The sequence below is a fragment of the Schistocerca nitens genome, chromosome 3, assembly GCF_023898315.1.
Source record: "Schistocerca nitens isolate TAMUIC-IGC-003100 chromosome 3, iqSchNite1.1, whole genome shotgun sequence".
NCBI lineage: Eukaryota > Metazoa > Arthropoda > Insecta > Orthoptera > Acrididae > Schistocerca > Schistocerca nitens.
Genome location: NC_064616.1, coordinates 239,932,194 through 240,004,282, shown reverse-complemented (window position 1 = coordinate 240,004,282; position 72,089 = coordinate 239,932,194). Strand labels below are relative to the sequence as shown.

The window sequence follows — 72,089 nt, the reverse complement described above, 5'->3', positions numbered from 1 at the left end:
TTTTGATGAATTATATTTTTGTTGTGAAAGCGACGTCATTGCCACCTAGCGAGCAGCTGCCAAAATTCGAGAAAGACACAGTTCCTTAAGAGAGGGCATTACGTAACACAATTAGCGTATGATGTGGTTGTCTAGCGCTAGTTCAGCCTTGCGCATCGAGCGAGTTTGTGTTTGTGTGTCGCATTGTTCTTGCTTAACGCAGGTTATTGCTGGTGTGCTCTCTGGCGACAGACTTCTACGCCCTTGCATAGATCAGTCTGCCGAATCTCACAAAAATATTCTTTGTCGGTGTACCGTTGGTTTCAGTTTTGACAAGAATGCTCGTCCTGTTCATCCAGGCTGTATAAAATTCACGATTAGTTGGTCGATATGATTCGCGTTACACCTGATCAGGTAGATACTGCTGATATCAATTCTGATCTATATGTATTTTTTGGGAAGTGTCAAGGTATTTCGCATGTGGACCTGCTTCTCTCTCGAGTTGGTTCTCAAGTAATGTTTACACATCGTAATGGTTCCATTAGTCCAGTCGTTCTTGCAAATCCATCGATCGAGTATATTCCAGTTAGAGGTCACGCTCTTCCACCCGAAGTGGACGACTTATTTCTTACGCCTGCGTTGCTTCTTTTTGGAGGCGTTCAACGTATCCGGCTGGAACATTGGTCAGTACAGCGTCGTTTGCAATTTTTGTAATATTTTTGGCTTTACAGCCATCATATTCGGCTACAAGAAGGCCATCTTATGAAGTTGAGAAGGCAGCTGTGGCAAGATGACGTAATTTGGTGTGAGCTACCGATGACAGACGGTTTGTTCCATCGTGATTGTCCGCGATTGGCTGTTGCATTCGAAAGTTGCGCGCCAAAATGATAACCTTCTGTTATTAATATTAGAAAAACTAGACAGTGTATTTACTTGCATTTCATGTAAAAGCATCTCTCAATAGTAGGATATCCTTCAGTTACTTGAAAAGTGTTAATTACCAACAGAATAGTAAACAATTGATAAACGAAAAGGCAGACGAAGCACTTCGGAGACTTTCGGATCGCGCCTAACTTGGTTGGGTTGTTTTTGGAGGAGACCAGACAGCGAGGTCATCGGTCTCATCGGTTAGTGAAGGAAGTCGGCTGTGCCCTTTGAAAGGAAACATCCCTGCATTTGCCTGGAGCGATTTCGCAAATACGCAGTTTGTTGTTTTGTTTCTATTAAAGTGTTAAGATTGGAGATTATTTGTGATTCATACAATGGAATATAGTTTTGTAGCTTCGCGTATTCTGCTAATAAAAAATGAGTGGCATCCAGTATAAAGAAGCTAACTGAAATTTTATTATCTACCCAATATCAGTTCCTCGCTAAGACCTCAAGTGTTCTGCCATCTTAGTACAATTGAGATCAATGGCGCGTCATCTGTGGTAACACAGGGAGAGGTACGAAAGAGAGAAATTTTCGAGAAATGTGTTTATCATTCACACGAATATGTCACCCTCTCTCTCCCTCTCTTTTTCAACACGCCGTATGTTACAGTGGTATCCGAACCGCAGAAAAATGTGTTCAACCGATTCATGTTACATACGTAGGGCGAGAAGGAACCTCCTTCCTTTGTAAAGAGACAACCATCGTATATCCAACTGCCCGCGTCGTGTTACGGTTTTAATGTCGTCCTGTGGAAAACATCTTCCGTTGACATTAGCTCAGTCAGTGTCTCCGCAGTCTGCTGTCAATAATTCTCCACCTTTAGATGACGCTGTGGAGACATTACACCCCACTCAGAGCGACTGTCCGCCGTCACCGGTACGTTCAGATGCGGCCCCTGCTGCCGTTAAGGCGACGACACCGGAAGCAAAATTTAAAATCCAGCTGACTTAGGATGGTGAAGATCTTGATGTCATCCTCCCCAATCTTGCCTCTCCGAGAAGGTGATGGTGGAAGGTGTTTCTTCCCGTGGTGATGCTTGAATACTGACGTTAACTGCGGTTCTTGTTCGGCAGAGATGATGTGGCTGGTTCTCCAGATTTTGAAATGAATTTCACATCTGCGTCCTCTCCTCCATCCGTAAAAACATCTGTTCCTGTGAGATCCGGTCATTTAACGGAGACATCGTTTGCTGTTTTGATCTTACAGTGTTCTAATGCAATACTATCCTTTTCTCGTTCTGATACGGTGCAGCAACAGGTTACTTCGGATTCTCTTCCGGTTAGCTAGATGATGCAATGCCTGTCTCTCCATTATCTGATGATGATGATGATCGCTCCCGTTTCTTTCTCGCATTCCGTTGAGTGGAATAGGGATAGCTCCCCAATTCCCCCCCCCCCTCTCCTCCACCCCCGCAGACCTCAATGAGCCCTCTACCCTTCCGCGTCAAGAAGTTATTTAGTCAAGGAGTGGTGTAAAACTACGACTTCAACCTGCAAAATCTTACGCTAGGAGCCCTCACGCAAACTGCCTAAAATGAAATAGATTTGGAACCTGGAGCACAGAATATTTAAAGTGTTAGAATTACAGATGTAATTCTAAAGGAATTACATTAACATACAAGACGAGAAAACAATAATTTGGACGGTACGAAACGGCTGCTGCTAGTGTAGTTGCTCTTCCAAACAGCATCTCATACAAGCAATCCAGTCGCCTCTTTACCTGCTATTACTCGTACTTGAGGTACTTGGGCCATGCGCGGCTTTGTTTAAAAAGGATAGCTCGATTTAGTCATAGGGGTGAGCTGCAGACGTCTGTTTTCATACCACACAGCTAATTCGCTGCAAACAATAACCTGTAGCTGTGATCCTACAGTCAAGTAGTCTTGGCATTGGGCGAGAAATGCGAGTTAATAAAATACATAGAAATATAAACTAAAAGTTAAATGAACTGTTTAATAACAACGGTTCTACTCCATCCTCTGTAGCTGATGTAGGCGACAGAGGATCATGATGAATAATGTTTATTCAAGAAAGATCATCTCAAATAAACGGGAAATGGTTCTATGATATTCAATTAAAATGCAGGCAGAAAACACCCATATCAAATTCAGTGAATTTACGTTTACAAATTAACGCACAAAAGATGACGAATAGTGTCCATCGTTATTGCTGTATTTTCTGAAATCGACATCTTGTAACATAATGTTCTGATGTGATGTGGTGTGGTGTGAAACGACGCTACGGTGATGTGAATAGGCTTGAAGAAGCGCCTGTAAGCCCCTAACCAGACGTCTGGAGGGTGGATCCTCTATCTCCTCCACGTTATGGAAGCCAAACGATTTAACGGCACACAACCCGTCATGCAGATACAAAAGCAGAAGCCCCAGAGCTGGAGCAGTGATAAAATCCAGAAAGAACGTTCGAGAGGCAGCGTCCTCAAATCCCATTCTATTTGGTTTGGTTTCAAATTTCCTCGGTAAACCTAAATTCTGAACAAACATAAATTCTCTACAGAGCCGGTATTGTTCCTCAATATATGTAAGAATAATTAAGTGATGTTCCCAGCTGATAATGACCACAGTTTCCTCTGGTATTACAAGTAAATTTGTAAAATGGTGTGTACCTGCGAAGTGTGTGTGTGACAGAGAGAGACAGGGTGGGAGGGAGGGAGGGAGGGGAGAGAGAGAGAGAGACTAAACTTTAAATCATATGTAAATCCCGAAGAAACCGTAAAAAAAGGACAAAACATGTTAGCCGTTGCATCTTCGTACCTGACCAGCTTTCTTCAGTATGATCTTTGGTATACTTATGCATAATGTACATGGAATACAAACCCCTAGACATCTAAATATTGCCTTCAGCTTGGTGCAGTACGACTTTTATGTAATATATCTTCTTCATTCTTTATTATTTTTTAAAAATAAGTTATAGTCCAAACACCAAGAGCTGCTAACGAATAATTACTTATATTTACCGGATTCAATTTTCAGATTACCTTCCGGTATTATAAAGCTATTTACAACAATGTACATGGATACATTATTACTGCTGGAGTTAAATAAAATAAAAGCGACTCTGCAACACCTTGCACACTGGTACCTTCCGTCAATAGTAACAAACATTATACAGTCGGCAAATAAATGTACTAACACAGTTAAGCACATTTTGTATGTTGATGTTACTATGCTACACATTTCCTGTAGAGGCACACTATAGTACACTGAGAGATTGCAGGGTAGTCTCACTTCTGATTCGGTGTCATGCCACCTAATGTTCTTAGGGAAGATGATCTTTATTACAATCTGACTACATACATCATGATGAAATGGTGGGCAGTAGTTAAACCTCTTGCTTGTGTGCTCTGGTGAAGGAATAGCAGTAAGCTTCACCTGCTTTTAAAGGAATAGGGTGCCAATTTAAACAACTGCAGTAAAAGCGTATAGCGAATACGGGCCGAGGGGAGCGCGTTTTTTTCTGCGGAACCTGGGCGGAAACATTTCCGACTGCCCAGTTCCGCGGTCTCATTGTGCAGACACGTTTGGATGGCGCTGGTCGGTCGGCAGCCGCGTCCAGGTATGCTGACTAGCGCCAAGGAGACGCCGCTGCAATGGCCAAAGCATTGAAGACCGGCAATAAAGCAGAGGATGGGCCCTTGTTAGGCAGGAAGTCGATGAGACGACTGTGAGCAATCTGCGAATTTCCGTGGGACAGATCACTCCCGCCCAGACGTCCAGACTCTGTTATAAAAACATATTTGTGAAAACACCAGGCTTTTAGCGAGTTTATGGCTGTTATTTGGAAACTTCGAAATGGACACAACTGGGGAGATAACAGTCATTTAATGGAGGGCTGTGGTTCCATCCTGGTCATGTTGTTAGCCAAATACACGGCGTAAACGCTTGAGAATGAGGCTGCAAAGCTGAATCTGTTTTTTCTTTTCTCCCAATTAACTTTAAAGTCTCTGATTGATCGAATCAGTGTATGCAGAGCAAGGAGCAGTCTCCATCTTCGAATACGGTGCTCCAGCTCGTGATTGGCTTGTGCTAAAGTGGGAGTAGTCTAAGATGTAAATGTGCTTTGCTACCGAGCTGGTGTGGAAAGCAGAGAGAAGGAGAAGAAATTACTCTTGTACTGGCACTTCGTTAGTAATGAACTGCAGGTCTGTACCTAAACGGTGAGACTTGTGTCCTTTGTTAGTGTGCCGCTTAGAGCCTGTACCAGTCACCTTCTGAACCATCAGAGGTACAGCTTCCAGCATCACGCACACAACGAGTGATGCGTGGGTGTACTTATTTGCCTTGAGTCGGCCGTCTAAAAATTTGACATATTTCGTCACGCATAGTCGTGGGACAGAGTCAAATTGGTTTGGCAGACCAGCAAACGGGTCCACCTGCACATTGGAATCCACCGGGGTTTCAGAGGCTCATAGGGAATTACATGCATTCCGAATTATCTGAACATGAGACCGCATACTTGCATTTTTGGAGGCACGCCGTTAATAAGAGATTGCTGCCATCGATGACTTCAGTCGCCAAATGCATCGTGGTGTGCCGTCTGACCAGAAGAGGAGTAAAGTATTCGCTGCTACGGCGTAGGCCTCCAATATATCGTTCTCAGCACCCTGTTCTTTCGAACCATATTTTTATTTTTTTGTAATAGTAGAGTATAGATGCTTGACTGTGGGGTAGTTTTGTGCCATATCCTGGATTCACGTGTACGAAGTCAGATAGAGCGATTATTGTTCTGGTTAGTGTCGTGTGTCGATGGCCAGCTGATAATTTTGTCCACCATAGAGCCCATATTAGTGTAAGCGATTGCCAAATGAAAAATGTTTGTGTGACGTTTCTTTAGTCTTTTTATGTCTTGTGATATTCAGAATGAAGAAATCTATTGTGGTTTATATCACAACTTCTCCCTGTTTTCTGATTAACATTACCTTTGCCATTTTTATTTAAGTCCCGATTATAACAGAAAGTAGCAAGGTTGCAACTTGGAGGGCCATTAATTGTGTTAGTACAAGGGCGTGCTGGAAAGAAGGGCCACCGAATTTTAATGGAAATGTTTTTAAATAAAACTAACGTTTTTAACATTCTACATATTTATTCTTTATGTCTACAGTTTTCTGCAGGTAGAGGGCTCGGAATTGTGTGTGGCATGTAACATGGCGGTGTGTAACGTAACTATTGAGGTTCCTGCTGTAATCTAATTTCGAACTCAAAGAGTTCGTCCACACATGGAGCACCCTCTGCGTCAACATAAAAATGTCAGTCCACAAACGAGCCTTGCGATATCTGCAACAATCCGATGCCTTGGGCTCATTGTCATCGATCATCCTCCACACAGTCCAGACTTGGCCCATCCGATTTTCATCTGATTAAAAAACTTGCCTTCGAGGACGTCATTTTGATAGCGCCGAAGCGCTGCAGGCAGAGCTGAGGTCATGGCCCGGCAACAAAGTCAAACATTCTATAGTGACAGTATCTACAAACTGGTCTCTCATTGGGGAAATGTGTTCGTTGTATGGGTGATTATGCTGAGAAATAAACACAGAGACATGTGGAATAAAGATGTAGGATGTTAATAAAGTTTGTTTTGTTTAAAAAGCCTTAACAGTTTTCATGGAGGCATTACTATTCTGCCCGCTTTTTATAGATGCATTTACAACTGAAACTAAAACAGTTACGTTATTGGTTTCAGTATATAATAATTACCTTCCTGCACAGATGGGAAACAGGAAAAGTTTGTAGACTTATTTCTGTAATGTAGGTTTATAAATCACATAGGATAAAATAATCTTCACTAGATTATATTCGTATTCTCAGTTAGTCAAACGAATTATATCACATGCCTAATAGATGGGACACAAGAAACTATAAGAAACTATATACATTCTTCAAGTAGATATAAACCTGACCCGGTATTCACACTTAAACAGGTCACGAGGTTACAGGTCTTGTATCCAGCCCTCGCGCGACGAAATCAGACGTACTAGCACACATGAAATTACATGGGCTGTTAAGCCCCTGCCCCAGATGCCATTCAGAACCGCGTCTTCCAGAAATTCACGAGCAAAGCGATAGAAAACCTAACACAAATTATGAAAGAAAATGACTAGTATTGGTACAGGATAGGCTACCCTTCGCCAGTTACCGTGCGGTGGCTTGCGGAGTATCTGTGTGGATGTGGATGTCGAATACTATCGTAAGAGTACCAGCCTGAAGGGGATCTCGCGCCGGCCACCCTGTGGGTGGTTTTTAAGCCGGTTTCACATCTGTCCCAGTGAATGCGGGCTGGTTTACCTTATTCCATCTCAGTTACACTATGTCGGCGATTGCTGCGCAAACACTGTCTCCACGTACACGTACACCTTAATTACTCTACTGGGCAAATATTTGGGATTACACTCGTCTGGTATTAGACGTTCCCGTGGGGGGGGGAGGTGGCACAAGGGGGGGGGGCACAGGGTGCCGAACTGCGCAATAACCCTGGGTTCAGTATGGCGTGGCGGCGGCGGTGGGGTGGGTGGACTGCTGTGGCCTGTTGTGGGGTTGTGAACCACTGAGGGCTACTGTGGGACGAAGCCCCTCCGTTGTTTCTAGGTCTCTCGTTCAATACACACACACACTCACCATCCAAAGACACCAAGAACACTTCCTCGCGTCGTGGAAGCCACCCAAAGTCCTGATTTTCTGGGAGACAGAGAACGACCACTCCAACCCACAAAATTACCGACTCAACAGCTTTCTGAGCTCCCTGAGAGAGACTGTCGAGAAGGGAGTCCTAAAACGACTCACTAGGCACTGCATAAGCAACAACACTCTGAGACCGGAGCAATTCGGCTTCAGGAATTACCACTCCAGAGCAGAACAACGCCTTCGCGTCGTTGAACACCTAACAGACCGCTACAGTACCAACAAAACAACAGGGGCTGTGTTCATAGACAACGAAAAGGCTTTCCGTCGTCTATGGCACGACGCAACCCCCCGGAGCTGCGATATTTCCGAACCGGGGCAGAAACTTGTTAGGGTGCCCTCCATCCAACTCCCACCACCTCCTGATAATCCCATTCGAGCGTTTCAGATAGGACGCCAAAAATTGAAAATAATCGATTTTTCGAAAATATTTTAATTTTCTAGCGCAAGTCTTTCTGGAGGGTTTGATATATAAAACATATACGTTCAAGAAAAGCAATACGTTATTTGGTCTTAAGTGTGCCAAACTGCAACGCCATGCCTCTTCACACAGCATTATGCTATCGCACGTCACTGTATATCGCTCTGCGGAATTCAAACGTGTATATTTTGTAATGGAAGGCATCAAACCTACATTCAGGACAGTGGAAATTAAAATGTCCTGTGGTGCCTCTCCTATTTCCAGTCGACTGGTTTCACATCCTACCCCCTTATAAAATCTCACAATTAAATGATGTTGGTATTATTTGTGACCGGGAGAATAAGAACTCTTCCGAAAATTTGCACTCTTTATTAACTATTAACTAATAACTTTCTCTTTTCTGTGACATAAAACTAAATATAGAACACATAAAACCAGCGAAGACAAGAGACTAGCAAGACAGTACACATTTCTTCAATCCTTAGGTACCAGCATTTTTCTCTCTAACCTTGCGACAGCTTTACACGGCGTGTTTTCCTTTCTGCTAAAGAATCTAGTACCTCATCAAAGTGTCAAACGTTTTGCTACATGAAAAATCGAATTGTTATTGTCTAATACTGAAAAAACTGTTACCACAAATACTACCCAAGATTAGTGTGGTTTCTCGACATGATCACGTCTATTTTGTCACTATCTGCTAGAATAAGCGAGACTTCTGACACAAATCGTCATTTTTATGTACCTCATTTACATAAACAACACGACAGAATATAATTCACGAAGTACCCATCTCAAATGCCTATTAGAATTATTACAAGCAAAAAGTTTTATGTTAAGAAATAGTTTCACATTTCATTCAGATGCTTCGGTTTCTGAAGCATGAGATCTAAAAGTAGTAGTAGTAGTACGAAATTTCTATAGAATTTTGAAATCATCATATTCTTCCATATAATTTGTGTGATGTCTCCGTTTCTTCTCCTTCCTCATTCTAACAACCAATCTTGTCGTCACTAATTCACTGTCAAAATTAATTCTCCGGTTAACTTCACTAACCCTGCCAGACTCACCGGTTTAGTTATCCCGTATTTATTCTCAAGTTAGGCATTATGGCGTGTTCCTTACAACGCGTTTTCTGCGCTATTCCGAGAAAAGAACTTAGGCGGCTGCGAACTGAGGACTGTACAACTGGCCCTTAGCAGAGCAGCGATCTGACCAAATGTTTTGTGTCAAAATTTCATTTCCTTGGATACACCCAGAAGCTAATATGTAATCTTTCTTCCTTGTTATTCCTGTTAGTCGTTTATTTCTACTCTGATAGTCTGAATCTATGAATTTCGCCAGTAATTATATCATTCGCACAACCAATCAACTACATAAACAAACAGCGATTGGTATTCACCCTTTCAGGTTGGTTCGGCTCAGCTCATATAGCCTCGTCCCCTTTTGTCTGCGGAAATGTTTTTCTTAATTTTTTTATTTCTTGATGCAATGGAGATTCCCCCGAAAGAGGCATCTCGTATACTATGCATGCATTCAAAATTCAGCTTATTATTCGTTCAGAAATCAATTGAGAATGTGTTAAAGAGTGTTCAAGAACCAACAGGGATGCGTTTCAAAATCACATGTATAATCGATAGACCAACGTGAGCTGAATGCTAGGCTCTATCTGAAACAAGATTTTTTTCTTCAAGAATATGAATTTTTCGCGTCCTGAAATTGCCGTCCGGGCAGATACCTCGGTTTGTCCCCCAGTCCCCAGATCCGGGCCTGGCAGAACGACCTCATTCGCAGGCCCACAAGAAACAACCTCTAGGTGTCTGTAGAAGGAAAACTGATTTGATACCCACAGAAAATATATGAAACGCAGATACACTTCAACAACGAATAAAGACACGAAAGTATAACTGAGAAGCATCTACAAACCTTGGAGTGAAACCAAAGAAATTACCAGTTAGCTTAGCGAATGAAACAATGTTCGTTAAGATGCGGCTACCAACGAGATGCAATGAAAATAACTGGCTCCTTCGTTTCACTCATCCCTAACTGCTTTCGTTCCATTCTTTACCAACTAAAAGCCAGTTATCTGTGAATTCAGAATTACGTACTCTAAAAGACACACATTTACGATTTGAAACAACAGAAACAGTAGACTCACAAATGTACACTATGTGCTGAAAAGTATACGGACACCCCCGAAAACATGCGTTTTTCATATTACATGCATTGTGCTGCCACCTACTGCCAGGTACTCCAGAATTCAGAATTACGTACTCTAAAAGACACACATTTACGATTTGAAACAACAGAAACAGTAGACTCACAAATGTACACTATGTGCTGAAAAGTATACGGACACCCCCAAGAACATGCGTTTTTCATATTACATGCATTGTGCTGCCACCTACTGCCAGGTACTCCATATCACCATATCAGCGACCTCAGTAGTCATTAGACATCGCGAGAGAGCAGAATGGTGCGCTTCGCGGAACTCACGGACTTCGAAGAATGTCAGGTGATTGAGTATTACTTATGTCATACGTCTGTAAGCGAGATTTTCACACTCCTAAACATCCCTAGGTCCACTGTTTCCAATGCGATCGTGAAGTGGAAGCGTGATGGACAAGTACAGCACAAAAGCGTACAGGCAGACATCGTCTGTTGACTGAAAGAGAACGCCGACAATTGAAGAGGGTCGTGATGTGTAACAGACAGACATCTATCCAGACCATCACACAGGAATTCGAAACTGCATCAGGATGCACTGCAGTTACTATGACAGTTAGGCGGGAGGTGAGAAAACTTTGATTTCATGGGCGAGCGGCTGCTCATAAGCCACACATCACGCCAGTAAATGTCAAACGACGCCTCGCTTGGTGTAAGGAGCGTAAATGTTGAACGACTGAACAGTGGATAAACGTTGTGTGCCCGGTGAACGTCATCTGTCAGCGTGTGTAGTGCCAATAGTAAAATTCTAAGCCGGCGATGTTATGGTGTGGTTGTGTTTTTCATGTAGGGGGCTTGCACCCCTTGTTGTTTTGCGTGGCACTATGACACCACAGGCCAACATTGATGTTTTAAGCACCTTCTTGCTTCCCATTGTTGAAGAGCAATTCGTAGATGGCGACTGCATCTTTCAACAGGATCGATCACCTGTTCATAATGCACGACCTGTGGCGGAGTGGTTACAAGACAGTAACATCTCTGTAATGGACAGGCCTGTACAGAGTCCTGACCTAAGTCCTGGGATGTTTGGGAACGCCGATTTCGTGCCAGGCCACACCGACCGACATCGATACCTTTCCTCAGTGTAGCACTCCGTGAAGAATGGGCTGCCATTTCCCAAGAAACCTTCCAGCACCTGATTGAACGTATGCCTGCGAGAGTGGAAGCTTTCATCAGGGCTAAGGTTGGGCCAACACCATATTGAATTCCAACATTACCGATGGAGCGCGCCACGAACTTGTAATTCATTTTCAGCCATGTGTCTCGATACTTCTGATCACATAGTGTAGCAGCAGCACTCTGACTATTTCTTCAAAATCATCTGGCAAGGTTCTTAAACAGTGGAATTGAATTCAATAATTTCTCATGCGTGAGTCTTGCAAAAACTTTTCTTCACAAATGATGGCACTAAGCACTATGGGGCTTAACATCTGAGGTCATCAGTTCCCCTAAACTTAGAACTACTTAAACCTAACTAACCTAAGGGCATCACACACATCCGTACCCGAGGCAGGATTCGAACCTGCGACCGTAGCGGTCGCGTGGTTCCAGACTGAAGCGCCTAGAACCGCTCGGCCACAGCAGCCGGCTTTCTTCACATATTCCTGTGTCTTGCGAGATTTATTCTTCTGTGCAGTAGTTTGATTGTGAGTTTTCTATGTAACTGATTTCATGTGTTCAATCTTCGCCACGTTTCTTCACTTCGCTAACCCCGGTATTCGTGTCTGATGAACATGACTGTGTCCATAAGCTGGAGGAAAGAGATAGGGATTACTTCCCTGTCATTAAATCAGACTACCAGTGTGTGAAAACAGAGGGACAAAACGTCGAATTTGTGTGTCTATATTTCCATATTAGGATTTCGTAACTCACTTGGTAATAAGGTAACACTTACAGGATCACTACGTGTTTATTTGTCCGTCTATCCGTCTGACTGTTTAAAACTCTTTTTCTCGGGCTCAGAAACACGTAGATTTATCAGGCTGAGATTTATGTCGTATACTAAGGTCTATAGTGCCTTGGCATTGTAATAAATGTGATTTTCAAAGGCAGTGAAGTCAAAAGATACGGCCATTTATGTCACATAAATTGATACTTGCACCATCACTCATCACAACCTATAGAGTACTTCTCGTTGCCCTAGAATCATGAAATCTGGTAAGAAGCAAGGTATCGCGGCGCAAGTAAAGGAAAAAAATTGTAAATTGAAAGTCTGTAATTATATCACACGAAAAAATAGTTTTTTGTCATTTGTTTTTCGACTGCCTGGTTGTCCTTCTATTAAGATCCCTTTTTCTCAGGAGTGGGTACACGTATATCTTGCCTGTATCGATATCGACAAAAGCCAAAAATTGTCGAGATTCTCGATGGTGGATGAACTATCTATATACAAAATGAAGTTGGTACGGAGCCCTCCGTGCATGAGTCCTCTCTTAACTAACCCGGATTTTAATTAAATAATTACAATAACCCAGTAACACAACGTTCGTGAGATAATCTGAATCAGATGAGTATACACAGAATATTAGAGGATTTTATAGCTGTTCACTTTAGTAACTGGCAAATTATTGGTCTTTGTAAGTGAATATTTGACGTACACTATGCGATTTGATGCATCTAGCCAGCCCCAAAAACATGCGGTTTTCGTATTAGGTGCATTGTACTGCCACATACTGCCAGGCACTCCACATCAGCGACCTCAGTAGTCATTAGATATCGTGAGAGAGAAGAATGGGGGCCCTCCGCGGAACTAACGATCTTCGAACGTGGTCAGGTAATTGGATGTCACTTGTGTCATACGTCTGTGCGCCAGACTTCGTCACTGCTAAACATCCCAAGGTCCACTGTTTTCGATGTGATAGTGAAGTCGAAACGTGAAGTGACACGTACAGCGGAAAAGCGTATAGGCCGACTTCATCTGTTTGACAAAGACCGCCAACAGTTGAAGAGGGTCGTAATGTGTAATAGACAGACATCTATCCAGACGACCACACAGGAATTCCAGACTCTACCAGGATCCACTACAAGTGCAATGAAAGTTAGGCGAAAAGTGAGAAAACTTCGATTTCGTGGCCTAGCGGCTGCTCTTATGCCACAAATCACGCCGGTAAATGCCAAACGACGCCTCGCTTGGTGTAAGGACGAACATTGGACGATTGAACGTCATCTACCAACGTGTGTAGTGCCAACAATAAAATTATGAGGCGGTGGTGTTATGGTGTGGTCGAATTTACATGGAGGGTACTTGCACCCCTTGTTGTTTTGCACTATCACAGCACAACTCTACATAGATGTTTTAAGCACCTTCTTGCTTCCCGCTGTTGAAGAGCAATTCGGGGATTGCGATTGCATCTTTCAACACGATCGAGCACCTGTTCATAATGTACGGCCTGTGGTGGAGTGGTTCCACGACAGTAACATACCTGTGATGGACTGGCCTGCACAGAGTCCTGACCTGAATCCTATAGAACACATTTGGGATGTTTTGAAACTCCGAATTCGTGCCAGCCCTCACCGACCGACGTCGATAGTTCTCCTCAGTGCAGTTAAGAATGAGCTGCCATTCCCCAGGAAACCTTCCAGCACCTAATTGGACGAATGCCTGCGAGAGTGGAAGCTGTCATTAAGGCTAAGGTTGGGCCAGCACCATATTGAATGCCAGCATTACCGATGGAGGGAGCCACGAACTTGTCATTCTCAGCCAGGGGTTCGGATACTTTTGATCACATAGTGTATCATGAAACTACAGAAATTTCGGATAGAAGAGAACAGCGTCTCCGCGAGTGAGAAAACAAGAACAGCGGGAAACTTAGAACGTCGTTTGGCGCAACATCACTTTTTCATTAAAAATTGGTGCATAATGTGTACTCAGGAATCATTCTGCGAAACGTTCACTTTGCTGGCCCGTGGACTGGATTATGTTTGCTTTGAATAATTATTCATGTACCATGGAACATGGAGCGATCTGAACGTATACGCCGTTTCATTCTATAAAAAAAATGTTTCTTATTCTCATTCTAGGCATAACGAGGGAATCGGACTGTGCTGCCTCAATTTTAAAATATTGTCAGCCAACTGACTGCAAAATGCGTGGTAGATAATTCCACTTATATCGTGAGAAACTCGACTAACGTTTGAATTACATAGTGTCGCAGCTACAAGTTCTCAAGGTTAAACCCTGGCTGGAAATTTAATGGCTGTATCGATATTTCTATACGAAATCAGATGTATAGCCGGATATAAAATAAGCATTAAGTGAAATATCCGTAACTCTTAGGCCAAATAATTTATTTTCTAGTAAATACTGTGTCTTAATTGATTAATACTGTAAATAATTAAGAGTAAAGATCGATCAATATATTTGGATTAACGAAGTGTCTTGTCTCTTTTAAAATGCACCAAGAATCAGTCAGGTGAAACACCAACTATACCCAGGTGTGGCAGAATGCATAGAATTAATAATGCTAGTATAACACCGTCTCCTTTGACGAAAGCTCAAATGTTTAGACAACACGTACCCAAATGGTGGATAAACGATTTTAGTTACATGACGAAAAATAAAAGCTTGTAGTCTATTGTAACTCAGTAGATCCCTCAAATGTTCAAATGTATGTGAAATCGTATGGGAATTAACTGCTAGGGTCATCAGACCCTAAGCTTACACACTACGTAACTTAAATAATCCTAAGGACAAACACACACACCCATGCCCGAGGGAGGACTCGAACCTCCACCGGGACCAGCCGCACAGTCCATGACTGCCTCGCGTTAGACCGATTAGCTTCCTCGCCTTCAACCTTTAGAGCTGTTGTTGAGATCAACTACATAACAACATTAGAGTGTTTACATCAAGTATTGCTCTTGGTAGCAAATGTAGTGATTCAGAAGGTCCTATGTGGATGAAGTAAGAGTCTCGCAGTGAACATGAAAAGAGTGACACAATAATACCTCTATTTGGCATTGATTTATGCCTCATAATGGATACAGACCAAAATACAGTACAAAATTAATTAGAACGAAACTAACCTCCTCCAGAACAGGCCATGAAGGCCAAACGGTACCGACCGGCAGCCGTGTCATCCTCAACCACAAGCATCACTGGATGAGGATATGGAAGGGCATGTGGTGAGCACACCGTTCTTCCGACCGTATGTCAGTTTCTAGGACCGGAGCTATTCAGCTTGCTCACAAGGGTTGAGTGCACCCCGCTTGCCAACAGCGCTCGGCAGACCGTATGGTCACCCATCCAAGTGGTAACTGGTCGTAGGTTGTGTTCCAAAAGTGAACAGCATAGAGACAGAAGTGCAGACACTTTCTGCAAGACCTGACCATCATTTTGCAGGACAATGCTCAAGCATGTACAATCCAATCTGTTACTGATTTGCTTGACTGATGGGGGTGCTAAGTGCTATACCACCTACTGCACTCGCCTGACCTAAGCCCTAATGATTTCAACACAGTTTCTAAACTGAAGGAAACACTTCCCTGCATTCGCTTCAAACCTACTAAATTCGGCGGGCAATAGACCGCGCCGCTCGAACTGTCAACAAAACTGGCACCGTTAAGAGTATCCTACGTTTTCCACATCGCTGATAACAGGTTGTACACAATGCTGGTGACTACTCTGAAGGTTAGTAAAACTTGGAAACACGTATCTATTTTTTACGAGCTACAAATAAATAGTTGCCACTATTAAAGTTCCAACCCTCGTACCTACGGGAAGAGGTGGAAGGACAGTGAATCTACCACTAGATGCTAAATGGTTGGACATCAACGACTATTCGCGGAACGTGGGGTACGGAGGATTGTCTGCTCTGTAAAGTAGGATAGACGGTAATCTGATCTGTGGCATCTCCGCCGAAAGAGCACAATGCTGGTGCACACATAAGTGCTTCGGAGCACACCGTTCATCGTACATTGTTGAACATGGAGTTCCGCAGCAGATTACCTCTATGTGTTCACATATTGACCCAACGACTTCAGCCGGCCGGTGTGGCCGAGCAGTTCTAGGCGCTTCAGTCTGGAACCGCGTGACCGCTACGATCGCAGGTTCGAATCCTGCCTCGGGCATGGATGTGTGTGACGTCCTTAGGTTACTTAGGTTTAAGTAGAACTCTGATGTGAAGTCCCATAGCGCTCAGAGCCATTTTGAGCCCAACGACTTCGGCAATTACGAATGCAGTTGGCTCGGGACCATCAGAACTCGATTATCGATCGACAGCGACGTGTCGACTCTTCAGGTGAATCACGTTTTTGCTACACTATGTCGATGGTCTTGTCCACATCGAGGTCAACGATGACTCGAAACGTGCGGCGCGCCAAGGGTGCGGGCTGGTGGGACCAGTATTATGCCATGGGAGACATTCTCCTGTGCTTGCTACCTATGGTAGTAATCGATGACACGCTGACAGCTGCGAACCTCCTGCATCCCGTCATGCTTGATGTCTTCCCCGACGGTGACGTCATCTTTCAGCAATACAATTGTCAGTCTCTCGGAGCCAGAACTATGCCACTGTGCTTTGAGGACCATTATAGTGAGCTCACGTTCATGTCTTGGTGAACAAATTCACCCGATGTAAATCCAGTAGAACCCGTGTGGGTCGCTATTAGGCACCATCACCGTGTGCACAAATCAGCGGCTCGTATTTCCCCTAATTACATAACCTGTGCGTAGACATCTAATGCCATATATCTCCACAGACCTACCTACAAACCGTAGGATCCCTGATACGCAGAACCAACGATGTATTTAGTTCTAAAGACGGACGAACAAGCTGTTAAACAGGTGGCTATAATGTCTAGGCTCATCACTGCACATAGCCCGAAAAGGAAAATATTTTAGTACACGATTTCTCGAACATGTCGATACTCCTCATTTAAAAAGTCCGAACAAACCGACTTTTGCCTTCCACGTTGCTGTAGACGGACATCAACTGACAGAAATCCTGCGCCTGGTCATCAAAGGCAAGAGAATGAATCTGCTTCGATGACAGAAATTTGTTCCCACAAGTGCAGATCTCAAATGGCATACTAATGGCTCAAACTCAGAAACCCATAAACATAGTGGTAAAATATGTTCATAAATGACTCGTAAAATCTACTCATCAAATACAGTCCTCGCAAAAACACATAATAAAAATGCCATAATTTTCTGTTCTTCTTCCTAAAGTTGTTGTAGCTGTTGTCGTCATGAGTCCGAAGACTGCTCTGATGCTGCTCTCCACACTACGCTATACAAGCGTCTTCATCTCCGAATAGCTAATAGAACCTACACAAAGTTCCCTTCGTCACAGTTCTACTCAGTACCACCTCATTGGTTACATGATTAACACGTCTTGTATTCTTAATTCTGAAGTTTTCAAATGGTTCAAATGGCTTTGAGCATTATGGGACTTAAATTCTGAGGTTATCAGTCCCCTAGAACTTAGAACTACCTAAACCTAACTAACCTAAGGACATCAAACACAACCATGCCCGAGGCAGGATTCGAACCTGCGACCGTAACGGTCGCGCGGTTCCAGACTACAGCGCCTAGAAACCGCTCGGCCACCCCGGCCAGCCTCTGAAGTTTTTTCCAATATGTCAGTCCAATAATTGCACTCAGATTGTATGATATTATTTGTTGTGTGTAAAATTTCCGTATCACTTTCTAAACGTTCAGTCAAATTTATATGTCATTCTGTTAATGACAGGCATTCTATGCTAAACTACGGAGTGTTCAAATGGTCTCTCCGCAGTGCCGTATGATTGTTAGCCGCGCGTGCCGTATGCCGCAGTGAATATATCGAAATGAAACTCAGTGAAATACAAGTTATTAATTTATTGAATATTCATTTTTACTTACAAATTTTCGCATTAAATGTTGAAAGTGCCCCCACTGCTGTTGTTTACCCAATCCAGTTTGTTTAATCATGTTTCCAAACTCAAGCTGTAACATTTCTTATGTAGCAGAAGCAGTGAAAGTGGATATTGCAGTTTTCAATTCATCGATGGATTTTTGACGGTGTTTATAGACAGTTGCTTTCGCTGCACCCCAGAAGAAAAAGTCAGGTGGTGTTAGGTCAGGCGATCGTGGAGGCCAAAGTCCCTGTAAAATTGTACAGTCACCAAAAACATCAGCAAGCAGTGACATTGACATGTCATTTTGTATGGTAAAAGTTCTAATTTTTTGCTTACAGCTGTGTCGGCCGTTCCGGCACTAACATCGATTTCCTGGGCTAGTTTTCTTACTGACTTGTTGGGACTCATGGACATTTTATCGGAAATACCGAGTAGTTTATCCTCAGACAAAACGCTAGGACGACCACTTCTCGGTGCATTTGTCACTGAACCCGTACAAAGAAATTAGTTAATCAAATCTCACACAGTATCACGCTGTGGGAAAACTGAATTAAATGTTTGACGAACTGAAACTGTGTATTTACCGCCAGCTTTGAACACTTGTTCCACTAAAAACACACGTTCATCAGTGGTTAGCATTTTAACAGTGACAAAGAGAAACAAACAAACAAAGGAACTAAACTTAAAAGTTCACGCCAACACATAATGACACACACCAACGATACTACTGACACTGGCTAAGATAAACGAAACAGTGGAATGTTGAGAGAGTCCACTTGAAGGGAAGTAACCCAAGCTGGGGAATATTCATAGGGCACGCGCTGCTAACAATCATACCTCACTGCGGAGAGACTTTTTGAACACCCCGTAGTTAGATAACAATCCGTGTAAAATGCTGGTGTAGTCATTGTACATCATTAATGTGAAAAATTAAAAACTAACTGTAAATAGCGTAGCACTGCTCAATAAAGTATATAAATTATGTTTTAAGCAAGTAATATGACACAATGTCGTTTTTTAGTCATTTAGAGGCATGTATGAAGGTTTAAGGTCGGCAGTATTAATTCGATACGCACAAGTGACTTTAGAAATACTTCCAGAAAGTATAAGAAAGTTGTAACTTGATGTTAGGTGTAATTTCCAATATAATCAAATACATAAGTCGCCCACATGGGGAATACTGCACACCATCCGTAAATCTAAAAGTGTGTGCTATACAAGGAAATACGGAAATGACTCCTACTTAACGAATAAAATTAAGGCCATCAAATTATTAATTAAGCACAATTATCCAGCTAAATACTTAGGAATTACAGGTACAAACAAATGAAATTTCAACATATCCATTACGCCAACAGTTGATAGGGAAAAGCATGAAATGCGTCTTAGTTGAATCAACTGAATATGAAAAGTGTCTGGTTGCTGAATTCCTAGAAGTAACACAGTTTGGATTGCTGAAAGAGTGACCTACTTTTCTTAAAAAGAGTCTACTCCCTTAATGAAATAGCAGACTCATCACATGAGTGCAGTTTTTACAATTAACCTGATTTTTATTGAGATTTTATAGTTTCTCTCTTGGAGAATGGGTGATCCTCCGAGACAACTATCAGAACTGTTATATGTAAAGTGTCAGTTGTGTGCAGTGGTTCAAGAAAGGCCGTCATCTTAGTTCTGGAGGTTACTGGTGTAAAGAATGGGCCGCCGCATAAGGCGATCAGCCTTTCCTGGCCACAATGCGACCGCTACAGAAACTGAAACAAATATTGTTCGTAGAGTGACAGTTGAGAAGCGTGCCACTCACGAAAGCCTTCTTCCACACACCTTGACCAGGAAATTTATTGCTGTCGTGGCGACATTTGGCTCTTGTTCAGAAAGAAAGCGTTTGAAACCGTTTTCCGACCTTTTTGATTTATATTTTCTCCCACTGTCTCTAGAGTAGATTCCATCATACGTTTTACAGCGCCAGGATCGATTCCTTTCCCAACGCTTGGTGAGCTGAGCTACATCTTGAAGCATGGGAGCTTTATTGTAAAGAAATTCGATTCACATCTCTACCCTCCTCGGTACTTTGACTTTTCTGTGGTTAACATGAAACCTTATTTCGATGCGACTAATTGCAATTACTTTCCACATATTTCTCCAGTTCAGCACATACACTGAAGCGCGAAAGAAACTGGTATAGACATGCGTATTCAAATACAGACATTTGTAAACTGGCAGAATACGGCGCTGCGGTCAGCAACGCCTTGCATAAGACAAAAAGTGTCTGGCGCAGTTGTTAGATCGTTTACTGCTGGTACAATGGCAGGTTATCAAGATTTAAATGAGTTTGAACGTGGTGTTGTAGTTGGCGCACGAGCGATGGGACACAGCATCTCAGAGGTAGCGATGAAGTGGGGATTTTCGCGTACGAACACTTCTCGAGTGTACCGTGAATATCAGGAATCCGGTAAAACATCAAATCTCCGACATCGCGGCAGGAAAGAGATCTTGTAAGAACGGGACCAACGACGACTGAAGAGAATCGTTGGTGACAGAAGGGCAACCCTTCCGAAAATTGCTGCAGATTTCAACGATCGGCCATCAATAAGTGTCAGCGTACGAACTATTGAAAGACATACATCGATATGGGCTGTCGGAGCCGAAGGTCGTCCTCTCGTGTACCCTTGATGACCGCACGGCACAAAGTTTTACGCCTCGCCTGGGCCGGTCAACACCGACATTGGGCTGTTGATGACTGGAAACATATTGCCTGGTCGGATGAGTCTCGTTTCAAACTGTATCGAGCGTATGGACGTGTACATGTATGAATACAACCTCATGAATTCATGGACCCCGCATGTCAGCAGGGGACTTTTCAAGCTGGTGGAGGCTCTGTAATGGAGTGATATGGGACCCCTGATACATACGTCTCTGACAGGTGACACGTACGTAAGCATCCTGTCTGATCACCTGCATCCACTCAAGTCCATTGTGCGTTCCCATTGACTTGGGCAATTCCAGCAGGACAATTCGATACCCCACACGCCCAGAATTGCTACAGAGTGGCTCCAGGAACACTCGCCTGAGTTTAAATACTTCCGCTGGCCACCAAACTCTCCAGACATGAACATTATTGAGATCTCCACCTCCTTACACTCGTACAGATTTATGAACAGCCCTGCAGGATTCATGGTGTCAGTTCCCTCCATCACTACTTCGGACATTAGTCGAGGCCATGCCACGTCGTTTTGCGGCAGTTCTGAGTGCCCGCGGGGGACCGTGCAGGATATTAGGCAGTTGTATCAGTTTCTTTGGCTCTTGAGTGTATAATAGCCCTAATAACCCCGCTGACAACGAGACGCTAATAACTAGCATTTCCTCCTCTCTGAAACCACGGCACCTGTTACTGTGTAGTCTGCAAGAAATGCATTATAGCGCAGATGAGACCTTGTACAGAGCAAGATGATAGAGCTTTTAAGTTTAATATGAAAAGTGAAGGATCTGCTATAGCACTGCAAAAGTAAGAGTAACTGAAATGCAAGTGATCTGGCAGAATGTTGACGAAACGCTTCGTGGTAACAGATTTTAGAAAAAGTGACTGAGGTGGTAAGAATTATTCCATAAATTAGAACATATTTGCCGAGCCAAGCAATAGGTGTGCCAATCAGAAGTCACAGTATACGTCGGATGCTGCTCGTTTATCAACGCAAGGATAACCGCCTATCGAGCATGTATCTGCAAGGTTCATTTCACTCTCGAATTTTGCTTCCTCATCTGAAACGCAACAGGATTTATATCTGGTGCCTGATCAGACACTGATACTAAGAAACTTAAGATGAGCAGATTGCTAGGTTTCACCTGTTGATTTAGCGGACCAACAGTGGAAGAATGGGGTACCTGAGTGTTCGACAAACCAGAAGCATATGCGTGGAGCTCTGCTAACACGACAGTTTTAATCTCGGAACATGGAATTGTCCGCAAAGTATTCATCACAAAGTTGTAGAGCAAAAGGAAACACTTTATCTTCGAGAATGTTGAAATAAACGTCTTGTATCAGTGGGCCCAAATTACGGTACGAGAAGTATGCCAAAACATCATAGAACCATTCCGTTCGCTGAACTGTACCATCAATGTACTGGGAGCTTAACGTCCCATTAGGCCGTCGGTGTAAGTGATGTCTTGCATCACTTGAAAGCAGGCAACATCGCCACTTGCTGGACAACGGTACTCGCCTCCAGTCGTCTACTGCCCTGTTTCTATGTTGATTGGTGCTTTGGAGACGTGGTGCTTTATATGGCTCTGTGAGCAATGACCTTATACGAGGTACCCGCCTCCTGTTATCCATTACATGTGGTTCCCTTTGGCTGCGACAGGTACATCGGTCCTTGCGGACCCGTTGGTCTATCTCTGTTGACATACCAGCAAACCAGGTAACTTCTATCGCGGTGTGGCCATGAACACGTTCTATTACGATAGCTCCGTTCTTTGATTGTGTGACGTCTCCACGTCGACCATCCTATTACATTGATTCCAATACAACTGACTGGCACATTCACACCACATCATTGCCATGACTAACATCACCGGTACAGGGCCACATGACTGCCTGGTACTAGTTCTAAACGACTTACAGCTTTCCAATGCCACGGTGTGCTCCTTTGAGGGCTGAGTAATAATTTGCCCATTGAGCTTAAATTTAAATACTTTTTGATTTGTACAGTTCTATTTTAGGACTTTTCCAACAGTCTCATTATGAACTATTAAATCCAGTGGTTTTTCCAGTGATTGGTGTTGATCGTCTTTGTTTTCCTCGCAAATTGTATCACATCCAAGATTTTGGAAATATTGTCCTACATGTAGCAACTTTTGCGTTTAAAAGACTGACACCCACAATAAACAAACACGTAGATTCAGTGATTCAAAGTCAAGTTGTTAACTCTGTTATGCTAAGCAATATCGTCCACCCCCCTAGCGTAAAGTTGGAAGAAATGGCTAGTAAATAAATGATTCTGTATTTATCTGACGCTAACGTATTTAACGAAAACTTTTTAAGAGATTCTGGTCTTACAAATTATCTTGTCTGAATAACGGAAAAGCAAATATAGCAAATCAGCAACTATTAGAACGAATCCGGCAAGTCAAGCAAAAGCACCTGTGTTGAATGCAGTTTCCTTAACACTGCGTCGCACATGAATTAATGCAGAAGGCCCTGTTCTGCTAAAAAATTCAAAATATATTCGTACAAACGATTACTTTGTAGCTACTTCGTTTGACATTATTAATACTACTGTTACCATAGTTATCACTGTTTTCTGCCTTAGCAGTGAGAAAGAAGAAAAAGAAAATTCGGGTTTGACGATGTATGGATGATGACGCAATTACGGCCGGAAAGAAGCTCTGATTGGTCAGTCATACGGGAGGAAATCGATCATGGCCTTTCTACACAAATCATTAACGAATCTGCCTTAATCTGTTTAGGTAAAACCTAAATCTAGATAGCCGGAGCGAGATCAAAACCCTTGTCTTCCCGAATGTGTGTCCAGTGACTTAACCACTGCCATAGGTCTCTCGGACTAGCGCACAGAACTTATTTCCTTGCTGTTACGGGAATTGTAGGTGTGGTTAAAATTGGGAAAAGACCGCCCTTAAGAAAATGCACTTGATTGGGTCCTTACAGCAGAATGTTGATCCATCATGTGCAATTATGGAATTGCACGCGAATACAAATTTTTCTTACCCTGTACACTATCTAATGAAAAGTACCCGGACATTAATATAGGGCGTGTCTACCCTTCGACTTAATGACGGCTTTAACTCTGTTGTGGACACTTTCAGCGAGGAGACAGAATGTGACAATGGTTTTTTGCAATATGTCATTCTATTAACTGCATGCAAAGTATGTGATATTACTTGTTGTGTGTACAATTCCAATGTTACTTTCGAAACATTCAATCTAATTTATTTGTCATTTTGTTAATGATAGTAATTCTCTACTACACTAGTTAGGTAACCGTTAGTGTCAAATGCTAGTGTAGTCATTGTACATAATTCATGTGAAAAAATTAGAAACTAAGTGTAAATAACACAGCACTGCTCCATTCAGTATATACAGGGTGTTACAAAAAGGTACGGACAAACTTTCAGGAAACATTCCTCACACACAAAGAAAGAAAATATGTTATGTGGACATGTGTCTGGAAACGCTTACTTTCCATGTTAGAGCTCATTTTATTACTTCTCTTCAAATCATATTAATCATGGAATGGAAACACACAGCAACAGAACGTACCAGCGTGACTTCAAACACTTTGTTACAGGAAATGTTCAAAATGTCCTCCGTTAGCGAGGATACATGCATCCACCTTCCGTCGCATGGAATCCCTGACGCGCTGATGCAGCCCTGGAGAATGGCGTATTGTATCACAGCCGTGCACAATACGAGCACGAAGAGTCTCTACATTTGGTATCGGGGTTGCGTAGACAAGAGCTTTCAAATGTCCCCATAAATGAAAGTCAAGAGGGTTGTGGTCAGGAGAGCGTGGAGGCCATGGAATTGGTCCGCCTCTACCAATCCATCGGTCACCGAATCTGTTGAGAAGCGTACGAACACTTGGACTCAAATGTGCAGGAGCTCCATCGTGCATGAACCACATGTTGTGTCGTACTTGTAAAGGCACGTGTTCTAGCAGCACAGGTAGAGTATCCCGTATGAAATCATGATAACGTGCTCCATTGATCCTAAGTGGAAGAACATGGGGCCCAATCAAGACGTCACCAACAATGCCTCCCCAAACGTTCACAGAAAATCTGTGTTGATGACGTGATTGCACAACTGCGTGCGGATTATCGTCAGCCCACACATGTTGATTGTGAATATTTACAATTTGATCACGTAGGAATGAAGCCTCATCCGTAAAGAGAACATTTGTACTGAAATGAGGATTGACACATTGTTGGATGAACCATTCGCAGAAGTGTACCCGTGGAGGCCATTCAGCTGCTGGTAGTGCCTGCACACGCTGTACATGGTACGGAAACAACTGGTTCTTCCGTAGCACTCTCCATACAGTGACGTGGTCAACGTTACCTTGTACAGCAGTAACTTCTCTGACGCTGACATTAGGGTTATCGTCAACTGCACGTACAATTGCCTTGTCCATTGCAGGTGTCCTCGTCGTTCTAGGTCTTCCCCAGTCGCGAGTCATAGGCTTGAATGTTCCGTGCTCCCTGAGACGCCGATCAGTTGCTTCGAACGTCTTCCTGTCGGGACACCTTCGTTCTGGAAATCTGTCTCGATGCAAACGTACCGCGCCACGGCTATTGCCCCGTGCTAATCCATACATCAAATGGGCATCTGCCAACTCCGCATTTGTAAACATTGCACTGACTGCAAAACCACGTTCGTGATGAACACTAACCTGTTGATGCTACGTACTTATGTACTTGATGCCAGTACTGTAGAGCAATGAGTCGCATGTCAACACAAGCACCGAAGTCAACATTACCTTCCTTCAATTGGGCCAACTGGCGGTGAATCGAGGAAGTACAGTACATACTAACGAAACTAAAATGAACTCTAACATGGAAATTAAGCGTTTCCGGACACATGTCCACATAACATCTTTTCTTTATTTGTGTGTGAGGAATGTTTCCTGAAAGTTTGGCCTTACCTTTTTGTAACACCCTGTATATTAAACAATAAAATGACACAACAGCGTTTTTTAGTCATTCAGAGGCATGTATGAAGCTTTAAGGTCGGCAGTATTAAGTCGATAAGCACACCTGACTTCCAAAGTAATTCCGGAATGTATACGAGAGTTGTAACTTGAGTTGAGGTGTAATTTCCAATATAGACAAACTCATAAGTCGCCCACATGGTGAACGTTGCACACCATCAGTGACTCTAAAATTTGCATACAAATTGGAAAAAATGACTCCTTATTACAGAAAAAGTTAAGTGCACTAATTAATTAAGCGTAATTATTTAACTAAATACCTAAGAATTACAGTTACGAACATTTTAAACTGCAAAATATGTATTACCCAGAACTAGATAGCGAAAAACCTGAGAGGTGTCAAATGAATACAAAAATAATTTCTGGTTGCTGACTGTCTTCAAGTAACGCAGTTTGACTTACTGTAAGAATGGTCTTTTTTTAAACATTTTACTGGCTTAAGGAACTGCAGACTCATCATATGAGTGCATTATGCTCAGAACTGAATTTTAACGGGATTTTACAGTTTATCTGTTGGAGAATCCGTGCTCCTCCCAAACAACTACCAGAACTGTCATGTGTAAAGTGTCAGCTGCGTGCCAGTGGCACAAAAAGATACATCGCCCTCGTTCCGTACACCACAGGTGTACAAAATGTGCTTCTGCATCAGGTGATCAGCCTTTACTATCCACACTACTACCGCGACATACACAGAGCGACAGCTGAGAAGCGTGTCACAGGCAAAAGCTTTCTAAGCTTTGTGCTAAGCGATTTTAGTAAAAAATGAATGAAGTTTTAGAAACTATTTTGTAAGTTTATAAAGTATGTGCCGTGCCAGGTGGCAGGAGTGTGAGTCAGAAATCGCTCTTGTGGGGACACTGGGCTCTTGTTCTGAAAGAAAGTGTTTGAGGCGTTTTCCGGACATTATGATTTGCATTTTCCCTCAAGCATTTAGGGCAAATTCCATCACACGTCTCCAGAGTCAGGATCGATGCCGTTCCGAACGCTTAGTGGACTAAGCTACGTTTTTTTGTGCGCTGACTTGTATGTATGTATTTGTGTGTGTGTGTGGACGAGACGTGAAACTCCAACTACTTCCAAGCGTTACAGAACGAGGTGGCTCGCTGATTAAAACACTGGACCCTAATTGTGGAGAAATTGCAGTCACTTCCCTCCCCTTCTCGACGCATTAATTTTCTGTGGTTAACATAAAACTTTACTTTTGTGGGATTGAATGCAATTACTTCCCACATACTTCTCAAACTGAGTACATGAAATGGCCGTAAGGACCTTGTTTGCTTTCGAAGAGACACTGATCACCAGTACTCCTTCCTTTGACCAGTCGTCCTCTCTGAATCTTCAGAATGTGTTACTAACTAGTCCACAAAATGTAATTTATAGCGCACATTCGCCCTGTCATGGAGCAAGATTATAAAGCATCTAAGTTTCACATAGGAGGTGAGGAAAGATTCTACTATACGGTTAGAACATATGTAACTGTAAAGCACCTGACGATAGCAGCACGCTGCTGAAACATGTTGTGCTAAGAGATTTTAGTAAAAAATGAGTGAAGTTTTAGAAACTATTTTGTAAGTTTATAAAGTATGTGCCGTGCCAGGTGGCAGGAGTGCGAGTCAGAAATCGCGATACACATTGCATGCCGCGCGGACGATCAATACTAAGGCAGCTGAGGCTGCGCCTGCGCGTCTTTCGTCTTTCACTTCCTCTTCTGATACGCCACACGATTCATCTCTAGTGCCCGTTCAGAGACTGAAACGAAGAAGGTAAATACATTGACGTTGAGGCCAAGGAAGGTAGCAACACACCGGACAAATGTCACCGCGATAGCCATCACGCTAATACGAGGAGCGTTCAACAAGTCATTCAAGGATTTTTTTTTCTCATCCAGTTTAGGTTGAAAGAATGCGAAATTTTGTGTGGGACATCGAGTAATATTCTCGCTTCAGCCCTTATAGTTTCACAAAGTTCCGATACATGGCGGCGCTATACGTAGCATTCTAAACGTTGCCTGTAACGGAGGTGCGTTCCAAGCAGAGAGATGCCGTTGAGTTTCTTTTGGGGGAAAACCAATGCATCGCAGATATTCGTGGGCACTTGCAGAATGTCAGAGCTCGCAATGAACAAAAGCACGGTGAGTCGTTGAGTGAGGCGTCTGTCATGACTGCAAACCTTCCTCACCCACCCTAGAGCCCGGATCTCGCAGCCTCGGACTTCCATCTGTCTGCCCCAATGAAGGATGTACTCTGCGGAAAGCAATACGTGGATGATGGGGAGTTTATTGATTCAGAAAGACGTATGTGTCGGGGGAGACAATATCTAGTTAAAATACATAATACGTTATAAGGTTCGTAGTCATATACTGTAACGAAATTAGAATCTTAACTAATCTTAAAGTTAAGGAACAAGTTTTTACTTTTATTTTTAGCTGTTTATTTATTTATTGCAAACTAGACCTCCCGCTGGTTACTTTGTCCATTTCTCACTGCTTATGTGGTTAAGGAAGTTCTAATACAAATACATTGTGTAATTTTTCCCCATATCACTAATTACCTTTTTATTAGTTACCCAGCCAGCCGGTGTGGCCGTGCGGTTAAAGGCGCTTCAGTCTGGAACCGCGTGACCGCTGCGGTCGCAGGTTCGAATCCTGACTCGGGCATGGATGTGTGTGATGTCCTTAGGTTAGTTAGGCTTAATTAGTTCTAAGTTCTAGGCGACTGATGACCTCAGAAGTTAAGTCGCATAGTGCTCAGAGCCATTTGAACCATTTGAACCATTAGTTACCCTGATTGCTTTCAAAAATTACATCTCTCATTGAAAAACTACACCTCACACCGATCAGACTGACCCGTTTTTCCATTTCCTTCTGAGAGGATATTGAGACTAGACTCTATTGCCAGTGGCTGATTAGGGGAAAAGGACAGACACACAATTAAGGTACCTAAAATTTATTTTTAATGACTATAAAAATTTTTATTGTTCCTTCGGAATTCAACAACGCTTGCTGAATTTTCCATATTCCTTTTACCATATTACATTAACAATACATCTTGCTACCAGAAATTCGCCAGAATTAAATTTTAAAACTCAAGGAACTGGGCCTTCGGCTGCGAAAGTCCATATCGACCATGTTTCGCTGAATGGTTTGCACACTGATAATTGTTGGTGACCCATCATTGAAGTCTGCAACAATTTGCCAAAGGGTAGCGCTTCTGTCACGTTGAACGATTCTCTTTAGTCGTCGATGGTTCCATTCCTGCAGGATCTTTCTCCGGCTGCAGCGATGTCGGAGATTCGGTGTTTTAGAGGATTCCTGATATTCACGGTACACTCTGTAATATTTCTGGCTATTCCCAGGGCAGTGGAGATGTAAGAAGCATAGAGATGACGCAATGTGGGATGAGGTACCGGTGACAGATATCAGATTCGGTACAATTCCCGTGAGAAATACTGCCTGCATGATGCTGCTGCTCTGTGATTGGCTGCTGTGTTCGGCGGCAGGGCGCCAGAACGTTAAACTTTAGTTGCTATTATTAATGAAACCTGTCATCCAAATTACTTTATTTAAAAAAAAAAAAGATGTCTCAGCAGCCAGCTGTCAATCAGTCATTTCAAAATTATTAAAATCAAAGTATTACTAAAGCAAAAGACTGACGATATTACTGCCGATGACCTTTGGTGGCGTTCGGGTCACGCGTTACTGGATTGGCGGGCGAAGTGTCTCGGGCAGTCCGGATCTCCAGTTCTGACCGTTCCAGTAGACAGACATGTTGTCTGTTATAGCAGTATTTGTTTCATGCAATTTTGTTTACTACAGTTCCGACCGTCGCTAGGTACAGACATGTTGTCTGTAATAGTAGTATTTGATTTGTTGTTGTTGTGGTCTTCAGTCCTGAGACTGGTTTGATGCAGCTCTCCATGCTACTCTATCCTGTGCAAGCTTCTTCATCTCCCAGTACCTACTGCAACCTACATCCTTCTGAATCTGCTTAGTGTATTGATCTCTTGGTCTCCCTCTACGATTTTTACCCTCCACGCTGCCCTCCAATGCTAAACTTGTGATCCCTTGATGCCTCAAAACATGTCCTACCAACCGATCCCTTTTTCTAGTCAAGTTGTGCCACAAACTTCTCATCTCCCCAATCCTATTCAATACCTCATCATTAGTTACGTGATCTACCCACCTTATCTTCAGCATTCTTCTGTAGCACCACATTTCGAAAGCTTCTATTCTCTTCTTGTCCAAACTGGTTATCGTCCATGTTTCACTTCCATACATGGCTACACTCCATACAAATACTTTCAGAAATGACTTCCTGATTCTTAAATCTATACTCGATGTTAACAAATTTCTCTTCTTCAGAAACGATTTCCTTGCCATTGCCAGTCTACATTTTATATCCTCTCTACTTCGACCATCATCAGTTATTTTACTCCCTAAATAGCAAAACTCCTTTACTACTTTAAGTGTCTCATTTCCTAATCTAATCCCCTCAGCATCACCCGACTTAATTAGACTACATTCCATTATCCTCGCTTTGATTTTGTTGATGTTCATCTTATATCCTCCTTTCAAGACACTGTCCATTCCGTTCAACTGCTCTTCCAAGTCCTTTGCTGTCTCTGACAGAATTACAATGTCATCGGCGAACCTCAAAGTTTTTACTTCTTCTCCATGAATTTTAATACCTACTCCGAATTTTTCTTTTGTTTCCTTTACTGCTTGCTCAATATACAGATTGAATAACATCGGGGAGAGGCTACAACCCTGTCTCACTCCCTTCCGAACCGCTGCTTCCCTTTCATGCCCCTCGACCCTTATGACTGCCATCTGGTTTCTGTACAAATTGTAAATAGCCTTTCGCTCCCTGTATTTTATCGCTGCCACCTTCAGAATTTGAAAGAGAGTATTCCAGTTAACGTTGTCAAAAGCTTTCTCTAAGTCTACAAATGTTAGAAACGTAGGTTTGCCTTTTCTTAATCTTTCTTCTAAGATAAGTCGTAAGGTTAGTATTGCCTCACGTGTTCCAACATTTCTACGGAATCCAAACTGATCTTCCCCGAGGTCCGCTTCTACCAGTTTTTCCATTCGTCTGTAAAGAATTCGCGTTAGTATTTTGCAGCTGTGACTTATTAAACTGATAGTTCGGTAATTTTCACATCTGTCAACACCTGCTTTCTTTGGGATTGGAATTATTATATTCTTCTTGAAGTCTGTGGGTATTTCGCCTGTCTCATACATCTTGCTCACCAGATGGTAGAGTTTTGTCATGACTGGCTCTCCCAAGGCCATCAGTAGTTCTAATGGAATGTTGTCTACTCCAGGGGCCTTGTTTCGACTCAGGTCTTTCAGTGCTCTGTCAAACTCTTCACGCAGTATCTTATCTCCCATTTCATCTTCATCTACATCCTCTTCCATTTCCATAATACTGTCCTCAAGTACATCGCCCTTGTATAAACCCTCTATATACTCCTTCCACCTTTCTGCCTTCCCTTCTTTGTTTAGAATTGGGTTGCCATCTGAGCTCTTGATATTCATACAAGTGGTTCTCTTCTCTCCAAAGGTCTCTTTAATTTTCCTGTAGGCAGTATCTATCTTACCCCTAGTGAGACATGCCTCTACATCCTTACATTTGTCCTCTAGCCATCCCTGCTTAGCCATTTTGCACTTTCTGTCGATCTCATTTTTGAGACGTTTGTATTCCCTTTTGCCTGCTTCATTTACTGCATTTTTATATTTTCTCCTTTCATCAATTAAATTCAATATTTCTTCTGTTACCCAAGGATTTCTATTAGCCCTCGTCTTTTTACCTACTTGATCCTCTGCTGCCTTCACTACTTCATCCGTCAGAACTACCCATTCTTCTTCTACTGTATTTCTTTCCCCCATTCCTGTCAATTGTTCCCTTATGCTCTCCCTGAAACTGTCTACAACCTCTGGTTCTTTCAGTTTATCCAGGTCCCATCTCCTTATATTCCCACCTTTTTGCAGTTTCTTCAGTTTCAATCTGCAGTTCATAACCAATAGATTGTGGTCAGAGTCCACATCTGCCCCTGGAAATGTCTTACAATTTAAAACCTGGTTCCTAAATCTCTGTCTTACCATTATATAATCTATCTGATACCTATTAGAATCTCCAGGATTCTTCCAGGTATACAACCTTCTTTTATGATTCTTGAACCAAGTGTTAGCTATGATTAAGTTATGCTCTGTGCAAAATTCTACAAGGCGGCTTCCTCTTTCATTTCTTCCCCCCAATCCATATTCACCTACTATGTTTCCTTCTCTCACTTTTCCTACTGACGAATTCCAGTCACCCATGACTATTAAATTTTCGCCTCCCTTCACTACCTGAATAATTTCTTTCATCTCGTCATACATTTCATCAATTTCTTCATCATCTGCAGAGCTAGTTGGCATATAAACTTGTACTACTGTAAAAGGCGTGGGCTTTGTGTCTATCTTGGCCACAATAATGCGTTCACTATGCCGTTTGTAGTAGCTAACCCGCACTCCTACTTTTTTATTCATTATTAAACCTACTCCTGCATTACCCCTATTTGATTTTGTATTTATAACCCTGTAATCACCTGACCAAAAGTCTTGTTCCTCCTGCCACCGAACTTCACTAGCTCCCACTATATCTAACTTTAACCTATCCATTTCCCTTTTTAAATTTTCTAACCTACCTGCCCTATTAAGGGATCTGACATTCCACGCTCCGATCCGTAGAACGCCAGTTTTCTTTCTCCTGATAACGACGTACTCCTGAGTAGTCCCCGCCCGGAGATCCGAATGGGGGACTATTTTACCTCCGGAATATTTTACCCAAGAGGACGCCATCATCATTTAATCATACAGTAAAGCTGCATGTCCTCGGGAAAAATTACGGCTGTAGTTTCCCCTTGCTTTCAGCCGTTCGCAGTACCAGCACAGCAAGGCCGTTTTGGTTAATGTTACAAGGCCAGATCAGTCAATCATCCAGACTGTTGCCCCTGCAACTACTGAAAAGGCTGCTGCCCCTCTTCGGGAATCACATGTTTGTCTGGCCTCTCAACAGATACCCCTCCGTTGTGGTTGCACCTATGGTACGGCTATCTGTATCGCTGAGGCACGCAAGCCTCCCCACCAACGGCAAGGTCCATGGTTCATGGGGGAAGAGTATTTGATTTATGTAATTTTATTGTCCAGTTCTGACGGTTTCAGTAGACAGACATGTTGTCTGTGGCAGGATGTATTTCATGTAATTTTAGCCAGATATTATGACTGTGGAAATATATGTTCAATACGTTGTAAATTATATTAAGTGTAAAATGTCTGACAAAACTGAAAAAAGATATCCTCTTAGAAGTAGGGAAAGGGATCAAGTAGATATTGATGGCAATGATCCTTCAGATCAGCCACAAAACTTGAAAATAGATAACATCGTTGATGATCTAGCAGATAATTTGCAAAGTTTAGATAATGAAACTGAAAATGTTTCGGAAAATGCTGATTCTGTGTTAAATGATCGTACTGAAAATGTAGACACTGTCGCTCCTGACCAAAACGACGTATGTAGGTTTGGATGATGACGTCAGACACACTGAATCTGACGTCAACATTGCAAATGAGCCAACAGTGGAGTCACACAGATTAAGTGATGGCACTGCTTCAGCTGAAACATTGCCAACAGTAGATAATGGGGAGATAGAAATCAGCAAGGAGAAAAATACGTTATCTATGTTATTATTACTTTTAAAAGAAACTAACGAAAACATAGATAAAATAGATAACGGGCAAAATGACACTACAGAAGAGATAAAAGCCGAGTTAAGAGAAACAAAAGGTGATGTCAGGAAAGCATATGCAGTAATGACTCAAATCCATAGCAATTTTAAGGCCTTAGAACAAAAGGTATCAAAACTTGAAGCTAAAACTGAGGCTTGTTCCAGAAAAATAGATCGAGAAACAAAAGAATGGGGTAAGAAATTAGAATTATGTAAGCTTGAGATAAATCAGAAGTTTGATTGTAGAATTAAAAAGCTGAATGATGATATGGGGGCTCAGGTTTGTGTAATATCAACAATAAGTAGTAATGTTAGCCAAGTAATAAACGAGCAAAGCAAGGCTGCTAAAGAATGTAATGATAAACATGAACAGCAGTTACGTGAGTTAGAAAACATCAACAATGAGCAGCAGGTACTTAGTCGTAAGGTTTTACAAATAGGTGCTCATTGTAGAGGTACCACAGATGCGATTCAAGATAAATTGAAGGAATTTGAGCAAGCAATTAACCAATTTCCTGACAAAAGTAAGAATAGAGTGTGTGTACATGCTAGTGATGTAACAAATCCCACTATTGTTTACCATCCTTTCTCTAGTAGAGGTAACATACATCCAGCTGATTTTATTAAACAGTTCGAGGGTACACTTCCTGAAAATGTAACAGAACAACAAAAAATAAAAGCTGTGGCAAGTAGATTTCAGGGAGACGTAATATCATGGGGAACCGGGGTCAGTAACACATACAAGGAATTTGTACAAGCATTTTTAAATCAATACTGGTCTACTAGCACACAAAATAGCGTCAGGAGTCAAATTTTTGAGGGTAGGAGATTCGCTAGTAGTGGTTGTAACAGTTACAAAGAGTTTTCTCAACACTATTGGGAAAATAATCAACACTTAACTGAACCTTTAAGAGAATCATACCTCATAGAAATAATCATACTTAAATTTCCAGTTTCTGTACAAGAGAAGTTAATCAATGTAAACAAAAGCGATGTCAATAACCTACTGCACGTCCTCGAGCAGTTAGATGCGTTGTCAGGCAACAAGCAAGTGCAGGAAGGCTGGAGACGGAACAGGTGGCGTGCAGACCGCCAAAATGACCGTGAGTCAAGTTGAAGCAGAGGCACAAACAGAAGCGACGAGCGTCGGGACCGGGAGGGAAATAGGCCACCTCGTTACAGTCACAGTCCTTCAAGAAGAGGGAGAGGTGCTTATCAAATTGTCGAATTAGCATTGATCAAGGCAAGAAACAGGTCTTCTAAGATAAATTCAGAAATTAAGAAGTTTCATGAATTGTATGAAGGCCATACAATATAATTAGGATACCACACCCCAATGCTGTGGAAGTAGCTAACATAAATATGGGAGTAAGCAAAGGACTCTACAATATCGTAGACATCAAAAACTACTACGAATATTAGTAACCCTCAGGGGGTAATAGCGTTCTTTGCATTGCTAGGTAGATGACGACTACCAGGTACCCGAGTTAACTGACAGCATTACTTCATTTTCTTACACGCTGTTCGTTCTTCCTCTTCTTTCATTCTGAGTTACATTCTGTCTTCTTTACATTCCTGTCTATCCACGGCTATGACAATTTTTTACCCGATTTGTGACAACAAACATAATTAGTGATAGCATTGTAACTTAGCAGTATAAACATCTGCATTGCACGGGTGAAAAACATGAACTGATGGAAAATATGTGAACAGCGAGTTTTATAACACCAAAGTATAGCATCACAGGTACACAAGCTACAGAACACAGTATTACGTTGCCTTAAGAAACATCAGTTTAAGCTTTTAATGACATTACATCTATCACAAAGTATACAGTGGAACGATTTAATTTTGAATTTCAAGAACTAGTAAGTACTACACATCACACATTATGTTTGAAAAATTAGGAAAAAGTAGCAGATAAGTGAAATATGGGCTCTTATTACAGTCCTAAGCTAGCAGTTGTTGAAGAAGAGGACGACGCTAAACCAGGTAAGTGAACATGACGAAAGAATGAGATTTGGTGGCAGAAAATGATGTCAGAAGATTATTAGTGCAAAAGTTGTGTCACGTTTTACGGAAATAAATATATTATATTCTTAAGTATCAATTGCCAGCGACGCAATTTCCGCTGAGGCAAGAGAGTATGTACACTCCTGGAAATTGAAATAAGAACACCGTGAATTCATTGTCCCAGGAAGGGGAAACTTTATTGACACATTCCTGGGGTCAGATACATCACATGATCACACTGACAGAACCACAGGCACACAGACACAGGCAACAGAGCAGGCACAATGTCGGCACTAGTACAGTGTATATCCACCTTTCGCAGCAATGCAGGCTGCTATTCTCCCATGGAGACGATCGTAGAGATGCTGGATGTAGTCCTGTGGAACGGCTTGCCATGCCATTTCCACCTGGCGCCTCAGTTGGACCAGCGTTCGTGCTGGACGTGTAGACCGCGTGAGACGACGCTTCATCCAGTCCCAAACATGCTCAATGGGGGACAGATCCGGAGATCTTGCTAGCCAGGGTAGTTGACTTACACCTTCTAGAGCACGTTGGGTGGCACGGGATACATGCGGACGTGCATTGTCCTGTTGGAACAGCAAGTTCCCTTGCCGGTCTAGGAATGGTAGAACGATGGGTTCGATGACGGTTTGGATGTACCGTGCACTATTCAGTGTCCCCTCGACGATCACCAGTGGTGTACGGCCAGTGTAGGAGATCGCTCCCCACACCATGATGCCGGTTGTTGGCCCTGTGTGCCTCGGTCGTATGCAGTCCTGATTGTGGCGCTCACCTGCACGGCGCCAAACACGCATACGACCATCATTGGCACCAAGGCAGAAGCGACTCTCATCGCTGAAGACGACACGTCTCCATTCGTCCCTCCATTCACGCCTGTCGCGACACCACTGGAGGCGGGCTGCACGATGTTGGGGCGTGAGCGGAAGACGGCCTAACGGTGTGCGGGACCGTAGCCCAGCTTCATGGAGACGGTTGCGAATGGTCCTCGCCGATACCCCAGGAGCAACAGTGTCCCTAATTTGCTGGGAAGTGGCGGTGCGGTCCCCTACGGCACTGCGTAGGATCCTACGGTCTTGGCGTGCACCCGTGCGTTGCTGCGGTCCGGTCCCAGGTCGACGGGCACGTGCACCTTCCGCCGACCACTGGCGACAACATCGATGTACTGTGGAGACCTCACGCCCCACGTGTTGAGCAATTCGGCGGTACGTCCACCCGGCCTCCCGCATGCCCACTATACGCCCTCGCTCAAAGTCCGTCAACTGCACATACGGTTCACGTCCACGCTGTCGCGGCATGCTACCAGTGTTAAAGACTGCGATGGAGCTCCGTATGCCACGGCAAACTGGCTGACACTGACGGCGGCGGTGCACAAATGCTGCGCAGCTAGCGCCATTCGACGGCCAACACCGCGGTTCCTGGTGTGTCCGCTGTGCCGTGCGTGTGATCATTGCTTGTACAGCCCTCTCGCAGTGTCCGGAGCAAGTATGGTGGGTCTGACACACCGGTGTCAATGTGTTCTTTTTTCCATTTCCAGGAGTGTATTTATAGGCAAGGGATGGTCTTGCCAAAGAGGTTTATGTTGTGGAGAAATATTATTAGGCGACAGGTAAGTCGGCCAATTGTAAATGAAGAAGCGAGGAGATGAGAATTATTCGGCGACGTGTAAGTCTGCCCATTATTTATGAAGTATGAGGAAGTGTAGGTACAAGGCAACGTGTGAGTCGGCCCATTATTAAGGAGGTATTTATTGGCGAAGTGGTTCCGCCAACTGGTTATGAATTACGAGAGAATAGACGTATTGTTATTGACGTGAGCAAGACACAACACCAGCACTAATATCTCAAGGGACACAGACACAATGCAATTACGATTTAAAGATAAGGCCACATTATATAAGATATGGAGAATAGCTCACTCGTTTATAATAAGAAGTATTAAAACTACAATGCGAGCAATGAATAGTTCAGACAACCCCTGCACGAAGTCACCTTAATACTTACATACGACTTTTGACACAGGAATGATTACGGAAGTGTACACATATGAACACATTAATACAGTTCCACTGGTTATAGAAATAGTAACAACGTTTAAACGAGAAGAGAAAGGTATGGTAACTTTTACTGTTGAGTGACGCAACGTTTCTAACAGCCAAAAATTTTCATTAAGAGATTTATTCTGAAGTGTTCTCTCAATATCTGTGAATCGCAACTGTGTGCCTATTAATGATTAAGAAAACTTTTTACGTAATATCTAAAATGATACTGTATTGAAAAATGTAGAAATAACGTAGGAGAATGAGTTGGAGGTGCAGTCATATAAGTCTGCGTAATGAAACAGTTATACGGCGCAGAGATGTCTGTCAGAGTTAAAGCGTACGGCAACAGCTGGCGTCTGTATGAATGAGTCACAGCGCTAGTACTGGACGTCACATGTTGTGAATGGACATCGACCCATCATATGCTGAAGGCAACGCCCTAGCCATATGATAGCAGTCAATGTTTATAAACAGTGGCACTGCATTCAAACAAAAAAATGGTTCAAATGGCTCTGAGCACTATGGGACTCAACTGCTGAGGTCATTAGTCCCCTAGAACTTAGAACTAGTTAAACCTAACTAACCGAAGGACATCACAAATATCCATGCCCGAGGCAGGATTCGAACCTGCGACCGTAGCGGCCTTGAGGTTCCAGACTGCAGCGCCTTTAACCGCACGGCCACTTCGGCCGGCGCATTCTAACAGAATGATGTTTACTTTTTAGGTCTATTCATGTACATATTCATTGTATTGTGTAACCAAAAGTTTATTTCAGGGATTAGTTAAGTTTTATTAGAAATCTAATATAAGGCATTTTCTATTGTTACATGAAATGTACCTGTCCTGTATGCTGGAGTTGGAGAGCTTCTGTAAAGTTTGGAAGGTAGGAGACGAGGTACTGGCAGAAGTAAAGCTGTGAGTACCGGGCCTGAGTCGTGCCTCGGTAGCTCAGTTGGTAGAGCACTTGCCCGCGAAAGGCAAAGGTCCCGAGTTCGAGTCTCGGTCGGGCACACAGTTTTAATCTGCCAGGAAGTTGCATATCAGCGCACACTCCGCTGCAGAGTGAAAATCTCATTCTGGAAACATCCCCCAGGCTGTGGCTAAGCCATGTCTCCGCAATATCCTTTCTTTCAGGAGAGTTAGTTCTGCAAGGTTCGCAGGAGAGCTTCTGTAAGGTTTGGAAGGTAGGAGACGAGGTACTGGCAGAAGTAAAGCTGTGAGTACCGGGCCTGAGTCGTGCTTCGGTAGCTCAGTTGATCAGTCAGCTTTCGGCTGCGGTGGGGCGAGGACGTCCGCTGCGCCCCGCCGTGCGCGACGGTGAGCGCTTGCTTGTGTTTACCTTCTCGCGGCGCGAGTTGTATTTGTTCCAAGTTCAGTGCGACTATGGCACACACATGGCGCCACGATACGATCAAAATTACTTTCCAACCAATCACGCGCGTCCTCGAGCCTATGAAGTAGAACAGTTCATACGCGACGATCTACGTTTAGATCCGGCGACTGTCGTCGGAATACATTTTTCTATAACGGCGAGCGTGGTTTATGTTAAAATGACCAGTGCAGAGGTCTGCGCGACAGTGGTTTCTAAATACTCGAACTCTCTCCGATTCAAACATTCTGACGGGCATATCGGTGCAGTGACGGTGGATCATGCAGGCATGGGCCTAAGGACTGTAAGGGTTTTTGAGCTCCCCTTTGAGGTCCCAGAGGAAGTTGTCAAGGACGCCTTCCGACCATATGGCAATGTTATCAGCCACGTTGCAGAAAAATGGCAAACTTTCTCGACGTATAAGGTCTACAATGGTGTGCGCCAAATTAAACTTGAGCTCAAGAAACATGTGCCGTCCTATTTGAACATCGGTGGCTGTCGTGCAATCATCATGTACGACGGTCAACCGCGTACCTGTTCCGGATGTGGGCAGGAAGGCCATATTCGATCGAGCTGCTTACAACGTAGAATTACGCAGATACCAGTGGGAGACTCCGTTTCCCCGACGGGGACGACAATCCTGCCCCTCACCTACGCTCAGACGACGATGGGCACCATAGTTGAGGATGAAACGGGCGATCAGACACATCCATCGACGCCAGAAGTACCAAGGGAGGAAGAGGAAGGACCCTCGGTGCCAACCCATATGTCGCCCCCTCCACAGCAACAACAGCAGCAACAGTCCCACGGACTCCAGACGCAACATAACATTCAGAACGCGATGGACGTGGACGCGAACATTGTCCCGACCGCGGCTTTCCTCGCGGAAGGTGATACGACGCTGGATTGCCTCCCACATTCGGATACGGATGTCCACGTTCGAAAGCAACGTTCGCCTCGACGACGCAAGCGACTTCGGCGGATCCCTTCTGACGATTGCCTCCTACACACGGCCGGTCAAGAAGGTGACATCTCATCAGACAGCATGGATGCTACGCCTGCTGAGGATCTAAGTGGTGTAGACGGTTCACTTGCCCATACTACGAGTGCCAAGTTACTTCTTGCATCACAAACGTGGCAGGTCGCGTCGATGGATGGCGCTCCGTCTACCTCTACCAGAGACGACGTACGTGAGAGAGATTTAGGTGCCAATCAGCTACACAGCATCGTGTTGCACCCACTGTGGTCGGACGATGTTGAGGAACTTCCTGAAGAGGGCACAGGTGACAGGGGAGGGGGCGGCATTGGGGATGCCACTCATAGCGTGAAAGGCTCATAATTTGTAACGGGTTTGGTGGGTCCGGCATCTCTTGCGGTTAGCTTTGATTGCCATGGCGTCTACCCTAGGTGAAGAGGCTAGGCAGCACACCTTTCGCCTTGCCACAATCAATATCAACGCGATAAGGGCACCACACACACTAACAATGCTACAACGCATGCTTGATGCGGCGGACATCGACGTGGCCCTCTTACAGGAAGTATGTGTCGCTAGTTTCCCTGACTTCTACGGATATAACGCCCACATCTCCCACGCCTCTTCTACCGATTGTGGTGTGGCTGTTCTGCTACGGGACGGTTTGGTAGCTACGGACGTACTGTACTTACCGAGTGGAAGAGCCATGGCAGTAACTGTCAACGGTGTACGACTCATCAATGTATATGCCCCTTCAGGATCAGGGAGACGGAGAGATCGGGCCCGCTTTTTTTCGGAAGATATTACGCGTCTATTCATGGGCTGCATAGACGATATGGTGATCGGAGGAGATTTTAACTGTACATTATCTCCATCTGATCAGCAGCCACATCACGTCCCGTGTGCGGAATTGGAAATGCTAGTGCGTGACCTCCACCTGATTGACACGTGGCGCCACATCCATGGCCCAGCTCCTGGTTACACCCATTATACAAGCCATTCATCAAGTCGGTTGGACAGGATTTACGTCACAAGCACCCTTTCGACGGCGACGAGAGGAGCAGAGCTCTGGCCCACTGCATTCACCGACCACACAGCCTATATTTGTACCATTGCCCTCCAACCTGCACGTGTGTGGCGCAGTAGGCCTCCCTGGAAACTGAACGTCGCCCATCTGGACGAGCCGGCATGTAAAGGTGCTGTCGAAGAGTCGTGGAACGCGTCCTTACTGCGTCGTGGTCGTTACCGATCGACCCTCAGTTGGTGGATTGAATGTGCGAAGCCTGCTCTTAGGCGCACCTTCATGGCTTACGGCCGGGAAGCAGCGGCATGGAGGAGGAGCACGGAAAACTTTTATTACACCGTCCTACGGGAATGTCTTGCTATGGAGCCCTCACCTGACAGGCAGATCACAGTCAATTGCGCGAAAGCGCAGATCGTCTCCTTAGCACGCCATCATTTACAAGGCGCTGTTATACGGTCGCGTGCTCCAGACATGATACAATCAGAAAGGCCATCTATGCACCACGTGCTCATGGAACGCAGGAGGCGCCGTAGGGCACTGGTAACCGACATGATAACCGACGACGGTCGACACGTGGTAGAACAAGCAGATATAGCAGAAGCCTTCTATGGGCATTACGCTCAACTTTATTCAACAGTGCTCCCTGATATGGCGACGGTAGACACCGTTTCAGCACATGTCCACGGTACAGTTCCACCAGACATGGTACCGACTTTACTGGGAGAAGTGACAGAAGAGGAAGTGCTCGACGCCATTGGTAAAGGTGCTCCCCATAAATCACCAGGAATCGATGGGTTACCATTAGAGTTCTATCGAGCCTTTAAACAATTGTTGCTACCGTGTTTGATTGAAATTTGCCAGGAATTGATGTCCCCGGGTATAACATTGCCTGCACCATTCTTGGAAGGTCTGATTGTCCCCATCCATAAGCCGAAGGGACGGAATCATGTCCGCGACTATCGTCCCTTAACGTTATTGAACAGCGACTTCAAGATCTTTTCGAGGCTGCTATCAGAACGTATTCGCGGCACACTATGGCACGTCTTGTCCGACGATCAGACGTCCTTGGGGGGACCCAACAACATCAGAACAGCGTTATGTCGTTACAGAGATCTCATCTCCCTTGCACAGGTGAGACGTTTGCCGGCAGCCCTCGCGTCTATCGACTTTAGCCAGGCTTTTGACCGTGTGGGCCACACTTTCCTCACGGCCGTTCTACGGCGCATGGAATACCCCGACCCCTTTATCACAGTGTTGACACGCCTACTACATGGTGCAACTTCTCGAGTTCTCGTTAATGGAAGACTGACGGCACCCGTGCCGATCCGCCGATCAGTACGACAGGGATGTCCATTATCAACATTGTTATTTGCATTGGCCTTAGAACCTTTGTTGTGTGGTCTCCGAGACAGGCTCACTGGGATACACTTCGGCGGCTCCATTTATCGTTGCACCGCATATGCGGATGATTTGATGATCGTCATACGTGGAGCTGACGACATGGCCGCGGCTTTGGACTGGATTGCAACCTACGGTACAGCTTCTGGTAGCCAAATCAACGTTGACAAGTCCGTCGCCTTGAGCATCGGGATTGGGCTACCGCAGGAACGCATTGCCCCCTTACGCTTCAGTGGAACTGTACGCTGCTTGGGCTTAGATTTCATGAACGACATGCGACGCGCGACGACGCTCAATTATCGACGCCTTCTTAACCAAATTAGGGCCGGAATTGCAAATCAGCGCTTGCGATCCCTCAACATCGTTCAGCGGGCGTATTATGCCAATGTATACCTTGCGTCCCGCATACCGCATGTCGCCCAAACGCTACCCATTCCGAAGCCCTTGGCTCGTAGCATTATGGCAGCGCTGGGATACTTCGTCACCGCTGGTATGTTACTGAAGATCAGATACGTATCTCTTACCCTCCCCAAGGAAAAAGGTGGTCTCGGCCTAGTTAACGTCGATGATAGGGCCATTGCCCTCTATGTTAGCTCCCATTTATGTCTGCTGCGCCGTTGTCCTACGAGCCTCACGAGTCTGCTTCTGACGGCGCTACGACCTGCTTCACTAAGAGCGCCGGTGCCACTACAGGACATCCCAGCGCCCCTCTTTTACATAGGACGTTTCTATTTAGAATAAAGTTATTGCAGTGTCGCGCTCACGACACTACAAATGGCCACAACTCGACGCCTATATCATGACATGCTGCAACGCCGCCCCCTAAATGTGGTCGAACTAAAATATCATGACGTACGGTGGCGCGTGGTGTGGAAGACTGTACTCGATGCCATGCTTGATTCCGATGTTGTTTCTCAATGGTACGTAGTCGTTAATGGGAAGCTCATGACGCAAGAACGTCTCTACAATATTCACATGGCAGAATCTCCCAATTGTGTGGGTTGTAATACGGTAGATTCTGGCGAGCACCGCCTCAGCTGTGGAGAGGCGGAACCGGTTTGGCACCTAGTGCGGCAGATGCTGGCTTATCTCTTGCGAGTTAGGGCGGAGCATATATCTGCACGCACGTTATTGTTTCCGGATGAGACATTTTACCCCAAAACTCGAACCAACTCTGTCACCTGGATACGTGGACATGCAGTCCATTACCTCTGTCGTGACGGACACAAGAATTTCCTTGACTTCTGGCTCTATTTGCAAGAAAGACATCATGCTATTTCTGGGCATACCAGATATCGACAGTGCTTCGCAAACTACCTATGGAGTGCCTTTCACAGCCCGCCGTGTACCTGGAATGTTCCAGGCAGTGGCAGATGAGGTCAGAACGAACTGCAAACGAGCATATAATGAACAATCTTTATCAGTGGGCGCAGTCGCTGGAAAGCCTCACTACGACGTGGTAGCTTTCTTTTCATGTTATTTATGTTTCATATCTTCGATGGCGTCTTCATTCTGTTTTAGTTTTCCAGGTTTGATTAACTATGACTGTTCGCACATTGATATCTATATAAATAAAAAAAAAGATTAAAAAAAAGTGGGCAGGAGACCTGCGTTCGAATCCAAATAAATGCACAAGAACAAAATGAACAACAAATAATATATAATAAAGTATTATACCCTTTTCTTTCTCCTTTTATTTTATTTTTTCATACAAAGTTCAGAGGCATATTTAATTTTCGTTAGTTGGTGGAACCTGAAGTGGTGGCGAACGGCCGCCCTAGTTAGCTTTAGGATGAAAGTGGCGGTGGGACTAGCTTTGTTTTTGTTTTTAGGCTAGATAGGTTTTTGGGGGTAGTATGGGTGATAGGGGCCAACGCCTGAAGTGGAAGAGGTAATTTTCTTTCTTTATTAAAAAAAGGGGTAGCGTAAAACAAAAAAAATAAAAAAGTAAAAAAAGGCGTTGCGCTAGAAAGCGAAAGGTAAAGAGTTCAAACCTTGTGCGATGCTAAATATTTTCTTTATTAAAAAAAAAAAGGTCGCCGGATCGAATCTCGCGCCATGCAACCCTTTTTTTTTCTTTTTAGTATTTGTTTTTTGTAATTCAAATGTATATATATACATATATATATAATTCCCAGCAATCAGTTAAAAAAAAGAGAAAAAGGAAAAAAAAAGTTGGTAGAGCACTTGCCCGCGAAAGGCAAAGGTCCCGAGTTCGAGTCTCGGTCGGGCACACAGTTTTAATCTGCCAGGAAGTTTCATATCAGCGCACACTCCGCTGCAGAGTGAAAATCTCATTCTGGAGCTATAAGCTGATTTTTTCTTGTCTTTGAGATAACTATATGATTTACTTTAAAAATTCGTTTATTTCTCACGTGCTTTGTGTAATCACATGATGATATACTATTTGTAAAATGTTTACTTATTCTTCATACTATTGTGTTGGGAGCTGAAGATGTAACTTTAAGTTGACAATGTTTGTGGTGTAGCGTGTTACTGTTTTGGAATTTATGGCAGGCATCACATCATTTCCTTCTTCTCAGGTTTTGGAATTTTAATGTTGATTTTAGGGTAGATTGGTTAAAGCAAGATTCTTGTATACAGGTTGATTTTTTAAATTAGGGACAGTAGATCGCTTGGCTCTTGAGAGATTACCTATTGATTCACAGTTTTATCAACATTTGGTTCTATTTTTTCATATATATCCAAAATTGAGTGTTGTCTTCGAGAACACCACAATTTTTGGAAATCTCAGAAGGAAGGGGATGTGTAATATTTCTGGCTTATGCAGTCATCATATTAGGCTCCAGGAAGCTATTCCCACGGCAGTGGAGATGTAAGAAGCATAGAGATGACGCAATGTGGGATGAGGTACCGGTAACAGATGTTAGATTCGGTACCATTCCGGTGAGAAAGACCGCCTGCATGATGCTGCTGCTCTGTGATTCGCTGCTGTGTTCGGCAGTAGGGTGCCAGAACGTTAAACTTTAGTTGCTATTATTAATTAAACCTGTCATCCAAATTACTTCACTTTTAGATAAACATCAATCAACAGCCAGCTATTAATCAGTCATTTCAAAATTATTGAAATCAAAGTATTACTAAAACAAAAGACTGACGATACTACTGCCGTTGCACTTCGGTGGCGTTCGGTTCACGCCTTGCTGGATTGGCAGGCGAAGTGTCTCGCTCAGTCCGGCTCAGTAGTTCTGACCGCTCCAGTAGACAGACATGTTGTCTGTTATAGCAGTATTTGTTTCATACAATTTTATTTACTACAGTTCCGACCGTCGCTAGGTACAGACATGTTGTCTGTAATAGTAGTATTTGATTCATGTAATTTTATTCTCCAGTGCTGACGGTTCCAGTAGACAGACATGTTTTCTGTGGCAGGATGTATTTCATGTAATTTTAGCCAGATATAATGACTGAAAAAAGATATGTTCAATACGTTGTGATCAAGAATAGTTTCTCGTGTCTATATGAATAATAACGCGACTGGCATTCCAAATGAGTTATAGTTTATTCGTAGCAGCAGTTCCTTGCGAAGTTAATTTCAGTCACAAGAAAAAGAATCCACGCCCTGCGTGCTGTTTTCTGCGCTGGGGACATCATGATTACGAAGACAGCAGGTGAGTGAAGTGTACACGAACTTATGTATTCCACACAGTGTTTTGGATGGCGGGAGAGCCAACACCTTTTTACTAGAGGAAGCCGAAAGGCACGCGTTTTAGCTCACGCAGGCTGGCGTGAGGTCTGGAACAGGACAAGGAAATTAGAATTTAGAAAAACGGATGTAGCTGGTGGAATACTTAACTTTAATCCGTTAATGAAGAACGTCGGTCTTGACGGTACACGAGTCAATATCAATAGTAACTGGTAATGGCGCCTTGCTAGGTCGTAGCAAATGACGTAGCTGAAGGCTATGCTAAACTATCGTCTCGGCAAATGAGAGCGTATTTTGTCAGTGAACCATCGCTAGCAAAGTCGGTTGTACAACTGGGGCGAGTGCTAGGAAGGCTCTCTAGAAATGCCGTGTGGCGGCGCTCGGTCTTCAATCACTGATAGTGGCGACACGCGGGTCCGATGTATACTAACGGACCGCGTCCGATTTAAAGGCTACCACCTAGCAAGTGTGGTGTCTGGCGGTGACACCACATTCCTCCCCCGCAAATCGGCGTTCCATGTCTGAAGACAACTGGTCACGGGAAGCGATCGGCAGCGCGTGACCCAGGGAGGCGCCCGGCAGTTGCAGTGACGCGTCCACTGCGGGCGTCGCCGGCGAGAGTACAGGCGGCGGCGGCGGTGGCGGCGGCGCCATGGGGCAAAATGGAAGGCAGCGTCGGTAACACCTGGGGATGAGGCGAGCCAGTAGATGAGTCCCCAGGGCGCTGACCGGAAGGCACCGTCGCTGAAAGCAGATGGCGAGCGGCAGATCCCATGTGACGACAGAGGCGCAGCTGGTTGAGATGCCGGCGCACCGCACCAGAGGCCCCCAAAACCAGATACATAGCGCGTCCGAGGCAGCGAAGAATGCGCCCTTCGAGCCAACGCCGTGTACCGCGGTAGTGACGATAGTAGACAACGTCGCCTGGAGCAAAAGCAGGTGTCTGCCGCTGCACAGGAACCTGATGCGGCGGATGTAGCAAATACATCAAGGTTCGATGATGACGACCATGCAGCAACTCAGCCGGCGAGCGACCTTCTCGGGGCTGAGAGCGATACGAGGACAAAAAGAGCAATAACGCGTCCTCCCGAGAATGCGACTCTTTTAACTTCAACATCTGGGACTAGAAAGTCGTGACCAATCGTTCTGCGGCACCGTTTGACTATGGCGAAAACGGCGCGGACGTCAGATGTTGACTACTATTGGCCCTGCAGAATGACTGAAATTCTGCGGACATGAATTGTGGGCCATTGTAGGAAACAATGGTCTGTGGAAGACCTTCAATGCTGAAGATAGCAGATAACGCTTGGATGGTGGCAGATGAAGTCGTGGAAGACATCCGGACAACAAAAGGAAAAATACTGAATGAAACTACCACAACCAACCATCGAGCATTCCAGAATGGACCAGCAACATCGATGTGTATGCGTCGCCAAGGGGAAGTGGCTTTTGGCCATGCAAAGAATTTCCGCGGTGGTGCTGATTGTTGTTCGGCACACACCATGCAAGAAGAGCACAGATTCGTAATCGCGGCATCGATTCCCAACCAAGTACAGTGCTAACGAGCAAGTTGTTTCGTTCTCACTATACCCCAATCTCCTTGGTGGACAAGCTGTAAGACAAAGGACTGCAACGAACGTGGGACCACGACCCTGGACTGATCATTATCAGAACGCAACAGCAAAACACCACGTTGAACAAAAAGTCTCTCCTTGTGAGCATAAAATCGGCGAACCAACCGATCCCCGATCCGTGACTTTGACAAGGGCCACTGCGTAGCAACAAATCGCAGAACGGTAGCAAGGACAGGGTCGGCAGCTGTCGCAGTAGCTACACGCCGAAAATCAATCGGAAAGGATTCGACCACGTCATCGGTTGCCGAATCAATAAACATGCAGGCAAGTTTGGAGGAATCGAATGCTCTATCCTCAGCAACAGGCAAACAGGACAACGCATCGGCGTTTCCGTGCTTAGCAGTGGACCGATACAAGATATCGTAGCGGTACTGCGAGAGGAAAATAGACCAGCGAATGAATTTCTGCGCTGTATGTGGAGGTACAGGCTTGTTCGGATGAAAAAGCGATGTCAAAGGTTTGTGGTCTGTGATTATGGTAAAGTGACGACCATACAAGAAATCATGAAACTTTGTAACACCAAATACGATAGCCAATGCTTCTTTCTCGATCTGTGAATAATTTCTTTGCGCAGACGAGAGCAATTTGGACGCAAAGGCAATAGGGCGATCGTGCGATCCATGTTTTTGCGCAATCACAGCACCGATCCTGAAATCCGATCCATCCACCATCAACAAAAGGGGCTTCTGGGGATCGAATGGCGTACGGCAAGTATTGGATAGCAACGCCGATTTCAACCGGCGAAAGGCGAGTTCGCATTCCGTCGTCGAGACGAACGGAACACCTTTGCGGCGTAAGCGATGAAGCGGAGCTGAAATGGAAGAGGAATGCGGCACATAATTATGATAATAGTTGATTTTTCCCAGCACACTCTGTAGCTGCTTCAAATTCTGTGGCGAAGGCAAGTGTTGTATGGCACGGAGGTGCTCGGGACTGGGATGTATGCCTTGGGCATTGAGTACATGTCCCAGGTAGGGCAAATCACGGGCAAAAAACACACATTTGTCCTTCCGCAAGCGAAGACCATTTTGTCTCAAGACCTGAAATAATGTTCTGAGATTGGCTAAATGTTCTTCTTCCGTCTTTCCAGGGATCACAATATCGTCCAGATAGTTTGCTGCAGTAGGGACGAACGCACAAACAGTTTGTAGATATTACTGAAACAATGCAGGGGCGGATGCACACCCGAATGGTAGTCGTTTGAATCGATACAAACCAAGATGTGTGTTAACCACCAAAACGTGCTGGGAGTCTTCGTCCACCGGTATTTGCAAGTACGCATCTGCTAGGTCCAACTTCGAAAAATATGTACCCGGGCACAGTTTGTCAAAAAGATCTTCTGGGCGGGGTAAAGGAAATGTTACAATCACTAGTTGCGGATTCACTGTTGCCTTGAAGTCCACAGAAAGTCTCAATTTTGCGGAAGGTTTTGGCAATATTACTAAGGGTGATGCCCAGAGAGAAGCCTGCACACGTTCAATTACACCTTGCGATTCCAAATCGTGTAATGTTTTTGCGACCTCATCACGCAATGTGTGGGGAACATTGCACGCTCTGAAAAATTTTTGTTGCGCGTTTAATTTCAGTTCCAAATGTGCTTTATAGTTCTTAGCCCAACCAAGGCCCGGTGCAAAAATGTCTGCAAATTCTTCACATAGACGAGAAACACTGTCTGAAGGTACAGTCTGGTTCACTGATAGGACCTGATTTACTATAGACAAGTTAAACAACTGAAATAAATCGAAATCAAACAAGTTCACTGCAGAAGAAGAACAAAGGACGTAAAATGATACAAGTTTTGTTTGTCCTTTGTACGTTGCAAGAAGGCTGCACTGTCCTAATACAGGGATCTTTTGACCTGAATAGCTAGTTAGCTTAACATTTGCAGCACGCAACGGAGGTGTGCCCAGCTGTTTGTACTTGTCTTGATAAATCAGTGAAACTGCAGCTCCGGTATCGAGCTGGAATGGTATCACTTTGCCATTAATGTCCAAGTCTACAAAAAGTTTATTGTCCTGCTGACGACAAGAGCGACTGTCTCGTGCAATGTAAAATGACACTGGTACATAATCACTTGGGACTTGACGGGATTTCCGGTGATGTCGACGCACACTATTTGTGGGACGAACACAGTCACTGTTAGAGAGAGTGGCACTGAGCGGAGTGGAATGAACTACATGAATTTCCACGGGCGAAGTTTCACGAGCCTGAGTATCCTTGGTTCGAATTCGGCGTGAAGCAAAGGGCCTGGAATGGTTGTGAGTTTCTGATCTGAGCTTTTTCTGGCAAAGACTCTGAACATGTCCTTTTTTATTACAGAAAAAGCAAACAGCCTGGCGTGACGGGCAATTCTCACGCGAATGTCTAGTAGCACACCGTGGGCATGATTTTAGCACTGCATTTGCTTGCCTGCGCGGCTCACGTGGCTGAGAGCCTGGCGGCAGCGGCGCGGCCGGGCACGAGGGCTGTTTACTGCTCCATGCAGCGCGCCCGGCGGGCCGGTTAACCTGACACACGGCTGGTGAAGTTTCAAATGATTCCTGAGTAAAGTCAAGTGTGTCCTGCCGATCCAATATGTCCCTCACTTGTTGAAGGGAGGGATTGACTAGATTCAATATCTGTTCCCTTATACGGATATCAGAAACGTTCTGTGCAATTGCATCACATACCATAGTATCTTAATAAGGGATTCCACACTGACACTCAAAAGCACAATCCCTAGTAAGTCCTTGCAAGGTTGCAACCCACTCCTGATTAGTCTGACCTGCCGTACGTTTTGTACGAACGAAGGTATACCTTTTCGCAACTACATTGACTGATTCTTTGTAATATGCATCTAATGCAGACAAAATGTCGCCGTAGGACAAAGTTGCTACGTCGCGTCGGGGAAATAATTTGACTATCACACGGTACATTTGGACGCCGACCGATGATAACAAATAAGGCTGCTGCTCGTTACCTTGAATTCTGTAGGCGGCGAGATGGAATCCAAATTGGCGTGACCACCCCGTCCAGCTTTCCAGTGCAGCATCAAAAGGTCGAAAAGTTGGTGCAAAGCGTGTTGTGGCTGCGTTAGCGGTGGAGCGGCGGCTGCCGCATCGTTTTGCATTGCCCGTTGACCCTGGACGAGCTGTCCAAAGGCATCCAGTAAGGCCTGTGTCTACTGATTCTGTAGGCGATAAAATTCGGACAGTACATCTGGAGATTGTGGCGAAGCCATTACACAAGTAAATGAGGGCAATATCGATAAGAACGCGGTATTGCCTCGTCGCCGATGTTTTAGTTGGCAGGAGAGCCAACACCTTGTTACTAGAGGAGGCCGAAAGGCACGCGTTTTAGCTCACGCAGGCTGGCGTGAGGTCTGGAACAGGACAAGGAAATTAGAATTTAGAAAAACGGACGTAGCTGGTGGAATACATAACTTTAATCCGTTAATGATGAACGTCAGTCTTGACAGTACATGAGTCAATATCAATAGTAACTGGTAATGGCGCCTTGCTAGGTTGTAGCAAATGACGTAGCTGAAGGCTATGCTAAACTATCGTCTCGGCAAATGAGAGCGTATTTTGTCAGTGAACCATCGCTAGCAAAGTCGGTTGTAAAACTGGGGCGAGTGCTAGGAAGGCTCTCTAGACCTGCCGTGTGGCGGCGCTCGGTCTGCAATCACTGATAGTGGCGACACGCGGGTCCGACGTATACTAACGGACCGCGGCCGATTTAAAGGATACCACCTAGAAAGTGTGGTGTCTGGCGGTGGCACCACACACAGGGCAGTGCAAACAACTAGGCACCTCACGTGTACAGCATGCACAGTACAAATGTGCTCAGTGACATGTCATCTGCAGTAATGCAGAGGAGGTAAATAAGGATGAAAGTATTACCACTATCTCACTTTTATTCCTTTTTTCTTTGCCGTACATGATATCCCTGGTGGGAAAATCTTCGATATTTGAGTGATTTGGAGATATGAGGCTTGATTATTACCGAGGATTGTGAACTGTGAAAAATACTTGGACAAATCCATAGCACCTAAAGTGACTGTTCTGCTACTACGTGACAATAGAAATGTGTAGGAACTGTTTCAAAAGATTTTTGAACTGTGTTTGAACTGTTTTGAACTTTAGTTGAACTTCGATTTTTTATGCCACAGACAAGTTTTTTTATTCACGAGAACATAACGTCCGTGTATAGTAGATGCTGAAAGTGTTGAAGTGCAAGTGACAGAAAATCAAATATGTGTGCGCGGTCCATGGGATTACGTTTAATTTTCATCGAGATTTCCACGTGCTACGAGGCGACGCAATGCAGCGGGGGAGGCAGAGCCAGCGGCCGCAGTTCTCCGCGTCAGGTGCGAGGTTCGGCAGCCAGCAGCGGGCGAGATCAGTAGCAGCCGCTGAACAGGGTGTTCCAGCAGTACTTACAGCAATACGACACTTCAGCTTCAGCAGCCAGAGCAGAGAAGGAGCTTCTCGACGGCAGGACGCAGAATAGCATCGAAGAGTAAGTGTTTTCTGGCGCAAATAGCAAATCTCAGTAACGGACAGTAAAATAATATTGTATCTTCAAAGTATAAAATCGATCCCTTTAAACATATTTGGCTAAAATTTGTAAATTATATTAAGTGTAAAATCTCTGACAAAACTGAAAAAAGATATCCTCTTAGAAGTAGGGAAAGGGATCAAGTAGATATTGATGGCAATGATCCTTCAGATCAGCCACAAAACTTGCAAATAGACAACATTGTTGATGATCTATCAGATAATTTGCAAAGTTTAGGTAATGAAACTGAAAATGTTTCGGAAAATGCTGATTCTGTGTTAAATGATCGTACTGAAAATGTAGACACTGTCGCTCCTGACCACAACGACGTAGTAGGTTTGGATGATGACGTCAGACACACTGAATCTGACGTCAACATTGCAAATGAGCCAACAGTGGAGTCACACAGATTAAGTCATGGCACTGCTTCAGCTGAAACATTGCCAACAGTAGATAATGGGGAGATAGAAATCAGCAAGGAGCAAAATACGTTATCTATGTTATTATTACTTTTAAAAGAAACTAACGAAAACATAGATAAAATAGATAACGGGCAAAATGACACTACAGAAGAGATAAAAGCCGAGTTAAGAGAAACAAAAGGTGATGTCAGGAAAGCATATGCAGTAATGACTCAAATCCATAGCAATTTTAAGGCCTTAGAACAAAAGGTATCAAAACTTGAAGCTAAAACTGAGGCTTGTTCCAGAAAAATAGATCGAGAAACAAAAGAATGGGGTAAGAAATTAGAATTATGTAAGCTTGAGATAAATCAGAAGTTTGATTGTAGAATTAAAAAGCTGAATGATGATATGGGGGCTCAGGGTTGTGTAATATCAACAATAAGTAGTAATGTTAGCCAAGTAATAAACGAGCAAAGCAAGGCTGCTAAAGAATGTAATGATAAACATGAACAGCAGTTACGTGAGTTAGAAAACATCAACGATGAGCAGCAGGTACTTAGTAATTAAACCTGTCATCCAAATTACTTCATTTTTTAAATAAACATCTCTCAACAGCCAGCTATTAATCAGTTCTGACCGTTCCAGTAGACACACATGTTGTCTGTTATAGCAGTATTTGTTTCATACAATTTTATTTACTATAATTCCGACCGTCGCTAGGTACAGATATGTTGTCTGTAATAGTAGTATTTGATTCATGTAATTTTATTCTCCAGTTCTGACGGTTCCAGTAGACAGACATGTTGTCTGTGGCAGGATGTATTTCATGTAATTTTAGCCGGATATAATGACTGTGGAAATATATGTTCAATACGTTGAGATCAAGAATAGTTTCTCGTGTCTATATCAATAGAAACGCGAGTGGCATCCCAAATGAGTTATAGTTTATTCGTAGCAGCAGTTCCTTGCGAAGTTAATTTCAGTCTCAAGAAAAAGAATCCACGACCTGCGTGCTGTTTTCTGCACTGCGGACATCATCATCATGAAGACAGCAGGTTAGTGAAGTGTACAAGAACTTATGCGTTCCACACAGGGCAGTGGAAACAACTAGGCACCTCACGTGTACTGCATGCAGAGTACAAATGTTCTCAGTGACACATCATCTGCAGTAATGCTGAGGAGGTAAAGAAGGATGAAAGTATGAACGCTATCTTACTTTTATTCCTTTTTCCTTGTCGTAACTCGTGAAATGGTCATACGTGAAACTCCCCACTTCATCGCTACCTCGGACACGCTGTGTCCCTCGGCTCGTGCTGCGACTAAAATACCACGCTCAAACTAACTTACCTCTTGATAAACTGCCATTGTAGGAGCAGTAAGCGGTCTAACGGCGTCAGACACATTTTGTCTTATATAGGCGTATTCTGACTGTTTACATATCTCTGTATTTGAATACGCAGCCTACACCAGTTTCTTTGCGGTTTCAGTGTAATGAACTTAAGACAACAGTTTCAAATTACTCTAATTGGTCTGATTTATCTTTATTGGTGGCTGCAAACGGAACTAATGTCGGGAGCTGTTAAGGTAAGGTAGGGCGATTGAAGTACTAAGAGCAATAAGTAAAGACAGTCCAGTCAGTATGACACATCACATCTACTGTTTGCTACACAGTTACTCATTTAAGGAGAAAGAAACACAAGGTTTTAATGTTATTGAGGTTACGTTTTTAAAAACTTGCTCAGATTGGACAAATATGTCAAAAGAGATCGGTCGTCTCATTTTCGGAGGAATTATATGGGCATTTCCCTTAAGTAATTAAGGGAAATTACGGACAACCTAAAACCAGATAGATGCAAGAGGATACATTCTCCTCTTCTGACAGAATGCGATTCCTGTGTGTCAATCACTGTGCCACCTCACTCGCCAGAATGTAAAATTCAGAGTATTCAGTTAGAAGAATTGTTTGTAAATCACACATTCCCGGCAGTGATAGGAAAAAATTAAATTTTCGCTCATAACTCAGCAAGACCAAACAATGTTACAAATTGTAGATCCAGTTTCCACTCACTGCACATTCGCATCGTTTTTGAACATTCTGCATGGTATCTGTTTGTTCTATATCGTGTCTCCCTACCACTTTCGCACAACGACGCTCTGAACGTGTTTTTGAGGGAATTGACTAGTTTGAACCTGGGACCTGTTGCTGGTAAGGAGACGTCAGACCACACATGACATGTAGAGTTCAGAAGAGTTCAGTGAGACTAGCGATGATATAACCAAATACTTAATGATTTCAACGTCAGCTCCACTGCACTTCCTGTAAAAGAATCTTAATACTAACTAAATTTAGTAGAGGGGGTTCAAGGCTTTCCTATTTTTAGTTAACTGGTAAAATAACGTCGAAAAAGCAGTTAGGTTTACCATTGGAAATTTTATTCTACTCACGAAACATTGTTTATAAATTGCACTATTGAAAAGAGGAAATGTTTTAATATAGGATGGTAAAAACCACTGCGTTCAACAAAAATGTGAAGGAATATTCCCTGAATGGGTTTCCAAGTTCTACAATGGATCGAAGAATGACCTATGCCAAATCACATCTATACTCTAGGTTTAAATTAAGTTTCACAAGAGAGAAAACTGTCAATGGTCAACAGGGACCCTCAATTATCTTTAATTACTTATCTAACTTGTCGTAAATTACAGTGGCTTCTCATTAACTATATAACAGAAAAATCATCGCGTTTTAGATTTTTACTTCAAGTGGTAAATGTGAACACCATGAGCTTTAATTGACGATCGACACTAGTATTCCGCAAAAAGAGGGTGTAACACATGAGACTTCTGCAGCTCTGAGTGAAGCTTTATGCGCTGTTATGAGGCATCGCGTGCTTTCATTACCTTGTCGGTGTTCATCAGGGGGCTCACCTCGTCGTCTCGGAAGGAACTCTCTCCTAACTTCTCCTTACTACAATTTACCGAAGTTGGTTTAAAAAAACTATCTGGCTGTGTTTTCATCTGACCAATCAGGGTCTCAATGTTAACCTTAAGCTCTGCCTACAAAAATTCTGTCTATCCAATGAGAAACGTTATACTTTTCGTGGTGGCTCAATGTTTTTAAAGTTTGCAACGTAACAGAGACGCGAAAAAGTCTCACGCTAAAACTTGCAGATGGTGTGGTCCTTTAAGTGTTATCGTAAGATCTATACTGTTCTTCTGGAGGGCTCTAGATTTTAACATGGGCTGGGGGGTGGTCCTAGAGGTTAGCTGGCGACGTGGGTGTCCGTCCGTTATCGTAGGGCCTTCTAGCTTAACACGGTTCTGCTCTCGGCTTCTGTTCTCGTTTCTCCCCTCGGAACTGCGTCTGTCTCACGGTGGGAAGGTATGACATGCATTTAGGCATTCTTGTGTTAGTCTGTGGTATTACATTTGCTCACTCGTTACTCGTATTACTTTGGTTAATTTAATGTCACGATTTATTCGGAGCTATGTGACATACTACTGGATTTGCTTATCATGTCAGGGTTTTCATGGAAGGTGTTGGATTTGCCTGACACCTTACAGTTTCTATGTCGACAAACACAAGTGCGTTCTCTCTCCCTGGTCAGACTTCTTTCCATAGTGCTAGAAAAAGGCAGCGCAATGGTTAAGACACTAGACTCATATTATGGATTGGTGGGAATAGAATCTCTGTGCAGTCATCCTGCATTGTAGTTTACTTGGTTCCCCCATTGTCACTTAAGGTGTATGTTGAAATGAGTCCTTGAATAATGCTACGCCAGATTTCCTTCCCCATTCTTGTTCAAATACGCATATGCTTCATCGCTAATGATAACGCTATCAGAAAAGAGGAAAAGTTTCTTTTTTTCTGGTTTTGCAATAAGTTGCAAGAGACACTCTGAAAGAAGAAGTCAGTAACGATTTGTTTTCACTCTTGTTCTTTTCTTCTTGCTAAGTGTGTAAGTTACTATACAGAATGACACAACTCATGATGAATAAACAAAAAATGAAGTCTGAATTGTGTCCACTGTCAATGGTGGTAACTTTGGTGCATTAGATATCGTGTAAACATGAGGTTCTGATGAGATATGATGTGACGTGATGTGATGTGCTGTGACGTCGAACTTACTGACCGCGCTAATGAACTTGAAGAGCAGCTTGTGAGCCTATAGGAAGCCGGCCGACTGTTCGATACTCTTTCTCCTCCATATGATGTAACCCAAATGATTTATGGGCATACAAGGACACACAATCCCACCACCCTGCTATAAAAGTACTAGTTCCACAGGTGGCGCAGTAGCCTCTACAAATATTATTCTGGCTTGTGTGATTTAGAATTTCCTTTGTAGACCTGAATTTCGAATAGAAATAGATTCTCTACACGGACTTGTTGCGTCATCAAGAGGTGCTGGAATAATAAAACAAAGTAATGGTCTCAGCTCGTAATGATCTCAGTTTCGTCTGATATTACATGTAAACATGTTAACTGGTCTGTGGGTGTACGTGCGAAAGAGAGGGGGAGAGAGAGACAGAGAGGAAGAGGGAGAGAGAGAGATTTCTTACTTGCCGAACTTTCTTCTGTATGATATTTGGCGGATCTCTGTATAATATACATGTAATGCAAACTGTCTGACATCTCGATATTGCCTTTGGCGTGGAGCACTACGACATACATGTAATACTGGCTGAGTATCCGGCATTACCCGGGTATGTATTTATTCTAATCATCTATTATCCCATCTCCTCTATCCCCATCTCTCTGTCCACCTCCTCCACCCCCTTTCCCTGTACACTACTGTGCCTATCTCCTCCTTACTCGCTATCTCTCCTCTCCCCTACTTCTGTCAATCTGCTCCGTCCCCCTCTGTCCATCTGCTCGTTTTGCCTCTATCTCCTCCTCTACATATACATCTACATACATACTCCGTAATCCACCATACGGTGCGTGGCGGAGGGTACCTCGTACCGCAACTAGCACCTATGTCCCTGTTCCGCTCCCAAACAGAACGAGGCAAAAATGACCGCCTATATGCCTCTGTACGAGCCCTAAGCTCTCTTATCTTATCTTTGTGGTCTTTCCGCGAAATCTAAGTTGGCGGCAGTAAAATTGTACTGCAGTCAGCCTCAAATGCTGGTTCTCTAAATTTCCTCAGTAGCGATTCACGAAAAGAACGCCTCCTTTCCTTTAGAGACACCCACCCGAGTTCCTGAAGCATTTCCGTAACACTCGCGTGATGATCAAACATACCAGTAACAAATGTAGCAGCCCAGGTCTGAATTGCTTCTATGTCCTCCCTCAATCCGACCTGATAGGGATACCAAACGCTTGAGCAGTACTCAATAACAGGTCGTATTAGTGTTTTACAAGCGTCCTCCTTTACAGATGAACCAAATCTTCCTAAAATTCTACCAATGAACCGAAGACGACTGTCCGCCTCCCCCACAACTGCCATACATGCTTGTCCCACTTCATATCGCTCTGCAATGTTACGCCCAAATATTTAATCGACGTGACTGTGTCAAGCGCTACACTACTAATGGAGTATTGAAACAATACAGGATTCTTTTTCCTATTCATCTCCGTTAATTTACGCTTATCTATATTTAGAGTTAGCTGTCATTCTCTACGCCAATCACAAATCCTGTCCAAGTCATCTTGTATCCTCCTACAGTCACTCAACGACGACACCTTCCCGTACACCACAGCATCATCAGCAAACAGCCGCACAACAGCGGACCTACCACACTACCCTGGGGCACTCCAGATGATACCCTCACCTCCGATGAACACTCATAATCGAGGACAACGTACTGGATTCTATTACTTAAGAAGTCTTCGAGCCACTCACGTACTTGGGAACCAATCCCATATGCTCGTACCTTAGGAGTCTGCAGTGGGGCACCGAGTCAAACGCTTTCCGGAAGTCAAGGAATATGGCATCCATCTGATACGCTTCATCCATGGTTCGCAAGATATCATGTAAAAAAGGGCGAGTTGCGTTTCGCAGGAGCGATGCTTTCTAAAGCCGTGCTGATGCATGGACAGCAACTTCTCTGTCTCAAGGAAATTCATTATATTCGAACTGAGAATATGTTCGAGAATCCTGCAACAAACCGATGTTAAGGATATTGGTGTGTAATTTTGAGGATCCGTCCTTCTTCCCTTCTTATCTACAGGCGTCACCTGCGCTTTTACCATTCGCTCAGGACTTTACGTTGGGGAAGCGATTCGCGATAAATGCAAGCTAAGTAAGGAGCCAATGCAGTAGAGAACTCTCTGTAAAACCGAATTGGAGTCCCATCAGGACCTGACCGTCTACTCCTGCCCTTCTCTCTCTCAATGTCCTCGTCCCCCTCTCTCTGTTCCCTCCCTCATCTGCTAATCACCACTTTCTCTTTCCATCTCTTCGTCTCCCCTCTCTCTATGTGTATCACCTCCCCTTCCCTTTCTGTGACATTCTGACCCTCTTCCCTCTCTCTTTCCATTTCCTTCTCTTCCCTACCTATGACGATTTCCTCTTCCCCCTCTACCTGTTCGTCTCCTCTTCCCCCATCTCTCTGCCTGTCTCTTCGTCCTCATGCCTCTGTCCATTATCTGCACTTTCCTTTCTATGACCATCTACTCGTCTCGCCTCTTTCTGTCCTGCCCTATCTCTGCCCATTTCCTCTTCCTCTTCTATGTACCTATCTCTTGCTTCCACCTTGCCATCTCTCCATTCCTCGTCCTCTCTTCTCTCCCCACGTAATCACACTCACCACAACAGGAAGCTGGTGGGCCGGCTGCGGTGGCCAAGCGGTTCTAGGCGCTTCAGTCCGGAACCACGCGACTGCTACGGTCGCAGGTTCGAATCCTGCCTCGGGCATGGATGTGTGTGATGTCCTTAGGTTAGTTAGGTTTAAGTCCTATAGTGCTCAGAGCCATTTGAACCACTAGAATTTTTGAAGCTGGTGGTTCTAACCCCAACAGTATCTCTTTCCAGATTGCATGTAGTACATGTGGCAAATTTCTTTCAATTCGTTCCATGAGTTTAGAATCAGTTTTCTACCCATGACTTTTCCGTCATACACACATGTCAAATACAGTTCACGCATGTTTAACATATTTCATAAGTATTTGTACACGTATTTTACCTGTATGTCTAGCGAATTTTGTCCAGCAGTTTCATTTTCACGCTATCGGGGGCATAGATATTTTCTTCTTCTAGGGATGATGGGGTGGTGGGTGGCGGGGGGGGGGGGCGAAGGGAAGAGGGCATTTCTGTTCAAGTAAAAGATGTTCAATCAGATCAATATTGCAGAATTCCAGCAGCTGAATTTTCGTAAGCTATTTCAGAGTTTAGAAATGGAACACACTAATAAATAATCTGGTATTATGGTGCTAGTCAGATGTCTTAGTGCCAGGTTGACACGTGTGAACAACATCGAGGAAACATTTTTATTAATCACACAAGCACGTAAAGTCTTAACTGGCAAATCAGAATTAAGAGACGCTACTCTCCCCCACCCCAGATAGCCATTCAATACAATACATAGCTTGTATGGACCTCAAGACACGTCCACTAAAAGAAAATACAGAAGAAAAGTTCCAAGAGAACTAGATGCATATCATCTCAAATTATACAAAATTATATTTATATCTGATGAAGAACTTCAGTTTGAAATATTGAAATTTATTCCTGTAATTGAACTTAACTGTAGTAGGTACAGGCGTAATGTCTAAAGTGATATTTGAATATTTGTGCCGGAACAGTACCCGAACTCACATTTCTCGTCTTTAGCGAGCAGTCGCCTTACCGCTGAGCCAATCTGAGCGCGCTCCCCAGATCGACCTAAACTGCAATATGTGACACACCTATCTATTTCTTCTCATATAGTTTTGATTCATTTACACACCCTCACACATCTCGTGATACCCTTGTAGATTTTTAGAATCAAAAGAACGAAAAGTCATACATAACTATTGTTATTTTCGTTACAGGCCCGTCTTCGCCTTATATATAGGGTGAGTCACTAACTATTGCCACCAACAATAACTCCGAAAGTATGATAGGAGCTGAAACATTTGTGGGACAAAAGTTGCATGGGAAAACGGGGACCATAATACGACGTTAGTTTTTGTTGTTAGGTAGGGTCGCTTCAGAGATATGAAGGTCAACTTTACTTTTTTTAATGGAATGCTGTAGTTTGCTACTCATTTTCTGATAGCGGCTATCGAGACGAATCCAATGATGTGTAGCAGTAACGTCTTTGAAGGTCAACGAAGGTCACGAAGGTGGCGTGAACGTCCATTTACAGAAAGTGTTCGAAGTGATGACCATTGGTATTAATGCAGTGCTGCAATCTTCTTATCATGGATTGAGTGGTATTCCTTATCACATCGACACTTATCGAAGCATATGCTCTGACAATTCTCTCTCGTATATCGTGCAGATAGTAAATATTCGCCGAATACTGCGTATCCATCTAACGTATCATTGACATGTAAACACCATTCGACGGTTTCGCAATACAACACTAATAGTAACGGTAAGAGTAGTATACTAGAGTCAAGCGAATGTGAATGATGTATTCCTTCGAAGAACAAGTCGACATGCTTCTCATTTACGGAGAATGCCAACGAAATTCAGTGACAGCTAGAGACTTATTCACTGAAAGATATCCTCAATGTATTCACCCTACAAGTCGTGCATTTAAATATGTGTATGATAAATTGAGAACAACTGGATCTTTAACGCATCGGAAACATATCCGGCAAAGGAGGGTTACTAGCGAGGAAACGGAAATTGGTACTCTTGCCACAGTGGTTCGAGATCCTTGTGTTAGTTCGTGTCAAATCGCAAGGGAATCTAGCATGAGCCAGAGTAGAGTTGTTCGTGCTCTGCATCGCCATAAATATCATCCTTACCATATCATTCTTCACCAAGTATTAACTGGTACGGATTGCGTGCGTCGCATTGAATTCTGCCGATGGGCCCAGCTTCAGATTCAGAGGGATGACACATTTATTCATATGATTTTATTTATTGACGAGGCTACATTCACGAACCGTGGAAATGTTAATTTTCATAACATGCATTATTGGGCAATTGAAAATCCATGCCGGCCGAAGTGGCCGCGCGGTTCTGGCGCTGCAATCTGGAACCGCGAGACCGCTACGGTCGCAGGTTCGAATCCTGCCTCGGGCATGGATGTGTGTGATGTCCTTAGGTTAGTTAGGTTTAACTAGTTCTAAGTTCTAGGGGACTAATGACCTCAGCAGTTGAGTCCCATAGTGCTCAGAGCCATTTGAAAATCCATGTTGGTTGCGGTAAGTTGCTCACCAAAAACCGTGATGGTGAATGTATTGTGTGGGATCACCGAGGACAGAATTATAGGCCCCTATTTCATCGAAGGAAATTTGAATGGTAGGAAGTACACCAAATTCCTGTAAGAAACATTAGGCCTGTTATTGGAAGAAATACCTATTGGAACAAGGAATAGAAAGTGGTATCATAACAATGGGCGTCCGGCACATTTTTCGCTGATGGCTGTAAATGAGTAGCAGAGACTATTCCCAAATCGTTGGATTGGACTCGGAGGAGATGTGTGGTGGCCGGCTAGTTCTCCAGACTTGAGCCTCTGGATTTTTTCTTGTGGGGATTCGAAATGACATTGTTTATAAAGACGTTCAACTACACCTGAAGATATGCGAGAGAGAACTGTCAGAGTATGTGCTTCGGTAAGTGTCGATGTGATAAGGAATACCACTCAATCCATGATAACATTGCAGCACTGCATTGAAGCCAATGGTCATCAGTTCGAACACTTTCTGTAAATGGACGCTGACGTCACCTTTGTAACCTTCGTTGACCTTCAAAGACCATATTGCATCACATCATTGGATTCGTGTCGATAGCCGCTATCAGAAAAAAATTACCAAACTATAGCATCCTATTTAAAAAAACAAAGTTGACCTTCATGTCTCTGAAGCTACCCCACCTAGCAACAATAAACCAACGTCATTTTATGGCTCCCTTTGTCGTATGCAACTTTTCTCCTAGAAACTTTTCAGCTCCTGTCATATTTTCGGAGTTATTCTTGGTGGCAATAGTTAGTGAATCACCCTGTACATTTATATTTGATGACGAACTACAGTTCCAAATATTGAGATTTAGATCTAAAATTTAGGTTCGGTCGTAGGTGTAGATGTAATAACTAAAGTGTTTTCGGTACTACATCTACACCTATTACAGTTAAGATGAATTTCAGGAATAAATTTGAATTCCGTATTACCTGACTTTTCAAGTTTATTTGAGAATTTGACTATGAATAGTTTTTGAGCTGCGAGTCTCACAATTGCGTAGTTTTATCAAATTTCAATAACTCTGAAGCTTAAAAGACTCGGTAGCAGTTGTTTATGAAAGGTGCGATTTTGAGGTAGGTATTTACTTAACTTCCACTTTATATAACAGAAAATTGAGCCCCACGAACAATACTAGGTTTCCTGCTTTCCGATCTGAATTGTAACAGCCCACATAGTATACGCAACCCAAAGGCCGCTCGTGTGATGGTAGACAATGTTTCCTTCCTGATCACTCGACAGAGTGGCACGCACAGGACGCACCAGAGCAGTTCGGTGGGTGTTCAAAACGGGTCGATGACGTGTCGGAATTGAACGGTCACAGATAAAAGTGAATGGAGATGACAGCACTGCAGCAGAAAAATTCGGAAGCTTGTTGACGTTGACGTTAATCGGGACCGTCGCATGTTATGCGACAGTCCTGTTGTGGCTAGGAATCCCGCCTACTCGGTTCGCTAGACAAACAATCAAACAAGTTGTATTAATGAGTTTTATTACAAAGACAATTAGAGATACTTTACTTTGACAATTAACAAAAGTGCCGCAAGCAAAGAGCGACATACGAAATAATCAATCTTAGCAGTGCCTGCTGATCTCTGGCTCTGAGCACTATGGGACTTAACATCTATGGTCATCAGTCTGCTGATCTCTAACTGACAAAAGTCTTTCCTGAACTGCTGCTGTCACGTTGTCGTCCTGGAAAGGAGGTCGGTCAGCGTGCGATTGGCTGATCTCATCTCACAGCCTTCTCTGCTTTGTCGTTTCCCACTGGCTTGCCGGCGCTTGATTTTACGCCATAACAAGTTCATTTCAATTGCCTTCTCTCTCAGCACAGGACACTGGAATTGCATACAGTAGGACGACGGTTCAAACTCGTGTCTGGCCAACCAGATTTAGGTTTTCTCTAAATCGCTTAAGGCAAACGCCGAGATGGTTCCACCGAAAGGGCATGGCCGATTTCCTTCTCCGTCCTTCCCTTATCCAAGCTTGTGCTCCGTCTCTAATGACCTCACTGTTGACAGAACTTTCGACACTAATGTCCTCCTCCTCAGCATAGTTGATCAGGAAACGGGGCACTTTAAATAACATGGCACGCCTTGAATAAAGTGATAATTCAGTAGTCAGCCTGAGGACTGATGTTTCTGGATCATGTCTTAGGACTGAATATAAGAAACATCGTGCAAAATATTGATGACATCCATACCAAACGTATAATTCTACAGATGAATAACGACTTAAAATAATCGAAAGTAAAACAAAGGTAACAGCAAATAATAAACAACGACCCTCTAATGACATATCCAGTTCCTTCTTTCTCTTTGCGATTTGTCTACAACCTCCAATTGTATAATAGGTACTTAACGATGAATGGCTAATCAATTTAGTCTTCTCTGAAAGGATAAAATACAATTATCAACTTAGTTCAACTGATACAGCGGCATACATTATTTATTTTTCTAGCTTACGAATAATAATAAGTGATAATCTACTTATTGATATATGACTTAATTTGAGACAGCAAATTTCAAAACATATCTGTCCTGTTTAATTCCACAGGTATATCTTGATTCTTGCCAAACCTGTGGATGACCTCTTTGCTGTGGCTTTAGTTACAGGAAGCTATGGACGCGGTCCTCAGGTGTATGCTTACAGGTAATACAGTTTAATACAGTTATTAAACACCTCCCTGTTCAGCAGCAGCATCTCATCAAATGAACACACTGCTAGACCGTTCCAGCATAAACATTTATCTGCATGAGTCGTGAAATGCAACTCCAACCTATCCCACTGCATCACCATTGCTTGCTGAAAAATATTCATCTTCTTATGCTCCTTCATTGTCAGTGCTTTCGAAACCTCATGTAGGGAGCATGGACACAGTCCTTGGCTGCATACTTACGGATAACATAGTTATTAATTTCATCCAGCGCCATCTGGTGAGAGTATCATGAACTAGATCGTAAGGGATGTCATTACACACCAACAGCTCAACATGCACTGAATGTTTACTGGCAATTTCTGGGATGTGGAAGGATGGGGAGCGGGTGGTAGAAAGTGGGGGTGGTTGTAAGACTGTTTGGTGCGTCCTCTGGTGGCAGTATTGGCGATTAGGAAAGTCCATCTTAAAACTTCAAGGCAAACATACACAAGCATGAACAGAAAAGGGGGGGGGGCAAAGGACGGCTGGATGTTAGGAGGAATAGAGGACTGTGGAGGACAATCCACCAGCAGAATAACACTCCAAGAACACATTTCCTACCAAACTAAATAAATAAATAACTTACATCCTTCCCCTGCTGCAGCTCAGACTAAGGTTTTTCCTGCCAATTTACAAGTGGGCGGAGGGCGGTGGCTTGTGTCATAGGAGCGGAAGGAAGAGCGAAGGGAGTCAGTTAAGTGGAGGTAGCCCAATTGACCTACCTTCCACAAAAATAGTTCCCACCATTTGCGCTGGATGGACAGGTGTGTGACACCACAGGAGTGGAGGTAACACAGTGCCATTTTGAATAAATTATTTATGCCAGAAATTGCGTTGTCTCACTACTTACATCCTCTTCCAAGACAAAGAGGGCGGCTTGTCTGTGGAGCACCACAGTCAACTCTACCAGCTGCAAACATGCTACTTTCTCTCAGCGAGTGTTCAAGTCAGATGAATATGGTACATAGGGCCATATTAGTCATACGAATATGGTACGTAGGGCCGTGTTTAGGATGTGTGACACACGTGTGCAGTTATGTATTTACTATCGTCCCCACCCCTCCCCCGACCCTAAGGATCAGCATTGCTATTTATTTACAGACTATCAACAATTATGTGTAATAACTTCATTTCTAAATTACTGAAGTTTTAAGTAATATATAAAACAAAGCAGATGTACAAGTTATAAAATTAAAAATAAGGAAATAACTACTACATTCAATAGCCCATTTTACTGAAAATTACCATAGGAACATCAAACCTGGACACAACGTCTGGTAAAAATACAAAGAAAACCATTACAGATTAATACCCCATATCAAAATTATTTCACTTAATGTGAAATTTAGTCACTCCCAAATACGTGATACAATACCATTTAATTGACCTTTTCCAAAATGTAGCGAACTTAAAGAAATGACTTCCTTCTCACTTCTGTATTTGCGAATTTGTTTATCACTTTCTGAAAATCTGGACTGTCATGCCTAATTCTGTTGTTAGTATGCCAAGACTTATGATTCATTTATTTTGACTATCTGTTGTCCATGGGCAGTTCTTAGTCCGTTCTAAAACAGGAAAGGACCTTTCAGCTGAACAGTTTGTTGCTGGTGTACAGCTGTAATTCTTGAGTGCTCGGTACACATTTCGACAGACATCACCAATTTTTATTTATTTATCTTTTTGAAACCATCATTGTATGAGAAATGGAAGGAAGGACATCTTGTCACCAGCTTCCATCTTCATAGACAACTGATAGCTTTTAAAATGTATACATTCTTCACCAATTTTGTTCTCTGTGTCAGAACTATAGATGGCTCTAAGTTTCTCTGCAGCATCACAAATCTGAACAGCTTGTAATTCGTGATATTTGGAGAACTGAAAATCTTAAGTTATATTCTTTTTCGATATTTAATTCCTTCTGTAACTCATTCCGAAAAATTTGCAGAGTCTTAGAACACAACATTTTCATTCTTCTCCAGATCTCAAAACAATCTGATAGTGCTTGTTCTTCAGGGCATTTGCGTTCGCCTTGTGAGTCAGATGATTCATCCAAGAATTTCTTGCAGTTAACTTGATGTTTCCTTTCTTGATTGTCAGCAGCTGAAGGAGATGGATATGATTACGAATTCCTGATCTTAAGTTTATTTTCAGCTGAATTCTCGTGAATTGAAAAAGATTTGTAAAGCTCACTTAAAACCATTGAAAAAGAGTCATACATTTCAACAGTGTTTTCATTGCTTCATTAAACTGTTGCAGAATACAATCCCACACTGATATTATGAAAGCTACCTCAGTACTGCTACATTTTCTAAGAAGACCTACAGCTTCACGTTTACTACTATCGTTTTCTGAAATTATTCTTAATGCAGAAAACACAAATTTCCACTCTGCATTCAAACTCCTACAAGCATACTCAAGTGCACACCATCGTGTTGTCCACAATGACTTGAGTGCCATACTTGCAGAATCACAAAATGTTTCCAAGATGTTCCATCTGCCTGTAGAATCTGCAAAGTAACTGTACAAACCTTGAATTAACTCAAAAAACCGTATTGCAGCTGTGCAGCGTTGTGCAGCCGTGAGCCAACTAGATTCAGCGAGTGATCCGAACACGGAATGAGAAAAATTAAAGAGTTTCGCTCTTGAGTCTTGCTTCAAGCTTGAATATGCACCAGACATTACTGCGTTATCGTATGACTGAAAGCTAAAATTTTCAAATTTCGGTCCATGTTCTTCTCAAGAATTAAAACTGCCCCAGAAAGCTTCTCTCCAGTGTGACCTGCATTTTCTATGAAATACAGGAATCTTCCAGTTGAGAGCTGGTACTCATTTACGTATGTAATTATTATACTTGAGTAGTCTTTATGGGATATATCTGGTGTAGGACAGAAAAATATTTACAAGAAATAACTTCATTACATATTTTTTGGGTTATTGACCTCCCCATAAGTCGTATTATATCTTCATAAGTTGCTGGTGACAGTTATGAAGTAAATCCTTTTCCAGGGCTAACAAGCCTTGCTATATGGTCAGCCAAAAAGAACCATACTTCGCAATTAATTCCTGGCACATCATGAAATTTCCATTTTTCATAGAACCAAATACCTCTTTGTCTCCACGAAATGCTAAACCGTTAAGATACTAGCTTCTTAACTAAAGAAGCAACTCATTTTAGCACATTACTCCAATTCATTCTCATGCTGAATGGACAACTGTTTGTCATGTTCTATTCATCTTGTTTCCTCGGTCTTTCAATTTTATCAGGCAGTCTTTGTGGGACGTAAAATTTCCATGTTCAGCTATTCGTATTTCAGCATGGCTCCAATCACTGAAACCAGATGTTGCCAATGGCGATTCACCACCAAATAATTTACAACATGTACCGAACAACGATACTTGGCTTGGAAAATATACAGGATATTCACGGTTGATAATTTTCTCATTCATCAAAACCCTCTGAAACAATTTTTTGTTGCAGGATCGCTGAGATTCTTCGACGTTTCATTATGAGGATAAAAAAAATAAGCATTTTTGTTTTGATTAACACCATTTTAAACAAATAATCTAGCGTCTGGTCATTGTTTTCCCAGTATAAATGTGTCAATACTGAAAACCGGGAAATTCTCTGCTTTAGGTTGTGAGAATTCTTGCATTTCTTCCGGAGCTCCGAAAGTTAGAGCTTCTGCATTCTGTTTGCCCTTTAGAACTCTAATTTCGCCTACAGTTAGAGAGCTACACTCTTCATTGTCACTGTCTTGAACTGCAGCTTCACCTAAAAGTTCATAGGCACGCGGATCACTTTCACTTTTACAACTGAAATATGATTCCAGTCGCGGATTTTATGTAAATGTTTACTACCCCTCTGTCTTTTTACTTCATCTTTATTTCGATACGCAGCATCGTTTAATCTAGATCGTCTGTGCTTACCACTATCTTGAACTGAAGAAACAAATATGCGATGTAGAGTGTTAAAACTGAACATACAGTAGACTCCCGACTATCCGGTCTAATGTGGCGGAAGTTGAAGCTGGACAACAAAAAAACCGGAATGGCCGGAGTTTTATGAATTCTCTCTTTCGACTCCAGCAGTACCATTAAAAACTCCCTTTTCTTACCAAGACCCAATTTTATTATCATTTTCCGACTTCTATAATCATTACATTTTTTTCTTTCATTATCCATTTTGGGCTCTTTAACTGAAACAAAAATGAGCGCAAAAAACAACAATTTAACAACTCCCGCACTTGGGCTGCCTGATATGCAGCTGAAGAAACAAAAAACACAGGTTTATCAGGAAAGCTGCTCTCTGCGTGTGTTCATTATTGTTTGTGAGCTCTTCTAAGTTTGGTTTTTGGAGAGCGGCTCCCGAAATTTATTCAGTGTTATAATTGTGACCCCAGATGTGTTAGAAGCATAAGAGGTGAATAAAACATTTTGAAAGACCAGACAGCATTGTAGCCGGCGCCTGATTGCTAAAGCTTTGGAAAAGTACAGTATGCCCATTAAATATTATAATATTACGGAGAAGTATTATTGCGATATTAATTTAGTAGCACGGATAGTCCAAAGGGTGGATAGTCACGAGCTGGATAGTCGAGAGTCCACTGTACACCGAGCGAGGTGGAGCAGCAGTTAGCACTCTGGACTCGCATTCTGGTGGACGACGGTTCAAAACCTACGTCTGGCCATCCTGATTTAGGTTTTCCGTGATTTCCGTAAATTGATCCAGGCAAATGTCGAGATGGTTCCATTGAAAGGGCGCAGCCCAATTCGTTCTCCATCCTTCTCTAATCCATTGGACCGATGACCTCGTTGTATGGTCCCCACCTCCGAATGAACCAACTACTGTACTTTGATTATATCAAATACAACAGAAAGAACTTCACTATGACCAGTTAGTACTCGAATGAATTAGCTTAGTTTTAAGTTTAGAGGCAGGACAGTCTTGCATTGGCGCTCCGTCAAATGTGACAGCAGGGTATCATTTTGTTTTACTCACAGTACTCGCTACCTATCGTTACGCGGTCTGCAGTCAGCTGTGTGGTTCGAGTCCTGTTGTAGGCTACTTTACTTTTCGTTGTGTTTCTGTGCCTTATTATACAGTACTGTCAACCCTGGGTACGTATTATGGTGTTTTACCGTCTTCCAAACACGAATTCACTTATGCGTTTAGTGTTTTGCGCTGTTTGTACTTAAAATGGTGTAGTACATTTACATTTTCTCTCTTCCAGTACTTGTTACCAATGGAAGCCTACAACTCGACAAGTGAAATGGCGGATATGATATTCTGCTACGGTTTAGCAAATTGACTTAGCCTGAGAGCCCGTGTCCTCTACTTCTTGAACAATTGCTGTGCCCATTTATCTACAGGACGTTCAGGCCATAAGGCCACAGGATCATCATTTCAGACGGCGGTTCTGTCAGTGGCTGTTGGAGAAGTGTATAGCAGATCCACTTTTCACATTCAAGATTTTATTTACCAATGAGGCAGGTTCCCAAGGCATGATGTGAATTTTCATAGCATGTATGGGTACATGTAAATCCCAAGCAATTCAGGAAACAGGGCATCAACACCGCTCTCAATCAACGAGTGGGTACGCGTACTTGGTGATACATTAATAGGGAAATACGTCCCACCACAAAGGTTAACTTTCTCATTAATGTGTTGCCTACCTTGCTGGAGGCTGTGCCATTGCAGCAAAGCATACATATGTAGTTCATGCATGATGGCGCCCCAGCACACTTTCGTCATAGTGTGCGCGAAGATCTGACCCCAGACGTATCAGGCCTGCTGGATTGGTCGAGAAGGAGGGGGGCGTGAAGGAGGGGCGGGGGGGGGGGGGAAGAGGGGAAGCACACCTGGGCCTGCTCATTCCCAAGCCCCAACCACCTACACTTACGGTTATGAGGACACTTGCAGGATTTGGTCTACATCACGCCACTCGACCACATGCGGACAGCACACGGTCGCGTCTTCAATGTGTGCCAGTAAGTACAACACCACCCGGGTATACTTCAAAGGATACGTCATTCCTTACGTAGAAGGGCTGAGGAGTCCATTGTCATGAATGGACACCACATTGAACACCTCCTTCACACACGTGTTTATCACATAAAGTATGCATTTCTGTACCCATGTTTACTGGAATTATCTTAGGAAGTATGCATTTTCAGAGCTATTTTTATTGTAATTAGTTTTCTTACTTCGATAAGTACTTCCACCTCTAAAAGTACTCGACACTTTCTTCTAAACACCCTGTATATATGCAAGCAAAATTTAATTTTTTATGTTCCTGCCGCCATAATGGCACACTTGCCTGCAGTTAACTTTATAGAAAATCACAAGCTACTAGCTGCAGGCAACGGCGGTGTAGCGCGGGCGCCACCTGTTTGACAGGGATGATGTCATAGCAGCCTTAATGCACCCGTACGTGGGAGATGTTATACATGTGGACTAGTAGCAGTAGTAAAATACGAGTTTAATGAAAGATACAAATATTTGTCAATACTTTGCCAATAAATTATTGAATGGCTGAATTCTGATACAATGCACACAAAAAAACTGAACTAAACTCCGTCCGAACAGGCCTTGGAAGTCCCAACGGTTCCGGCCGGCCACCGTGTCATCCTCTGCCCACATGCGTCACTGCAGATATGGAGGGGCGCGTAGTCAGCATACCGCTCTCCTGGTCGTATGTCAGTTTACGAGACCAGAGCCGCTACTTCTCAATCAAGTAGCTCATCAGTTTGCCTGACAAGGGCTAAGTGCACCCCGCTTCTCAACAGCACTTGGCGGACCGAATGGCCATGCATCCAAGTGCTAGCCCAGCCTGACAGCTGTGTTACCACTGACACCAAAACTGCACTTAAATTATTTTTTTCGGTGCAAAGTTTTACCGCCCCAGTAATTTGTCGCCCTGTGCACCTGCACAGGTTCCACCTGCCTAAATATGGCACTCTCAATAACTACCTGTGAAACATCCCCTTAGAAAAATTTTTTAAATGACAGTGCTGGAAAACCTCTACGTTATTTGATTTTCAAACATCTACGCAGAACTGAACGTACTCAGACATTTCTCTCTTTACTTATTCTGATCAACACTAAACTGACACATAATATTTATAGCGCAATGCAATCTGACCTTCAACAATCCCTACAAAAGAATGGCTCTGACTAACAATAACCTATAACTTTCATGAATCACTTACCTCACAAAAATCTTCGTTACTCGAGCTACTTTAATACAGTGAGCGCCAATACTGCCAGCTAAATAAATGATTCTAACTACTGAGGGCACTAACTAGTGATAGGCATAGTTAGCAAATGAAAGATTTTGATAGAGAGCAAACAATGTATTTACCTTAATAATATTCAAAAGTCGTCATATATATATATATA

At 43.4% G+C, this 72,089-nt stretch overlaps 1 non-coding gene across 1 annotated transcript; it reads left to right on the top strand.

The window, feature by feature from the left end:
• Positions 1–38,581: 38,581 nt before the first annotated feature.
• Trnas-cga (transfer RNA serine (anticodon CGA)) lies at positions 38,582–38,656 on the top strand. Its single transcript has one exon. It is a non-coding gene; the product is annotated as a tRNA-Ser (tRNA).
• The last annotated feature ends 33,433 nt before the right edge of the window (positions 38,657–72,089 follow it).